We start from the raw sequence: 72,089 nt of genomic DNA, 5'->3' as shown, positions 1-72,089 counted from the left end.
CCCCCCACATAAAAAATGCTCTTAAAGATCCCAATTGGCGCCAAGCAATGCTAGATGAATTTAAAGCTTTAATGAGCAACTCTACTTGGTCTTTGGTGCCTAAGCCTGCAGGTGTGAATGTGGAGATGGGGAAATGGATTTTTCGGCGCAAATTCAACATGGACGGCTCTTTGGCTCGCTACAAAGCTCGCTGGGTGGTTCGTGGGTTCACTCAGCGTGAAGGTGTGGATTATGATGAAACATTGAGCCCGGTGGTCAAACCTGCCATGGTTCGTGTTGTTCTGAGTCTTTCACTTCACAATCCTGGCCTATCCATCAGCTTGATGTCAAGAACGCCTTCTTACACGGTGATCTGCATGAGATGGTTTACTGCTCCCAGCCGGCCGGGTTCATCGACTCCTCCCATCTGGATCATGTCTGCCTCCTTAGTTAGTCTCTCTATGGACTCAAACAAGCACCCCGCACATGGTTTCTTCGCTTCAAACATTTTCTTCTCTCTCTCGGGTTTCATTCCTCCCAAAGTGACTCATCATTATTCATCCTTCATCACCCATCCACCACCGCTTATGTGTTAGTGTATGTCGATGACATTATCCTTATGGCCAACTCCCCACACACTTCACTCTGTCATTGTGTCCCTCAAGTCTGAATTCTCTATGTCGGACTTTGGTAACCTTTACCACGTTCTTGGGATCAATGTCACGCCCAACTCTTCGGGTCTTATTTTGTGCCAACAACAGTATACCCTAGAGATTCTAGAGAGAGCCAAAATGCTCAATTGCAAACCGATCTCCACCCCCATTGATACAAGCTCCAAGCTATCTTCCTCCACGGGTCGTGTCCTGTCCAACCCAACCACCTATCGCAGTTTAGCTGGTGCCTTACAATGCCTCACTCTCACACGACCCGACATTGCCTATGTGGTCCAACAAGTGTGCTTGTTCATGCATGAACCCCGCGACATTCACATGCATCTCGTTAAACGCATCCTCTGCTATCTACACGGCACCTCTCACTACGGAATCCAGCCCTACAAAGCCTCCATCTCCGATCTGATTGACTACACCGATGAGGATTGGGATGGATGCCCGGACACCCGTCGCTCCACGTCTGGCTTTTGCGTGTTCCTCGGCTCCAACCTCGTTTCATGGTCCTCCAAGAGGCAACCCACCGTCTTCAGATCGAGTGCTGAAGCTAAATATCGCAGTGTTGCTAACTGCGTTGCAAAACCATGCTGGCTCTGCCAACTTCTCCACGAGCTCAAGCACCCACCATGTTGTGCCACTATTGTTTATTGCGACAACATCACTGTGTCTTACCTTGCCTGCAACCAAGTGTAGCACCAACACACCAAGCACGGGGAGATTGATCTTCATTTCGTCAGAGATCGTGTGGCACTTGGCGAGGTTCGCGTCTTCCATGTTCTGTCTTCCTCCAAGTACGCAGATGTCTTCACGAAGGGCGTGCCATCACTGGTTTTTCATGAATTCCAATCCAGCCTCAACGTCCTTGCAAATGGAGTTTCGGCTGAGGGGGGTGTTAGAGTACTTGTACATCTATAGTTGTACTCTCATATAATCTAGGATCTAACCACATCATGGCCTGCGTGCCTACATTCTAGGGGGGTGTGGACCTCTTGTATATAAGTGTACCTTGTACCAAATCAATACAAGGCAAGAATTATTCTCTCCAAATGTGACGGTGCGGCGCATAACAGCGATGCTGGGGGCTTTGGTGCAACCGGCGTCGCCACTGATGCGAGCCAAGCATAAGACATGCGATGGAGGCGGATATGCTGGAACCAGTAGCAGTGCATTTTGCAATCGGCAAGAGCAGAAGCTGGAACCGTCGGCGTGCAATGCTGGAATTAGCAGCGAGGCTATGCTGGTAAAACCTTCAACCGACATGGAAAAAAACCTCAACCGACCTGACAAAAGCTTCAATCGTGGAAAATTTTCATCAACTGACGTGAAAATTACGGAAAAAGCTTCAATCAGTTTGAAACAAAGCTTCAACCGACGAAGGAGAAAGCTTCAACCATGGGGAAAAGCTTCAATAGGCATGGATAAAAGCTTCAACCATGAAAAAATCTTTGAGAGGCACGGGTAAAAGCTTCAACCAATGAAGAAGGAAGCTTCAACCATGAAAAACGCTTTAATGGCCATGGAAAAAGCTTCAGACGGTGGAAATAGCTATAACCAGTGTGAAAAAAAAGCTTCAAGGGACATGGAAAAAACCTTCAAACGACACGACATCCCGATGATGGTACAAGCGACGACGTCGAGACCTGCGGCCGACGGCATGACGGTTCTGCATCGGCGAGCTACGACGGAGATGCCTAGTTGTTGCAAACAAAGAAAGCGTCGAGGGACGACAACGCTTCTTTAGGACGATGACTAGGTGCTGCGACGAAGTCCTATTAGAACCAGCAAGAATGGGTGATGCGAGGATGGTGACCAGCGGCGAGGACACCGGCGGCAAGCTGGTGATGCTTCAAGGTTGTCCAGCAGGAACCGATGTTTCTTTTACCTTTCTTCCCTGTACGGAATTGTGGATTATATGTGATATTTGTTGAGGAAAAAAACTATGTAATGCCTGATCCGACGTTGGGTAAGGACGCAATCTGACGCGCCATGTGCGACCGGCCAAACCGTTGCATCGGTGGACCGGCGCCTAGAACTGGCCATTAGATTTAGGGCAGTACTGGGCACCGGCGCGCGTGCCCGAAAACTCGATCGGTCGCAGCGCAGCCCTACGATTGAATGCTCCTACATCGTTGGATCTCCCCCTGCTCCTTCGTCCTCCTCACGCATCTCAACCACATCTCGATCCCCCGCCTCCCCTACATCTCGCACGCGCTGCCGTTTGCGGGGAGCCCCACGGGCTCCCGTGTGCTCGTCGTCATCGTCCCCATCGTCAGCCTGCTCACCGCGCTCGCCGCCGACGTCGTGGTTCGCAGCAACCACCACCAACATCTCGCCTCCCGTGAAGCAAAAGAAAGTTGCCAGTGGTAGCAAAAATACAATACATTTGCAACAAAACAGAGCGATGGATGTAGCAAATTTTTATAATGATTGAGCATTTTTCCATCATGGTTGCAGCTCAGCCATGTCAAGAAAACAATACGATTGCAATAAAACAGAATGACGGATGTAGTAAATTTGTATAATGGTTGCCGCATTTTTTCATCGTGGTTGCAGCTCGGTCATGCCAACGCTTGTAGCAAAATTTTCGTCAACGGTTGTAGCAAAATTTTGACACGGTTGTAGAAAAAATCACTCGATGACCAGAGCTACAACTCCGACGAACTTTGGTTGCAACTCTAACGGATGTAGTTATAGCTTTTTGGATCAACGGTTGTAGCTTTTTTTGAACGCTTGTAGCTTTTGTGGTACGTGATTGTAGCATTCGCGACACCATCCCTGCAGGTCCTCATGCAGCAACCTCACCTGTCGTCCATGGATCACCCACCCCCGCCGCCTTGCTGTTTGCAGCTCCTTCGTCTCCCGGTTGCAGCTCCCGTCTAGCCGGACGTAGCTTTTTCATCCACCATAGATTCGACAAAAACGAGAATGATGTGATGGAGACGAGAGGAAGAAGAAGCAAAGAAGAAAGGGAAAAAACTGAGCGCAAGCGGAGGGTCTGAAGGAGGTGGGGGATCTGACGGAGCGAGGCATAGTGACAGATGAAACGCTTCCGCCGATGTGTAGACGCAAAACGGTTCCTTAGCTTTATGCCATAGTATCTTCTTGTTGTTTGCCCGGAGGGTTGGTTTTTCTTTTTGGTGTGCATCTACCTTCGGACTTCGGAGTGGACTTCTTCTCTGGCAAGAGCAATAGGGAGCGGCAGAAGCACCAGCTGCCATTGACGCCGTGGAGGCGGCAGACGAGAATGGATGGTAGATATGGCAACAATGATCCAAGAGGACATCGGATGCATTTAATACGATGGTTGACTGAAGGTTGTTGAGAACTACAAAATCATTAATTGAGAGTATATCTTTTAAAAATTATTCTCATCTTTTTAGGTTCACGTATGTTACTTATCATAACGTGAAAGTTTTCTTTTTTTCGTAAATTCTTATTTTTAGAATATTTTATCTTCTATACCATGTATCTAAATCTCGAACTGATTTTATCATTGGGTTTCTCACGTCAAGACCTTCAAAAATAGATCACATGTTGATAGATTTTGATAAACTTTTTCGTAAAAAATGAAAAAAAAACCTTGCCTCTCGCGATAAAAAAAACAGAAAATGCATTTTTTCGCGTTTTCTTTCCTTTCCGAGATGCACGGTCGTGTCTCTCAAAAAGGCAAAACCGTGCCTCTCGTGAAAGCAAAACCATGCCTCTCACAGAAAAACACGTTTTTTCCTTTCCGAGAGGCACGGTCGCACCTCTCATTAAGGCAAAATTGTGCCTCTTGCAAAAAAAGACAGAAAAACGCGTTTTTTCTTTTCAAAAGGAACACCCGTGCCACTCGCGAAGGCAAAACCGTGTCTCTCGCGAAAGCAAAACCGTACCTCTCGCAAAATAAACAGAAAATACGTTTTTTATTTCCTAGAGGCACGATTGTTCCTCTCGTGAAGGCAAAACCGTGTCTTTTATGGAAGCAAAATCGTGCCTCTTGAAAAAAATGTGTTTTTTTGCGGAAAAAATTCTAAGAAAGACCGATGAAAAATAGAAATACAATTTTTTTTCTTCAAAAAAACCAATTTAAAAAGGCAAAAACGCGCGTGAAAAAATAAAATAAACGAAATCCAAAGAAAGCGCTCAGAGCACGACACGTGGCGGCGAAGCGTGGGAGTGCTCAATGGAAGGCTCCCAAAGGATCGCTCGCTAACTAGTTGCACTCACCATGTGGACGGGACCTTCAAAATTAGAGTAAACGTTTCAAACATCACTCCTACCTTTCCACGTTGCGACAAGTGGCACATTGCATGCGTGCCATTTGTCGCAACCTGTGAGTTTTTTTAATTCATATTTTCAAAATATTTTATTGCCTAAACCATTCGTTTTCACCGTTGAGTTTCTTGCTTCGAAATCTTCAAAACTAGATCCCATGTTCATAGATTTTGACAAACTTTTTTTCACGAAAAAATTCGGATGAGAAAAACCGTGCCTCTCACGATAGGAAAAAACAGAAAATACATTTATTTATTTATTTTTCCTTTCTAAGAGGAACGACCATGCCTCTCATGAAGGCAAAATCATGTCTCTCGCGCGGATGCAAAACCATACATCACATGGAAAGAAAAAAACGTGGTTCTACCTCTCGCAAAGACAAAACCGTGTCTCTCGTGTAAGCAAAATCGTGCCTATCATAAAAAAAATAGGAATCATGTTTTCTTCCTTTTTCCGAGAGGCAGAAGCAAAACCATACCTCCCGTAAAAAAACAGAAAACACATTTTTGTTTCATTTTTGAGAGGACTCGCGCCTCTCGCGAAGGCAAAAGGTGTCTCTCGCGAAAGCAAAATCGTGCCTCTCGTGAAGAAAAAATAGAAAACACATTTTCGCGATCAAAAATCTAAGGAAGGCCGATGAAAACCGAAACACCAGAAAATGAGAAAAAAAACTAAAAAATAGAAAACGAGTGCGGAAAATAAAAAAATCCGAAGAAAATGCTGAGAGCACGACACATGGTGGCGGCTGAGAAAACGCCAAGTGGCAGCGCATGAGAGTGCTTGTTGGGAGGCTCCCGAAACAGCGCTCACTAACTAGTTGCTCCCGGGGACCTCCTATGTGATGCTGTGTCCAACAGGCGCGCGCCACATCGGGGTCGCGCCACTTTGCCGGCCCAATTTTTTTATCTAAAAAAATCTGATAATTTATTATTTTTTCTTTTCTTCTTTTTTCTTTTTCCTTTTCTGCTTCGTTTATTCTTTCTTTTTTGCAAATATGAACATTTTTGGTGATGCGAGAACAGTTTTTGAAAAACAAAAGATTTTTTTAAAAATAAGAACATTTTTTGAAAAATCCCAATCATTTTTTCAAGTTACGAATGTTTTTGAAAAACGACAACTATTTGAAATTTCAAACATTTTTAAGCAAAAGCATTTTTCGAATTTGAAGAACAATATTTGATATCCAAAACACTTTTTGAATTTATGAACAATGTTTGAAAAACAACAATATTTTAAAATTTGGAACATTTTTTAAAAGCAAGAACATTTTTTGATATGTTAGAACAATTTTCAAACACGAACTTATTTTACAAATTGAACAAAATTTTGATATTTCAAACATTTTTTGAAAATACGAACTAATATCAAACATTTTCTTAAAATACCGAACATTTGTTTTAAAGACCAAACATTTTTTGAAGTTATGATTCTTTTTGCAAAACGGCAACTACTTGAAATTTAGAACAAATTTTTAAAAAGCAACACAGTTTTAGAATTTAAAGAACAATTTTTGAAAATTCACATTTTTTCTCATTTATGAACAATGTTTTGGATATTTTTAAAAGCAAAACAGTTTTGGAATTTAAACGACAATACTTTGATGTTTGCAACATTTTTCAAAAGCAAGAACATTTTTCAGAATTTAAGCACAATTTTCAAACACGAACATAGTTTAAAAATTTAACAAAAAAATGATATTTTGAACTTTTTTGAACAATTTTCGAACAAGGACTTATATTTAAAAATATGAAATAACCTTGGAAAAATATGAAAGAGAAAGCAAAAAAAAATAAGAAACAAAAACATAAAAAGGAAAAAAAGAAAAAATCCGGTAAAAACGAAAGAAAATGTTTCACGGCTTCTAGAAGGTTATAAAAATTTGTGGCTAAGCGAACTGGACCGGTCCAACTCAACTCTTGATCGCAATCTCTGTGCGCGAAAGATTGATTATTTGTCGCAAAATGTGGCAAATAGGAAATTTGTGCAGATCCACATGTGACAGGACGGGGGTGATAAAGAGACCATGTGTGCCGGAGCACATAATAGCACTTTCGAAGCTCAAAAAAGACATAATAGCACTTTCGAAATTATTTGCCTAACGTACACCCCATCATTATTAAATTGTTGTAAATAGCATAACTCTTTTGTGAAAATAAAAGAACAGCAATCTTTGCATCCTAACCTTAAAATCTAATAAGGGCTCAAATTGCTCTGGCAACCAAACAATCTGGTAAAGGCTACAATCTGTTAGTAAAAGTAAGTAACAACTGTTAGGTTGATCTCTTTCGTGTGGGCCCACCGATCCACCGGACCCTTGATCCACTCGTTCTGATCGGGGGCGTTCAACCCGTTATGGTTGGTAGACCCCTGTGATTCGTGTTATATTAATAGAGGTGGGGGCCGGAGCATGATTGATGAAGTTCACCACCGCCACAAACTCCACCGACAATCCTTCCGATCTAGGGTTAGCGCGGTGCTCACGGGAAGTACCACCTCCTCCACTCCATCTCCCTGTCATCGCCACTGTCACCATCCCACCATGGACGCCAGCAGGAGTACCTCAAGTGCAGGACAAGGTAGTAATCCCCATCTCCTCTCATCACTACCGAACTTATCTAGCCTAGTAGATCCGAGGGTTCTATCAATGGTATCAGAGGCCCCTAGGACCTAGATGGTTTCGCTAGAAACAATCCAGAAAAGAGAAGTTTTCCCTCCCCACAAACCCTATAATCGGGCAAAGAAAAGTTTTCCCTCCCCACAAACAGTCCACAAAAGAAAAGTTTTCCCTCCCCACAAACAATTCAAATTTTCAGTTTCTGAAAATAGTTTTCTATTCAAATTTTCCAATGAAAATTCAAATAGAAAATAGAAAAGTAAACAGAAATGTTTATGCAAAGAAAAATAATAGTTTCCGAAAATAAAAATAAAAACATTTTCAGAAAAAGAAATGCTCATGAATTTTATAAAGAAAACAATAAAAGTTCATGATTTTTTTTATTTCGCCACAGAAAAGTTTTTGTAAAGTAGAAAAAGTACATGAATTTTTATATTCACGTTTTTCCGCTGCAAAGTAAATAAAAGTTTAAAGAGCATCTATTTAAATAGCACATTAAAGTGGTTATTTACGAAAATATGATTCTGTTATTTTTATGATCAACGTCTTTAATAACATGATCATATTTTATTTTGCTATAAAAGGTGCATTTATTTCTATTTTTTACCCAACGGTAATATAGATTTAATTGCATAAACAATTGTATGTTTTTTGACCAACGTTAGATTAACGCATGCTATTGTTACAATGATCTCACTTAAATTGTGATTTTCAGGAGGCTATCACTTGATGAGTTGCCTAAAAGATTTTTCAACACTCAGAGGTGACAACTACACTGAGTGGAGGAAGAAAGTAGACCTGTCATTTGTCTGTGCTGAGGTGGACTGGGTTGTGGACGCCCCACACCCAGTCAGACCTACAGAGCCAGTCAGAGACGCCAATGTTGATGATGCATGGGAGTAAAAGAAGAGGATCATGCTCCAGTGGAGATGTCGTTTACCCTAAAAAAAATCAAAAGTGGCTCTCCGCCAACAAGAAATGCATGGCATTTATAAAGAATACAATTGAGAACACCATCTTGTGCTCAACTGCAGAGTGCACTTCCGCAAGAGTGTTGCTTACAAAGATAAAGAGCCAGTTCATTGGTTCTTCAAATACATATGGCACCCAGTTGATAAAAGCAACTGGTGACAGAGAACTACACTGGCGGTGGTCATGGAATAAGAGAGCACATCTTCGAGATGACCAACATGGCAGCCAAGCTAAAGCCCATGGATGCGGATTTGGAGCTCAAACATGCGCTCCTCGTCCACTTGGTCATGGCTTCACTGCCGAAAGAGTTCGACACCTTTATTGTCAACTACAATATGTCACCTGAAAATGGGGCATAGAAAAAACCATAGCCATGTGCGTTCAAGAAGAGGAGAGACTTAAAATCTCTCATAATGGCTCCCTAAACTATGTGAAGGAAAAAAAAAAAGAACTTCAATCACAATAGCAATGGTTCCCCTTCAAAGACACATGGAAAATCTTCCATGACGAATCACCATCAGCAGAAGCCCTTTCCAGTGGACAAAGGCACTTGTCTCCACTTGAACAGACTGGGCATTACAAGAAAGTTTGACCCGACTGGTTAAAGTCCATAATGGCAAAGAAAGGTAAGGACATTGTTTCTTTTGTAAATGAATTCATGTATACACAGTTTTCAAAATCTACTTGGTGGATTGACTCGGGTGCAATTGTTCATGTTGCCAATTCATTACAGGGATTCCATTCGACTAGAACTATGCAAAGAAGAGAAAGAAACATTGAAGTCGCAAATGGTGCCCAAGAAGAAGTTGAAGCTCTCGCGACATCTCCTTGGAGTTAGCGGAAGGATTCAAGCTTTCGCATAGAGACGTCTTATTTGTTCCTTCATGTCACAGAAATTTAATTAGTGTTTCATGTTTGGATAAAGACAATTATGAATGTTATTTTGGACATGGCAAATGTGCCATATGGTTTAATAATGCTTATGTGGGTGATGCTTTACTTCACAATGAGCTTTATTTATTATCACTTCGTGAAAAAGTGCATTATGTGTGTAATGTTAATGAGCAAGTTTCCTCGTCGAACAAAGAACAAAAGAAAAGAAAGAGATCTCATGACTCATCGAAATTATGACACTGTCGCTTGGGCCATATTTCGAAGGGGAGAAAAGAAAGACTAATTAAAAGTAAGATTCTTCCTCCACTAGAGTTCTCAGGTTTAGAACAATGCATTGATTGCGATAAAGGAAAGTATGTAAAACAAATCAAAAAGGGTGCAAACCGAAGCACAGAGACACTGGAAATAATTTACACTGACATTTGTGGACCATTTCCTGTGAAAAGTGTGGATGGCTATGACTCGTTCATAACATTCACAGATGACTACTCTTGATTTGGTTATATTTATCCAATCAAAGAGAGAAATGAAGCATTGGATAAACTTAAAATATTCAAAGCTGAAGTTGAAAATCAGCTTGACGAAAGAATAAAGATAGTGGGATCTGACCGTGGGGGGAGTACTACGATCGGCACACTCCATATGGCCAAAGTCCCTGGACCTTTTGCAAAGTTTTTGCAGGAGACTGGCATAGTAGCCCAGTACTCAATTTCGGACGAACCTCGGCAAAATGGAGTAGCTGAAAGGCGTAACCGTACACTTATGGATATGGTACGCAGCATGATGAGTTACTCCAACTTGCCATTTGAATTATGGATGGAGGCACTTAAAACCGCCATTCACATTCTCAATAGAGTACCAAGCAAGTCGGTGCCCAAAACACCGTACGAGCTGTGGACAGGAAAAGTGACATCCCTGCAACACTTCAAGATGTGGGGATGCCCAACTGAGGCCAAAAATGTTTAATCCAAACATTGCAAAGTTAGATCCCAAAACAGTAAGTTGCCACTTCATTGGCTATTCTGATAGATCAAAGGGTTTTCGTTTATATTGTCCAGAAAGATACACAAAGTTTGTAGAAACAAGACATACAATCTTCTTAGGACAAAATGATGGGGGCATGGTAGCTCGGAAAATTAATCTTGAGGAGAAGAGGGTGCATGCACCTAATCCGATGATTCAAGAGCCATTTTTCTCACTATCTCTTGTAACTCCAACCATGACAACTATGGAAGAAGACCCGGAACATGTCCTTCAGGATCCGGCTGAACCTGTTGTTGAACATGAAAGGGAGGTGCAACAGCCAATTTTAGAAGATGTGCCAGAGAATGAGGCACTTCGAAAGTCTAACAGAACAAGAAGATCAGCTATTCCTGCTGATTATAAAGTTTATAAAACAGAATTGGTTCATATGGAAGGTGATCATGCTTCATATGAAGAAGCCATGAGAAGCCCTCACTCATCGAAGTGGCTGGATGCAATGGAAGACAAGATGAACTCGATGAGTTTCAACGATGTTTGAGACTTAGAAATTATTCCTAAAGGAGCCAAAACATAGGTTGTAAATGGGTCTACAAAACTAAGTATGACTCTAATGGAAATATAGAAAAGTATAAAGCACGACTCGTGGCAAAAGGATTTACACAAAGAGAAGAGATAAGCTACAATGAGACCTTTTCCCCAGTATCATGTAAGGATTCCTTCAGAATTATAATGACATTATTTGCACATTTTGATTTAGAGTTATATCAAATGGATGTAAAGGACGTAAAGACGACATTTCTAAACAGAGATTTAGAAGAAAATGTCTACATGAAACCACCCAAGGGTTTTATCATGGAAGGCAAGGAAGATATGGGATGCCGCCTGAAGAAATCCATTTATGGACTAAGGCAAGCCTCTAGACAGTGGTATTTCAAGTTCAATGATACAACTAAAAGATTTGGATTAAAAAAAATGTTGAGGACAACTGTGTTTATGCAAAGTTCAAAAATGGGAAATACTTTTTGCTAATCTTATATGTGGATGATATCTTTTGCTAGCAATGGTGTTAATCTACTACAAGAAACAAAGAAGTTTTTATCCTCGAACTTTGATATGAAAGATCTTAGTGATGCTTCATATGTTTTGGGCATTGAAATTCACCGACATAGGAAAAATGGAGTCTTAGGACTATCACAGAAAGCATATTTAGAGAAGGTTCTCAAAAAGTATAATATGCATGCGAGTAAGGCCACACCTGCTCGTATAGTCAAGGGCGACAGTTTTTGGAAATTCCGATGTCCCAAGAACCAGTACGAGCTCGATCAAATGAAAGCAGTGTCATATACTTCGGATGTTGGAAGTTTACAGTATGCACAAGTGTGCACTAGCCCCGACTTAGCTTTTATCATCGGGGTACTCGGTAGATATCAAGAGAATCCAGGCCTAGAGCATTGGAAGATGGTAAAGAAAGCATTGCGTTATGCGCAAGGCACAAAGGACATCATGTTAACATACAAAAGATATGATTCACTAGAGATAAAAGGGTATTCAGACGCAGATTTTGCGGGGGACAGAGATGATAGAAAATCCATGTCAGGATACGTGTTCACTCTCACTGGAGGGGATATTTCAAGGAAAAGCTCCAAACAATCCGTAGTTGCATCGTCCATGATGCAAGTAGAGTTTATAGCATGTTTTGAAGCCACCGGGCAGGTGATATTGTTATAGAAATTTATACCCAACTTGAAAGTGGTAAATTGTATTCACAAACCACTAAAGATGTACTGTGACAACCAGCCCGCAGAATTCTATGCTCACAACAACAAGTCGAGTAATGCTACCAAGACAATAGATATAAAGTATTATATTGTGAAAGATAAAATCCAGGATCACACTATAAGTCTCAAGCATATAAGGACAAATGATATGCTTGCAGATCCGCTAACGAAAGGCTTACCACCCAATGTGTTCAAGTAACACTTAGCTGGCAAGGGTTTAAGGGAAAGCCTATGATTCCTGGATCATGAGAGGCCCAAAAGGAACAAAATTTGTTTCTGAACAAAACGTATGTTGTAACTATATGGTTCTATCGGCAATTAAGCGGTGACGATGAGACATGCTCTATGTACCAATATGTGATGGAACAAATAAACTAGAAAGTGTAAAGTCAAAAGTAAAAGTTGAGATCAAGGGGGAGAATGTTAGGTTGATCTCTCTCGTGTGGGCCCACTGGCCCACCAGACCCTTGATCCACGCGCCCTGATGAGGGGCGCCCAACCCGTTATGGTTGGTGGGCCCCTGTGACCCGCGCTATATTAACAGAGGTGGGGGCCGAGGCATGATTGACAAAGTTCACCGCCGCCACAAACCCCACCGACAACCCTTCCGGTCTAGGGTTAATGTGGTGCTCACGGGGAGCACCACCTCCTCCACTCCATCTCTCTGTCACCGCCGCCGTCACCATCCCACCATGGACGCCGACGGGAGTACCTCAAGTGCAAGACAAGGTAGTAATCTCCATCTCCTCTCATCACTACTGGACTTATCTAGCCTAGTAGATCCGACGGTTCTATCAACAACCAATCCGAACTTGTCACAATTACGCACTATAAATAGTCGAATACTATTCCCAGCAAGAGAAACAGAAGAAACTACTTCTCGGACGGATAGTGAACAACGGCCTCTGTCTTGATAGATGAGGGACAGGGTGGGCAATGCATTCTGAAATTGGGACAGATACGACCCTAGCTACTGGATGTTAACGTGGCCATCTGCAGATCCAGATGCGAAAGGACGGGGGTGATAAAGAGAGCATGTGTGTCCGAGCACATAATAACACTTTCAAAATTATATGCATACCTTAGAGCAAGTACAATAAGGTACACTCAACAGGCTGTAAGGATTAGAATACTATATTTTTGCTGAGTTGGATGAGAGAAGAGGAGAGAGAAGGAAAGCAGGCTCTTTGTGAAGAGCTAGCTCTAGCACGTACTCCTAGGTGCTTTGTGAGAATGAAAGCTGAGATATATATGATAAAAGTAGTACACTTTTATAGCTAACTAGTGTACAAGCTAGCTATAAGATGGGCTATAAGATGCTTATAGCCAGCAGTTGGCTATACTATTAACCATGCTCTTATAGCATCTATAGCCGGACGCCTCAAATAACCTCTCATACGTCCACGGACGCGCGTGAGTGACCAAACAGAAAAGAAAAGAAAAAAGTAACCCGACCGGACCCCTCATATCATTCCTATACGACCGGGTTGTTCGCGAACCTTTATATCCATCTCAAATATGGGGAGGATACGAGGGCTCGCGAGCAGGCCCGATCAGTCCGTCACATAGGACGCAACTTCATCCCGAACCATCTTTTTGTTTCTTTATTCATTATTTTCTTTCTCTCTCTTCTTCTCCATCAATCACGTGCAAGTGAACGGACATATGAGAAAAAAAATAAGAAATGTGACTGCGTGGATGGATAAATAGAAAACACACCCGGTCATTGACCGAACGCGTCCACAGACGGTTAGGGGATCATATTTGCAATGTCTGGCTCTAGATACTCTTACACCCCATCATTATTACCATAACTACTGTAAATAACACACTTCTATGAAAATAAAAGAACAACAATCTTTGCATCCTAACCCTAAAATTTGGTAAGGGCCCAGTTTTTTTAGCTTTTGATTCTCCAAAATCAGCTTCTGGGAAACTTCCCTAGAATCAGCCAGAATCAATCATCCAGTTCTTTTTTGAGATTGTAGTATGAGATTATGAAACAAGTTGTATGCTGAAATGTGTGTAACGACCCTGAACAAAAATTGGATGCTGGATTGGTAACACTTAGATGTTTCGAACAATTTATCGTCAAATATGAGCATGAATACGATTTATCTTAGATAGATAAATATTACAATAAAGAAGATTTCTACGTTTTCTTTAATACAGAAGAAGTTTCAGTACAAATAGATTGACTAATTGCACCATTCGTCTACCTATTGAGCATTCAGAGAACCAAAACATTTAACATAGTTGCACCATTCATTCATCCATCCATCTATGAATACACTAACATCATCCATTCATTAATCAAGCAAATCACCTACATCCATGGTTCCATCTATAAAGAAGAACTAACAAATCATCTATATCCAGAAAAATGAAAGGGCTCGTCGAGGCCGGCGAAGGACGTCAACGGACGGTGGGGAGGGCAGTCAGAGCCGACGGGGCGGAGGACTTCGGGGGCCGACGAGATGGGGGTCGAAGGAGTCGGCGATGGGGACTGCTTTGGCCGACTGGATGGGCGCGTCAAGGCGGCAGACGTTGGCTCCGATAGGTTTGCTCAAGGGAGGAGGGGTGGTGGGGACTAGAACCCTAGCGATGGCGGCGAGGAATGGGAGCGAGGGGTCCCCGTGGCACGATGCGCTTATTGGGCTCGGTCGGTTGGCCCGTGGGAGGGCATTTTGCCCGTAATTTCATGTTGAAACAAGGGTAATGTCTCACAACCCAAACATTTTCTTTTGAGGGAGCCCGAAGATCGTCAGAATCAACCCGAAACGATGCTTATAAGTTGCACTATCGATTATGGTTCGATTTTCATGATTCTGAACAATCAAATCGAGGTCTTTTCAGCTTCTGATTTTGCAAAGCCTGATTCTCCATAATCGGGTCAAAAGAACCGGACCTTAAATTGCTGTGGCAACCAAACAATCTGGTAAGGGCTACATTCTGCTTAGTAGAAGTAAGTAACAACCAGCCCAAACTTGACACATTAAAGCATCTCCACCCGTCCCACGAAGCCCCTTAGGAGCACTTTTTCGACCCCGGCGGTAAGAAAACGTCTCAGTCGTGCCTCCAACGCCTCACTTTTCACCGGATTTGGGAAAAATTAGAGCCGGCGCTATTTTTTGCATGCAAATGGCCCACCACTATACCTAGCCATCTCCAGCTCGAGCCAGCCGACCCGCCCAGGCCCGGCCCGAAAATCCAGAGCCTAGGCCTGACGTGCTTGGGCCCGAGTCTTGAGCCCGCCAACAGGGCCGGGCTGGGCTTGGGCTTGGCACATTGAGATTTTAAAGAAAGAGGCCCGACCCATGACCCTAGGTCCGACGAGCTTTTCAACAGATGGGTCGAGCTTGGGCTTCAAAAGTAGGTCCGATGGTAGGGCTAGGGCCAGGGTCGGGCCTGGGTCTCATGTCTATCTCCTCTCTTTTCTCTCCCATCAACTGTAAGTCGCCCATTCCCTCTCTCATGTTTGTCTCCTCTCTCTCTCTCTCTCCACTCTTTTCTCTCCCACCAGCTGCACAGGAACCGCACGAAGGGCGCGTGGTCGACGTAGAGCTCGTCCTAGACAAAGCTCGTGGCCAAGGGCAAAGGGAGCACCATCGTCGTCTGCGAGAGGAGGAAGCGCCTCGCGCAGCTCACGGGCGCAGGCCGAGGCGCGCAGCGCAAGCTTGGCGAGACCGACCTCCGCTACGATGACAACGAGGCTGACATCCATGGCCTGCCTAGACAAGGCCAGGCACATCTTACCTATTAATAAAGCGCGTACCGTTTCTGTCGTCCGTCACTGGTTGTTTTAAATTCGCGGCCCAACGTGTTTGGTTCATCTACCGATCGGACCCTTCAAATACACCAGATTGACAGTAGCCGGAGTGGCTAGAGCTTTCTAGAGCTTTCAACTTCCCCGCCGGACACCCAAGTTCGAGCACCACCACCACCAAGTTTCTTCGTTTCTTTTTTCTAGAGCTGCACTGTTGCAACTTCTGTTCAATTTTTTTAATGTTCCTATTTTTGCAGATTCAAATATATTTTTAAATATTTATATCTTTTAAATTCTAACTCTAAATTTCAAAAGTTATATATGAAGTAGCTTTAAAAATATATAGACTCAAATATAATATTATTTTTTATGATAATTATTTCTGAAATTGTGTTTGCATCCTTAGATAATACAGTACCTTTTTTATATGAAGCGTTTCAAGAACTTTGGCCCAACTATTTTCTTTTTAACGTTTCTATTTTTTGCAGATTCAAATACATTCATATATTCATATCTTCTAAACTCTAACTTCAAATTTCAGAAATTATATATGAAATAATTTAAAAAAATATGTAGATTTCAAATGTAATCTTATCTTTCATGTTAATTATTTCCAAAATAATGTTTACATCCTTAATTAATACCTTTCTTTATATGGGGTACAATGTTGGTGAAAATAATAAAATTTCATGATTTTGAAAAAAATATAGTGTATTATTTTTTGACTGCAATTGAAAAAAAATGTTTGCTAATGCAAAAAATGTTCAAGCATTTCAAGAAATGTCGTATTTTTTTAAAGACATAATATGATCAGCATCATTGAAGATTATAATTGTTTTTCTTCCGTTGCAACGCACGGCCTTTTGCTAGTACCCATACAATGCCTGTACACGAGTCGCACATTCCCCGTACAATACCCATACAATTTTTTTAATGTTCCTATTTTTGCAGATTCAAATATATTTTTAAATATTTATATCTTTTAAATTCTAACTCTAAATTTCAAAAGTTATATATGAAGTAGCTTTATAAATATATAGACTCAAATATAATATTATTTTTTATGATAATTATTTCTGAAATTGTGTTTGCATCCTTAGATAATACAGTACCTTTTTTATATGAAGCGTTTCAAGAACTTTGGCCCAACTATTTTCTTTTTAACGTTTCTATTTTTTGCAGATTCAAATACATTCATATATTCATATCTTCTAAACTCTAACTTCAAATTTCAGAAATTATATATGAAATAATTTAAAAAAATATGTAGATTTCAAATGTAATCTTATCTTTCATGTTAATTATTTCCAAAATAATGTTTACATCCTTAATTAATACCTTTCTTTATATGGGGTACAATGTTGGTGAAAATAATAAAATTTCATGATTTTGAAAAAAATATAGTGTATTATTTTTTGACTGCAATTGAAAAAAGATGTTTGCTAATGCAAAAAATGTTCCAAGCATTTCAAGAAATGTCGTATTTTTTTAAAGACATAATATGATCAGCATCATTGAAGATTATAATTGTTTTTCTTCCGTTGCAACGCACGGCCTTTTGCTAGTACCCATACAATGCCTGTACACGAGTCGCACATTCCCCGAACAATGCCCAGACACATGCTCGACGCAGCCATGGATCGCACCCGACACGCCTAGCGCGCGCGCACGCACTGCCATGCCCGCCGTGGCTTATTTTCCAACACGTGGCACAGTGGCCATGGAGTGCCTCTCTGTTTCTTGCTCGGGTAGATGCGTGCCTCCACCCTCCGTCTGGTGGCTGGGAGCGCAACGACTGGAAAAAAATCAGCCCTAGAGCAAAAATTACGCCGGGACAACCCCAACTGGCCCAAAAAAACGCCTCCTGGGGCTCAACGGTTGGAGATGCTCTTACGCACTACGAAAAGTCAAACACTATTCCCAGCAATAACAAAAGAAACTACTTGCATTCATTCCTTTGGGGTTTGAGCAACCTTGGTTGTACAAATTCGTGATAAACATGTGTACATATAACATATAACAAGAAAGTAACAAAGCTAAATGAAGCATGACAATAATTCGAGATATTCTGTTCTTTTTTACTTTTCGAGTGGAATTTGAGGCTTTGACTATTGTAGGTATGCATGTTGGACTTCTGGTTTTGATATGGCATGAAAGTTTATCGTTATAAGAATCAATGAGATAATCGAATCTGGTTAACATAAATCAAGTCCTTAGCTTCAAGCATTGTTGTATTATGCGTGTGTTAGCACAATGACTTGTACGATGAAGATGCCAAAAGATGGACAAAGGAACCTGCTAGGTATACTGTGCTGCTATCTCGCGCATCAGTCTTTCAGGAGCTGCAGAAAAAGAGATTGTCAGAAATAGTAACTTATGATAATCAAGCTGCAGGTGCAGCCACATCATTTGGTAAAGGGTTATCCTGAAATTGATATAAGATACCTTCTACACCACCAGTGAAATGCTCAAACTGGCCGATGGCTTGTCTAACAAACATCTCTACACCGCTAACAACTTTCACTCCATGTTCTTCTGCTTCTCGTAAAAGCCGTGTAACTTTTGGAGCATATACCGCATCAAACACAACATCATAGAAACTTAAAGCTTTCTGCAGATTCAAAAGGCGAATTCATTAAATACACCGAGGGGGCATGCTAAAGATGGAATGACAGATTAAAAGGAAAAGGATCCCCAAATTTGTTGCCGCTAGAATTTAACAAGTTTGATTGCTTGCTCGTGTGTGTGTGTGTGTGTGTGTGTGTGTGTGTGTGTGTGTGTGTGAGAGAGAGAGAGAGAGAGAGAGACCTTCGGAACAGGCGTGCCATCAACATTTGGGTACATCCCCAATGATGTTGCATTAGCGAGGATCGTCCCTTCTTCAGGCCTGAAATTTTCCAGGTCATCTAACCTCAGGGCCTGACCACCAACTGCATTGGCAAGAGTAACTGCCTTTTCTGGGGAAATGGAGAATATTTTCAAATTACATGATGTATTATGATACGGACATCATTCATCTAAATGACCATTTGGCTTACATCAAGTATGGACCAACAAGAGATGAAACAAAAAAGCAATCATGTAAACAACAAGAGATGAAACAAAAAAGCAATCATGTAAGCAACAAGAGATGAAACAAAAAAGCAATCATGTAAGAAAATCATACTAACTTTAAGATGGTATGGTATCAGCACAAAGTAGTTCCACTGCCCAATACGGTGTAAAGTGATGCTTACTTTCTTAATGATTGAGTGGAAATGAGCTCGGGCTACAGTGAACCCTTTTTGAGGAGAAAATAAGGGCTTTAATCCTCAAACAGTTCTGAAAACAAAATTAAACATCTCTACTATTAAAGGGTCATTTGTTGGTTTCACTTCCATCGCTTCCACCCCTCAAGTCGATACATGCCACCTCCCATCGATTTTTTCAAACCACGCAATAAGCCCCACTAATATTTTTCCAATCCTCAAACAGTTCTGAAAACAAAACTAAACATCTCTACTACTAAAGGGTCATTTGTTGGTTTCACTTCCATCGCTTCCACCCCTCAAGTCGATACATGCCACCTCCCATCGATTTTTTCAAACCACGCAATAACCCCCATTAATATTTTTCCAATCCTCAAACAGTTCTTGGCTTACATTCTCGCCTGTATATCAATGATGAAAAAAACGACCGAACAGGACCACGACTAAACAACTAAGCTTCAAGGCCCGCCCGCTGGGGGGGGGGGGGGGGGGCTGTGCGCCTGCAATCTCCCCATGGAATTGAATCCCTTCTTTAGCTATCAGGAGTTGTTTGCCACGCTCTGTCCCACCAATCATGAAATGGTGTTTCAGCTGGTTAGGGAGTAAGGTGCTCCAATCCAACTTGACATAGGATAGAGTACCAAATTTGCCTTGCAAAGGGGCAGAACACTAGTAGATGATTGATCGTTTCTTGATCCTGATCACATAAAACACAAAGTTTATGATGAGGAAGTCCACGGTAAAACACAAAGTTTAGGATGAGCAAGTCCACGGTGCGCGGGTCGATCAGCAGTCCAACACCTGTCATGCGCCATGCGCCACTAACCACAGGAAAAATTTGCATTTTCCAGGGGGGGCAAGTCTTCGAAATACATTCCCATGGTCTGATTTGAATTGCTCCCTGAAAAAGATGTTCATATGCAGATTTTTCTGAATAATGGCCATTGGGGGAAAGACGCCATATGTGCACATCATCCACTTCAGGCTGCAGTGAGAAGTCCATGAGAAGATCCCAGAGGTGGAGGTACTCGACAAGTTCTCAATTGATGAAGCTCCTCGTGCGTCGGAAGTCCAGAGGTGTTCGTTAGTAGCTTCTGTGACCGTACACTTTTTGACAATTCTTTTAGATACGATGGCATACAGGCGGGGGGCGATGTCCAAAATGTGCTGCCCATAGAGCCATCTATCCTCCCAAAATAGAGTGTGAGTTCCATCCCCCACTTCAGGGACTAAAGCCATTGAAAAGAAAGCTTTAACTTGTTCTTGTACCTGAATTGGAAACATGCCTCCAAGGCCGGTGTGGTTCAGTTTTTTGTAGCCATAGCCATCGCACTCGAAGCGCCCATCCTAGGCTCTCTAAATCTGAAATTCCCAGGCCTCCAATTGATGAATAGCTCCTCGTGCGTCGGAAATCCAGAGGTTCGTTAGTAGCTTCTGTGACCGTGCACTTTTTGACAATTCTTTTAGATACGATGGCATACAGGCGGGGGGTGGTGTCCAAAATGCGCTGCCCATGGAGCCATCTATCCTCCCAAAATAGTCTGAGTTCTATCCCCCACTTCAGTGACTAAAGCCATTGAAAAGAAAGCTTTAACTTGTTCTTGTACCTGAATCGGAAACATGCCTCCAAGGCCGGTGTGGTTCAGTTTTTTATAGCCATACATTGCATTCGAAGCGTCCATCCTAGGCTCTTTAAATCTGAAATTCCCAGGCCTCCAAGCTCACGAGGCCGCACCACTTTCCCCAAGGGACAAGGCAGTGACCTCCTTTCGCCTCTTTTCTTCCTTGCCAAAGGAACCCTCTTCTGATTTTGTCAATTGCTTTTATGACCCATCGCGGCAGGTCTATTGCCATCACCAAATAGATTAGCACGGCAGTCATTACAAACTAGACTTGAATCCCTCGACCCACCCTACCCATAAGATTGGCTTTCCATCCTGGAAGTTGGTCAGCTATCCTGTCGATGATGGGCTGAACCTGAGCCTTTGTGAGCCTCTTCAGGGATAGTGGCACGTCAAGGAAAATCTGAAACCTCACATGGAAGATGATGGTATATCACCTCTATTTCCTCTTCCCCACATTGAATAGGGAAAGCGCTACTCTTATGGACGTTTGTTTTGAGGCCGGATGCATCCCCAAAAAGATTAAGTATATCCATAGTGATCCCAATGTCAATTGACTCCGGATGAAGGAAGATCACCACGTCATCAGCGTATAATGAAATTTGGTGTTGGAGAGATCTGGAGGAAAGTGACTGCAGCAAACCATCACTTTCTGCATTGGATACAATGTGCCAAAAACATCCATGACCAAGATAAATAGCATAGGAGAAAGCGGGCCTCCTTGCCATAATCCTCGCTGGTGTGAGATCACCTCACCGGGTATCCCATTGAGTATAATCCGAGTAGTGGAGGAGCCCAATAAACCACTGATGATATCTCGCCATATTTGGCCAAAACCCAAGTGTTTCAATACCTCAAGTAGGAAAGGCCAAGACACCGAGTCAAATGCTTTTGATATGTCAGTCTTGAGAAGAAAACGAGGAAGCTTTCGTTTGTGCAAAAATCTCACTCTCAACACAATCAAAATTTTACTACGTTGAACCACCGGAATAAAACTGTCCCTGTTGCAAACACATGGGTATTTAGCTATAGATGTGCAGCATGTACGTAGAAATTTTCATCTATATCCTGCCAGGATGGCTCCGCTCCGCCCCCACCTCCTAGCATAGCGCCCTCGCCGTGCCCGCTGCCGCCGTCCCCCGCCGGCAGGCCCTCCCCGCGCCTCCTCCCTCTTTCTCCCAGCCCCTGCGCCATGGCCCCGGTCGCGGCTGACCCTGTCGACCGCCGAACGACCCTCTCCGGCGAGCGCGTCTCCTACGGGGAGCGCTGGACCAGCTCGGAGAGCGAGTCTTCGGCGCGCTCGTACAAAGACGTCGCTCGCACCTCGCCGGCCACAACAGCATCGCCGGCCACCGCCGCCCCTAGGCGCGTCGCGCCTGCTGCCCGCCAGCCTGCCAAGGAACGCCTTGGTCCCCGCTCGGAGGTGCACCGCGTCTCGGGCGGATCGGTTCTCGACGCCGACGGCTTCCCCCGGTCGCGGCTGACCCTGTCGACCGCCGAACGACCCTCTCCGGCGAGCGCGTCTCCTACGGGGAGCGCTGGACCAGCTCGGAGAGTGAGTCTTCGGCGCGCTCGTACAAAGACGTCGCTCGCACCTCGCCGGCCACAGCAGCATCGCCGGCCACCGCCGCCCCTGGGCGCGTTGCGCCTGCTGCCCGCCAGCCTGCCAAGGAACGCCTTCGTCCCCGCTCGGAGGTGCACCGCGTCTCGGGCGGATCGGTTCTCGACGCCGACGGCTTCCAGCAGCCCCGCCGTCGAGAGCGCCGCCGCCGCCCGCATCAGGAGGCCTTCATCCTCGCGCAGTCGCAGCCTGTCTCCAGAGGAGCTCGCGGGCCTCTGCTTCCGGTGCCTTGATCACCGGCACGGCACTGTGTGCGGGACTGCCCGAACGACATACGGTGCCGGCCATGCGTCCCGCGATGGCGGTGGCCGGCGGCCCGCCATTGCGCCGCCGGCTCCCCCCGTGGCGCCGCGGACGCGCAACCTCGGCCCCCTCGCGGTGCCCCCGCCAGGGCCTCTCGCCCCGCCGCGCGTCCCCGTGCGATTCCCCCGCCTCCACCTCCCGCCCCTGCCCCGGCGTCCGCGCTGGCTCTGGCCCGGCCGCCGCCCCAGGATGGTCCCGCGCGTGTCTTCATGGCGCAGACTGTGGAGATGGATGAGGCGGAGCTGGTGCTTGCCCGCGCGATGGTGGCCTCCGTCACGGGCAACGGCCGCTGGTGGCCGCAGACGAGGTGGCCGAGCTTCTTCTCTGTTCCCTGGAGCCCTCGGAGGGCGACTTCACCGTCCATTTGCACCACCCTGAAGATTTCCTTATCATCTTCTCCTCCCTGGAGACCATGCGGCGGCTCAGAGGCGAGCACTTCATCAGCTCGACGCGCTTCACGCTCTCGCTTCAGCCCTGGTGCAAGCTTGCTCACGCCGGTGCCAGTGGGCTCGAGTACCGCGTGGAGTTGGAGCTCCGCGGCATCCCCGCCCATGCATGGCACCTCTCCACCGCCGAACACGTGTTGGGTGGAAGTTGCTGGATTGAGAGGCTGCACCCCCGTACGCGTTCCCGCGACAACCTGGCTGTCTTCCGCCTCTCCGGCCGGGCGCATGACCCCGCCGACATCAGGCGCGCCGCGGTCTTGGAGATCGTCGAGCAGCTGCCCTCTCACGTGCCCTCGGAGGCGCCGACCATGAGGACCTTTACATTCCCCATCTCCATCGCTCTTACCAAGGCCGAGCTGATCCGGGCCGCTCCGGCTGGCCCTCAGGCCACTGGAGGTAAAGACGGCGATGTCAATGACACAGGTGGGAGGAGCGACCAAGGCCATGGTCAGGGCCCCGATCCAGGGCGCGCGCGCCGCCGCCGCCGCAGACGCCGGTGTACGGAAGAGGCGCCAAGCGGCCGAGCCGACGGCATGGCCATTGACGCGCCGGCGCTGCACGCACACAGCCACTCTGGCCACTCCGATGGGGCTGGCACGGCGGCATCTTGGCCATCCCCGGCGGCGCCGCCGCAGATCACGCGTCCAACGAGGAAGGGCATGCTGACATGGCCAGGTCAGCAGGGCCCCGCAGGATCTCGTCACCGCGTCAGAAAAGGAAAGAAGGGGGGGGCAGAAAAGGCCTGCCCAAAGCGGCTTTGCCTGTGGCCCCGACGCACAGAGCTGCCAAATCTTCGGGCGGTGACGAGGCGGCTGATGGCGTCAGGACAGCTAGCGGGCCGTCGTTGGCCGATGGTGGTCTAGAAGCACCCGCCGATTCGAATTCAGGCGCCCTCCAGACGACCGAGGAGGATCCGATCGGGACCACTCCTGCGACGGCCGATCCCATGCCTTGTCGGGATCGCTGCCTCCTGATCCAGGGCCCCGCCTCGCTGCCTGTGGGGACTGCCGAGCCAGCCCCGTCTGCCGCCCAGTCGGGGCAAAGCGTCGCTTTGCTCACCCTTGTCGCCCCTGCTCTGCCATACACCCCCCTTGACCAGTCGCCGCGGCCCCACGTACGCGCCGCTGAGGAGAGGGCGGGAAGTGAAGCCTCCTTTCCCGTCGCACCAGCTGCGCTTGCTGGGCCTCCGCCTAATACCACGATTGCAGCTGGTCCGGCGCCCAAAGCCACGTTTGCAGCTAGGCCTGCTGAGCCTGGGCCGTCACCGGATGGGCCTGCCTCGCCCGTGCCAGCTACAGGGCCTCCCGACTGCAACGGCCCCGCCCCTCCCACGATCCTGCAACGGCCCGCGAGTCGCGATGCTTGTGGCACCAGCGCCGTACCCACTCGCGCGCCCGCCCCAGGGTGATTCGCCTCGCCGCCAGTCACCTTGCAGAGACGGCGCAACCGTGCCCCCATGAGTCAGTCGTGGACGTTGGGCGAGTTCCTGACCGCGGCCACGAAGCAACTCAACGCGGCTTTGCCATCACCTGGGAAGCGACCCCCCCCCTCAACTTCAGCACCATGCGGGGACGCTCCGCTGCCGCCGCTGCGCCGGCCGCTGTCCCACCCATGGCTGACCGGAGGGCTGTAGTGCAGATCCTGCGACTCTCGGGATCGTGGGCACCAACCAGCAGATCTCTCCTGCCGAGATGAAGGCCTATGACGACATGTTCGCAGCGCCGATCAGGATGCCGGTACTGCAGGCCATCGCTGCTCTGGTCGACCGAACGGTTCCTACAGGCCTGGCTCTTCCAGCAGGCGATGCCGTGGTTTGCGCGAGCTAGACCGGACGGAGCACCACAGCCGACCCCATGCTCATGAATCACGGACCTCAAATTGTTGTATGGAACGTCAGGGGCCTAAACTCGCGCGCTAGGCGTTGTGCTATCCGCTCGCTGCTTTGTACTACCCGTGCGTCCATTGTATGCCTCCAGGAAACGAAAATGGCGTTGATCTGCTCGTGATTGTGTTGGACATCCTTGGGTCTGAATTTGATGGCTCCACTTACCTCCCGGCTGGCTGCACACGAGGACGCATCCTCCTCGCCTGGAAGAGCAGGGTTGTCACCATCTCTGACCCCATGTTCACCCAAAACGCGAGGCATCCTCCTCGCCCAACCACGGTTTATGGCCCCCAAAGCGACCCGGATAAACTCTTGTTCTTGCAGGAGCTGAGGGACATTCGTGCCGCCTGCCCGGGCCCCTGGATGCTCTGCGGCGATTTCAACCTCATCTATCGCGACGCGGACAAAAATTCTGGTAGCCTGAACCGCCGCATGATGGGAAGGTTCCGGCGCACCATCAACGACCTCGCTCTAAAGGAGATTTACCTTAACGGGCGCCGGTTTACATGGTCGAATGAGCAATCGCCGCCGACGCTTGTGCACCTCGACCGGGTTCTATGCACCGTGGAGTGGGAGGACTACCATGGTGAATGTCATCTACGCTGCCTTGCGTCTGTCGTGTCCGATCATTGCCCGCCGTTGTTGGATTGCTCTCCAATGCCCGCGGCCCACAAGCGCTTCCGCTTCGAGGATTATTGGTTGCGCCTCGATGGCTTCCACGACACAGTCACCACGGCCTGGAGCTCGGTGAACGATCATGATCCCTTTCGGCGGCTGGTTAGGCGCCTGCAAGCCACGGCCCATGCCCTCACTAGCTGGAGCGCCAAGTCCTGGAGCGCCAAGTCCACGGGCAACATCCGGGACAAACTGGCCATCTCTCGCAAGCTGATCTCCCGCTTCGACCAAGCGCTTGAGTGCCGCCAGCTCACCCCACCGGAAGACTGGCTGCGCAAACAGCTAAAGATGGCGTACCTTGGCATGGCTTCGCTTGAGCGCACAATTGCCCGGCAGCGCGCTCGCATATCCTTCCTCGCGGACGGTGACGCGAATACGAGCTTCTTCCACAGGCAATGCTCGTATCGCCGACAGAAGAACCGAGTGCACAGCCTGCTCGTGGACGGGCAAGTGCTCTATGATCACGAGGAGATGGCTCATGCGGCATTTGCGCACTTTGACAGGCTGTTGGGCACAGCCGCTGACCGGGCTCACACGCTCGACCTCGAGCGGCTCATCACGCCCAGCAAACTGGACGGCCTGGAGGCGCCATTCAGCCCCGAGGAGATATGGGCAGCGGTCAGACGCATGCCCGCGCACAAGGCGCCAGGTCCGGATGGGTTCACCGCCGAATTCCTGCGTGCCTGCTAGAGCATTATCAGGCAGGACATCATCGACACCTTCGAGCTGCTCTATACGTTGTGCGGGCGAGGATTCAACAAGCTCAACCAAGCCCTGCTAACCCTGCTGCCAAAGCGCGCGGACGCCCACAAGCTCGACGACTACCGGCCGATATGCCTGATCCACATCGTGGCCAAGATCTTCGCGAAGGTCCTGTCGTTGCGCATCGCTCCAAAGCTCGACAGCCTGGTGAGGCGCAACCAGAACGCCTTCATCGCCGGACGCACGCTTCACGACAACTTCGTCCTCGTCCGGCAATCCCTAAGGCTGCTTCACCACCTGGGCGCGCCGCGCATCATGCTCAAGCTCGACCTCACGCGGGCCTTCGACTCCATATCATGGCCTTTCCTCTTTGAGGTTCTGCGCCAATATGGGTTTGGGGACAGATTTAGGGAATGGCTGGCCATTCTCTTATCTTCAGCCAGCACCCGTGTCTTGCTCAATGGAGTGCCCGGACCACCGATATGGCGCACGGTCTGTCGACCGATCGAATATGGCGGGCTGGGCGTCCGAGACCTTGAGCGCACGGGGCTAACCCTCAGACTCCGATGACTTTGGCTATCGAGGACGAACACCGACCGTGCCTGGCAGGGCCTCGACCTGCAGTTCACACCTGAGGAGCGCGGCCTCTTCTACGCCTCTACATCCATGGTGGTCGGGGACGGTTTGACAGCCCTATTCTGGGAAGACCGCTGGCTCCACGGCCAGTCCATTCGCGAGCTCGCACCCCTGCTCTACCTATGCATCCCCAGAAACAGAAGAAAAGCGCGAACGGTGGCGGAGGGCATCGACGGCAACGCTTGGGCACGTGACATCCGCGAAGTTGTAGGCCTGCAAGAGATTGGGCAGTACCTACGGACATGGCAGCTTGTGACGCACACAACATTGTCCACCGAGCCGGAAAAGCTCGTCTGGAACTGGACGGCCAATGGCGTTTACTCGGCGAGGTCCTGCTACCGGGCCACCTTCCACGGATCGATGACATGCCACTCCTGGAAGCTTACTTGGAAGGGTTGGGCGCCGCCGAAAGTGAAGTTCTTTCACTGGCTCGCTAACCAGGACCGCTGCTGGACAGTAGAGCGGCTCGCTCGCCGCGGCCTTCATCATCACCCTCGATGCCTTCTATGCGACCAAGAGCCGGAAACCATCCGGCATCTGTTGCTCACATGCCCGTTCGCGAGGCAGGACTGGCACGAGACCCTATCTTGGTTGCGCCTGCCGGCCCCGTCGCCAGAACACGACGCCTCGCTCCAGGACTGGTGGCTAAGGGCGAGGGATGCCACGCCACTATCGCTTCGCAAGGCGCTGATGTCGGCCGCGCTACTGGTGCCCTGGATGATCTGGAAGCATAGAAACGCGTGTGTTTTTGACCATGTAACACCATCGCTCGATGAGCTCATCGACAGGATCAAGGATGAGACTAGATGTTGGGCAAGAGCCGGGGCCAAAGGGCTCAGGGTAGTCTTGCCCACATCCTGGGATGTTCACTAATCCTCATGTAACGCTGCTGTACTAGCCTCTTAGGAGGATGTAACCCCCCCCCCCCCCCTGCGGACATGGCAGCTTGTGACGCACACAACATTGTCCACCGAGCCGGAAAAGCTCGTCTGGAACTGGACGGCCAATGGCGTTTACTCGGCGAGGTCCTGCTACCGGGCCACCTTCCACGGATCGATGACATGCCGCTCCTGGAAGCTTACTTGGAAGGGTTGGGCGCCGCCGAAAGTGAAGTTCTTTTACTGGCTCCCTAACCAGGACCGCTGCTGGACAGCAGAGCGGCTCGCTCGCCACGGCCTTCATCATCACCCTCGATGCCTTCTATGCGACCAAGAGCCGGAAACCATCCGGCATTTGCTGCTCACATGCCCTTTCGCGAGGCTGGCCTGGCACGAGACCCTATCTTGGTTGCGCCTGCCGGCCCCGTCGCCAGAACACGATGCCTCGCTCCAGGACTGGTGGCTAAGGGCGAGGGATGCCACGCCACTATCGCTTCGCAAGGCGCTAAATTCATCCTTTTGTGTAACCAATATATATACATGGAAAACATTGGGATTTTTGAAACTTCTACATATATTTTTCATATTTCCCAAAATATCAGGCTCCATGGAGCCCCGGAGCTAAATTGCTACAAGCATTGCTTGACTGTTCCACACGAAAGCATGGACACGACGGGTGTTGCCAAATCCCCGTGCTGATATGGCCAGACACCGGGACACGCGGGGATACGCGTATCACGCCGTATTTCCCGAATTACGAATTAAAAGAAAGAAAGAAAAGGTAGGACACGTCTGGGACACGTGGGGAACTCGCAAAGAATAAAAGTAGACGACTAATCTACCGGTCGGAGTAGCACCCTCGTCCGACTTGAGGAAGCACTGGATCTCGAGCACCCTCCCGCCATCACACAGCTGTTGAGTCGCCGCCGTCGTTGCTGCTGCACCGCCGCCGTTGATGCTGCTGCACCCCCCCCCCCCCCCCCCCCCGTAGCGCTGGCCGCTGTTGCATCCTCGCTGTAGCGTTGGCCGTTGTTGCTGCTGCTACTGCTCAGCGGCAAGATGAGCACGCTGGGAGGAGGAGCGGTGGGGAGAGTTGTTGCGGGGAAGTTGAGAGATCCATCGCAGCAGGGAGGAGGGACAGTGGCAAGAGAGTGGTGGCTTGGTCAAAGCGTTAGGGCAGAGAGAGATAGAACTTGAGTTTTGATGGTGCAGATTAATCTGGAGAATCCAATGGCTCTTGAAATTGCATTTGCTGGGTCGGCCCAACTACTAGTGGATCATCTTTTTTTAGCTCTTGACAATGGGCTTATGTTCAGAGAGTTACTGCTGAATGGGGCGATCTCTTTCTCATTACTTTTTTGTCTTTAACTCATGACATATTTTTATTTATCTTTATATATACTTGCCGTTCCCCGATGGGCTATTTTTGGAAAATGTCGTATCCCGTGTCGTCGTGTCCGTGCTTTTTAGCTGTTCCAAGACCCAGTTCCAAATTAGTGAGGATTGTTCGAGTTATATTGATTATGGCCTTTGGCCTTTTGGCATCCTCATGTACATCATATATATGCTGATTTTGGCCTCTTAGTAATACAAGTTGCTTTCATAACAACGGAAGGTTTTAGACTTAGTAGAACTAAAACCGAATACATGAAGATGTGAACCATCGAATTAAAGTCGGATGGATGAAGTGGTGCCAAGCTTCTGGCATTCCCTGTGACAAGAGAATACCACGAAAGCTAAAGAGCAAGTTCTATAGGACGGCGGTTCGACCCGCAATGTTGTATGGCGCTGAGTGTTGGCCGACTAAAAGGCGACATGCGCAGAGTGTGGCGGAGATGCGCATGTTGAGATGGATGCGTGGCCACACAAGGACTGAGTCCGGAATGATGACATATGAGATAGAGTTGGAGTAGCGTCGATTGATGAGAAGCTTGTCCAACATCGTCTGAGATGGTTTGGGCATATTGGGCGCAGACCTCCAGAAGCTCCAGCGCATAGCGGACGGCTAAAGCATGCTGATAATGTCAGAAGAGGTCGTGGTAGAACGGATCTGACATGGGAGGAGTTCGTAAAGAGAGATTTGAAGGACTAGAGTATCACCAGTGAACTAGCCATGGACAGAGATGCACATGTTGAGCTGGATGTGTGGCCACACAAGGAAGGACAGAGTCTGGAATGATGATATACAAGATAGAGTTGGGGTAGCGTCGATTGATGAGAAGCTTGTCCAACATCGTCTGAGATGGTTTGGGTATATTCGACGCAGACCTCCAGAAGCTCCAGTGCATAGCGGACGGCTAAAACATGCTGATAATGTCAGAAGAGGTCGCGATAGACCGGATCTGACATGGGAGGAGTTCGTAAAAAGAGATTTGAAGGACTGGAGTATCACCAGAGAACTAGCCATGGACAGGCGTGCGTGGAAGCCTGCTATCCATGTGCCAGAACTATGAGTTGGTCGCGAGATCTTATGGGTTTGACCTCTAGCCTACCCAACTTGTTTAGGACTAAAGGTTTTGTTGTTGTTGTTGTATTTTTTTCCGCACGCGCAACTCATGCTCCTTCCAATCCAATCTCTCACCACTGCCTACATATCTCCACTTGCAGGGTTCCAAGTCAAGTGGTACCCAGCTCCCAATCGAATCAGTGCGCTTGGTTACGGCTGCTAGGACATCCCGTCAATGTCGTTATTCCAAGTCCGCTGCAAGCCACCCCGTCGATGCCGTTGTTCAAACTCCGTTGCAGGCTGCCCCATCGCTGCAGCCTCCTCCTCTGCTATAGGCCAATTCATCCGCCCCAGATCAAGCGGCCCGTCAGTCCAACTCTCAAGATCAAGCAGAGGCAGCAGCTATCGGAGGTCAACGCTCAATCCCCGTCCAGCCGCCTAAGTCTCCAGCGCACGACCATCCCCAGGCGTCGATTCCCGTCATCGGCCACCTCCATATCGGGCCTTGGTCAATGCGCCTCAGACTTCTGGTTGTTGCTCGTGCCTCTCGCACTCCAGATAGCGTCGTCGCGGGTCCAATCCTTCTGGCCTGGATCATGTTTTTCTGGCCTTGGTTGTTCGTCTCCTGGATTGAATCGAGCTGCTGCAATTGGTCAGCTTCATTTAGGGCCTAGGTTGTTGCCTTTGGGCCTCGACTATTGGCTTGAGGCCTAATTCATTTGGTTGTTGCCTAATCATTCTGTTGTTGCCCTTAAAAAAGTATGATGTTTTCGTCAGCCTTCCCTATGTTGATCCTATCCCCACATGTGCCATCACTGTGTTGGTCACTATTCGTCTACTCCTCTTGCGGCTTCCACGTGCGGCGGTGAACGCTCTACGCTAATTCCTCTCACGGGTTCCGCGCATGGCGGTGACCGCTCTACACCGACTCCTCTCGCGGCTTCCGGGCATGGCGGTGACCACTCTTCTCCGACTCCTCTCGCGGCTTCCACGAGCGGCGGTGACCGCTCTGCGTCAACTCCTCTCGCGGCTTCCGTGCACAGCGGTGACCACACTACGTCGATTTCCCTGGTGGCTTCCACATGCGGCTCTAAGTCCTCTTCCGTCGTGTCCCTATCTGGGCATGAGATTGCGCAGCTGCGATGCCTGCTTGCTGCTTGGGATTCTTCACTGACAGGTTCTGCAGGTTCCGTGACTGACTATTCTGGCACTGAGAAACTACTTTCTACTCATTCAAGTATATCTCCATGGATTCTTGATGCTGGAGCGCCTTTTCATATGACTTGTGATTCTTCCACTTTGACCTCCATTCCACATGTCGAGTTTCATGTTCGTGTTCCTACAGCTGATGGCACTCCCCTCCCGGTAGCTAGTCGAGGCACTCTTAGCACTTCTTCATTTCATGTTCCGTATGTCGCTCATGTTCCTAGACTTACCATGTAGCTCATATCCGGTGGTCAAATTGTTGACTCTACCGTGTTCTATTCAGGATCGTCGCACGGGCGCTCTGCCTGGTGCTGGCCCTCGACACTTTGATGGTCTTTGGGAGCTTGACTGGCTTCTTCCCTCCGCTACCACCGCCGCCAGTCTCACAACCCCTATTGCTGCATCTACCAACTCTTTTCAGCAGTGGCATCATCGTCTTGGCCATTTATGTGGTTCTTGTCTCTCGTCTTTGGTTCTTCGCGGTGTTCTGGGGTCTGTCTCCGGTAATGCTTCGTTGGATTGTTTGGGTTGTAGGCTTGGTAATCATATTCAGCTACCCTACCCTCACAGTGAGTCAGTGTTGAGTGTCCTTTTGATCTCGTTCACTCTGATGTTTGAGGTCCGGCTCCCTTTGCTTAGAAGGGGGGTCATCGCTACTATATTATCTTTATAGGCGATTTTTCTCGGTACAGTTGGATCTATTTCATGGCTTCTCGTAGTGAGGTCTTATCTATATACAGAAAATTTGCTGCCATGGTTCATACCCAATTTTCCATTCCTATTTGTGTTTTTCACGCAGAAACAGCTAGCAAGTATATCTCCCATGCATTGTGCTGATTTCTTGCTGACCAGGGTACTTACTCAGTTCTCTTGCCCTAGCGCTCATGCTCAGAATGGTGTGGCTGAGCACAAGCATCATCACCTTCTTCAGACGGCGCGTGCAATGATGATAGCCGTTTCTCTTCCACCTCATTTTTGGGTTGAGGTTGTTACCACTTCCACCTATCTCATCAACATTCAACCATCTGCTGCTCTAGAGGGTGGTATTCCTCTCGAGCGTCTTTCTGGTCGTTCTCCTGATTATTCGGCACTCCGTTTGTTTGGTTGCGTTTGTTATGTTTTGCTTGCCCCTTGTGAACGCACCAAACTAACCGCTCAGTCTGTTGAGTTTGTCTTTCTCGAATATAGTGATGAGCATAACGGCTATCGGTGTCGGGATCCTGTCGATCGATGGATGCATATTTCCTGGGATGTGACCTTTCATGAATCTCGTCCCTTCTACCCGCGTATTGGCATGAGGCACACGTGATTGGTACAACCACCATACAATCCAAACAACATGTTATTAGGAGGAGGGTTAGGTGCAACTAGAAGCTAACTATCTAACAATGAAATTTTCACATGAAGCTTATATGAGGTAAAAATATCAGGAGAAAGGGCGAAATCACGATAACAACGATCCGTTGCACTAAAGGTTGGCATACTCTAAACATAACGCAACATGGCATTGGATTTGGTCGTTGAGAATTAAAACATGGCTGCCACCAATTGCTCCGTGCGATAGAGTTTGATGCTTGTCAGGAAGCCTAGTCAACATGACCGAGGGATTGGTGACAACGATAACATGTCAGGATCCTTCATTTTCCAAACACGTGGGCCCAAAATATCAAGAACATATGGATTTCAAATCAAATAAATACAAAATCTTACCATAGGTACGATTTGCTACTACAACTCTTGCACCCTTCTTCTTTGCCCCATAGGCAATTGCCTTAGCAGCACCACCAGCACCTACAACAACAATAAGCCTGCCAGACAATGGTGATATAGCAGCATCCTTTGACCCCAGACCTGTGGAACATAAATCATGTGATATTTGTGCATGACTCCCAAATAACTGTTAAAAGGGAATCAATTAAGATTGCTAAAACCTCCTATGCCATCCTCAATAGCAGAAATTGCTCCAATGTAGTCTGTATTGTAGCCCACTAGTTTGCCGTCTGATTTCCTAATTATAGTGTTTATGGCACCTATTGACTGCAGATTAACATAACAAAATGACAGGTCAAACAAAGAGAAAGTGGAAGCCAATTCATGAAGTAGACACAAAAGAAGTATAGTGGATACAGCTACCTTAGCAACAGCATCATGTTCATGGCAACAATGCACTGCATCCACTTTGAAAGGAAGAGAGCAACTGCATTACACAAAGTCAAACAGTGTAAAATAAAATTGCTCTTGTGAAATGTGCCAATGAATAGGGCTGAAAATGACTTTCTAGAAGTTAATTTTATAGGAATACAAGAGTTCTAGTTTTCTGAGGTAGTGCTCATGTTATGTGGGGGTGCAAAGCCCAACCTGGGCAGGTTAGGTTGCAGCAAAGCAGGGGCATGTTGCCCTTCGAGTTGTGTTCTAGTGACTAAATTTTCTAAGCTCCCTAGGAATAGAGCGCACACGGCATTCTTTTATGAGGTGGACTCCACGGGCCAGCGTGAGCTTGCGAGTTGTGGTTGCTCTCCCTTTGGGGTGCCCCCGGCTGTCGGTGGGCAAGTTCAGCCTCACATCGCTCTCCTCTATCATATCCCGCCCTCTCCCGCTCACGCACCCTCATGGCAAACCCTAGCTGCAGCTTGTTCGCTGATGAGGCGATTCGGCAGTCCTCATCGTCATCTCCTGCCGCTTCTCTGACCTCCAGCGAGCTCCGCCTCAGTCTTACTCATGCTCTTACCTCACCTTCGACAACCCATAAGCGCCTCCACTTTCGGTGGCGATACTGGTGGGACGGCGGTGATCGTCATTGTTGAAGTGTCTATGTGGATTGCCTAGCCTTCCATCAGTTTGGACTTTTAGTTGTGTTGGCCAGTGCATGAAGCTTAACATGGTATCAGAGCCCAAGGTCTTGAGTTCAAGTCCTGGCTTTCGCAGTTTATCCAAAAATTGTTGTTGCCCCCCTTTGTGTCAATTCATCAGTTGCCTCTTTAGCCATACCTCTAAGTATATTCATGTGTTGACTTCCAACATCACACATGAGAGGGGCTGTTGAACTGTATATGTGGATTGCCTAGCCCTTTCATTAGTTCGGACTTTTGGTTGTGTTGGCTAGTGCATGGAGCTTAACAGACATGACCTCGGTGGGGCGTGGATACTATGGCATCGTTGACTACTACCTCTGCTCCTGCCACCATGCTATGACAGGTATAGTTGTCCCTTAGTTACGGTCTCTCTTGATTCTTTGAATATTGACTTATAAATTGTTTCCCTAAACAATGGTTAGTAAGATTACCTGGACCTGTGCATGATGTCTTCTTTGATCATATTAATCTTATGTCTTTGTTTTCATTAAATCTGTTTCCCTGTTATGATGTTTCAGAGATTGGTTGTGAGTGTATTTATAAACATCTCTTCTGGTTTTCCCCCTTTCACATGATTTTTTTTCTGCTACGGCGAAGAAGTTGTGAATCTCAGGTTTGTTTTAAAACTACTCCATGGAAAGAACAATGGTAAATTTTGATTTAAGAGCATGCCAACAATTGTGGTGTTCAGATTATTAGATGACATCATGCTGCCTCATTTTCATATAATTGAATTTTACCCCATATGTTGTAATAGCAATGCTTTTTTAAGCAATGGGTTGCTGAAAATTTGGAGTTATCTATCAATCCATGCATTTTTATCTATGAACTTTCTGTGTGTCATGTTTTCTTGTAAATTCAAAAGGTATAGCCAGGACCTAGCAATACATTGTTACCTTGCTTGGTGGATTGTAAATCTCAAATACCTTGGTAGGTTAGTAAGCTAAGGCACACATGGACAGAGTTACTCTTGAATTCTTAGCATGACTAGCAAGGCTGTTATCCTGGAGTTCCTATATCACAAGTGATCCTTTTGTTATGTTGGAGTATTTAATTTACATCTTTAGAAAATCAGTTCTTTTTCACGTATAATAGCATAGAAGCAGGGTCTGTCCTAGAGCTACACACCCTCCACAAACAGTCTAAGAGAAATATCCTAGCGTTCTTCTTATGCTTAATGGTTTAGATTCTGATTTTTTGGGATGATCCGACTCATGTTTACTGATGAAGTAAAACAATTACCTTCCATTGATTTCCTTCCTTAGTTCTGTTCCTTGATGTTGTGTTCTTCATCCGGTCTTCGTGTTCTATATTGTGCTAGTTCAATTATTTTTTATTAATTGTAGATAACAAAAACTTCAGTATTTAGCACCCATTTGTGCAACTTTTGTTGTATCCTAGTTACTAACTAAAAGAATAAGAGAAGTTAAATTATATGATATATGTTAGGAAGTATTAGTATTAGTCTAGGAGTCCTCATTAGTCTATTAGTATTAGTCTAGGAGTCCTTATTAGTCTATGTTTACTTTCCTTGCACCTCAAGTCTTGTGTAATATATATATGCCCCTTGGGCCTTCAATAAACATAAGTTGCTTTCCTAACATGGTATTAGAGCTTAGGTTATTTTTTTCGGGCGCCGCAACTCGCCCTCCCGATCCAATCTCGCGCGTCGCCGCTGCTTTTCTTGCGTGGTCGGATCTGGCTGCTCTCCCGTCGCAGTCCTCCCCGTCGTGCTCCCTCACCCGGGCCGCGTCGGCTCCTCCCTGCCTCGCCGTCTCGCGCTGCCTCGTCTCCCACTTCATGTTCCGCCGCGAGCTGCAGGGCATCTGCTTCACCGCGGGGCTCCTCGTCTCGCAGGTCCTCAAGCACTCCGTCGCACAGCCCCGCCCGGCCTCGTGCGAGCTGCTCGAGACCTGCGACTCCCACGGGTGGCCGCCAAGCCACGCGCAGTACACCTCCCTGCTCTCCGCTCGGGCCAGCGCTGCTGCGCACGAAGGCTGCTGCTCCATCGATCTGGATGGACATGGCCAACGCCTGCATCGAAGTTGCATCAACGACGCTACTCCCAGATCGCCCACTATGGCCCCTGCAACGTCGCCTCACAGCCCCGGGTGGCTGCTACAAGTCAACCACTCTGCAGCAGGGTCTCCCATCCAGATCGATGCGCTTGGCTGCTGGATAGGGATGCTGCTACGTGGTGCTACTATCTATTGCGTTTCCTGTTGTGCATTGCTGGTAGTGCTACTATCAGCCACGTGGTGCTACTAGACACACCATGGATCTGGTTTCCACAGTCCGTATGCCTGATTGATTCAGCTACCTGTCTTGGTCCGCTTCTTGATCTCGTACAAAAATAAAATCTTCATGTTTCTTCCGCTGCCTTCACCTCTAGTTTTTTTTTCCGCTGCCATCGCATCTTCATCTAGTGTGTGCTTTCTAGTTTTCTATATTTCCGTTGCGTCCACCAAATCCGTTGATATTTTGTGTTTTCTCATGCCATGCGAGTCCACAATACCTTAGTCCGTCAGCCTTTCTCCGGTCCTGATCCTTTCTATGCAACTTTTGTGGCCTACTTGCCCTTGTTGTTTTCTATAGGATTGTCTGGACTTCTTTTGCATTGTCGATCTACGTCCATCGTGCCTTATCCGCCGAGCTTCTTTCGCCGACGGTTGTCGCGGACTATGATTTTTTGCGTAATGCTTTATCCTCTTGATGTGCCATCTTCTTTTGGCAACCCCTCTTCTCTTTATACTTATCTTGTATCTTCAAGTGATGCGGTGTCTACCTCTGATGTGCCATCTCTTCGTTATCTCCTTCAGCGACTCGACAAGTTTTGAAGACTCTTCATGCTACGACGACACTCTCAAGACGCGGATTTGGATTATCATTTTTTTTAGTATTACACTTCTTCAAATGCAATGCTATTGCATACGCTTTGCATTTGAGGGGGGTGTTAGGAAGCATTAGTGTCTAGGAGTCCTCATTAGTCTATTAGTATTAGTCTAGGGGTCCTTATTAGTCTATGTTTACTTTCCTTGCACCTCAAGTCTTGTGTAATATATATATATGCCCCTTGGGCCTTCAATAAACATAAGTTGCTTTTCTAACAATATTGACAGTAGATGCTCCATAACATTTTTTTACCATACATGTATGTAACTTTTGCAAGAGTCCATCTTCCAGGCTAGATTCATCCAATGAATGAATAGTGTGTCTACACAGTTCTTTTATGAATTTAAACAAAATTTAGCTCCATGAATTATTCTACATTAGTGTTCTTACTTTATTTGCTGGAGGATCTGGAAACCTAGGTGAACAACGAACTACAAATAAGCAAAAATACTTGAAGGAATTCCAGGGCAACCAACAAACAAGCGGAGCAGCGAAGCGAAGCGCGCTTTCGCTCCTAGTTAGGATTGATCCCTAATTGAAAGAGTAAGTTCGTATTTGAATAGGTTAACTGAGTATATGTTAGGTAAGAGTCTGAATCCTAGTTGGGTGCCAAGTAAGTCACATAGGTTCCCCTCTATTTAAAGCAGGCAATAAATAAAGTTCTGGTTCCAAATCTGCTGTTGTCTCCTCTACCCTAGTACCTCTCTCATGGCCAACAGTCAAAAAGGTCAATAGTGCCGGCCTATGTCACATGGTACCCTTGTGCATCGACAACTGCTCCTCCGAGGCTGATTGCTTCGCAATTCCTTTAGCCGGTTTCACCCTCATCCCCGGCATTGAGTGGATGCGCAAGCTTGGACGTACATATGGGACGACGAATTACTTGGACAAGGATAGCTGCTCCCCGGCTAGCGGCTATCCGCTCGCTCCACGGCGACGACACAGCTCTTATGGATGATATGTTGATAGTCTGACAACCTCTTGGTGTGACAACTTACGGAGAGATACAGGGAGCAAAAGGACTTACATATGGTGCATTAACTTGGAGAAAGCCTGTGATAAGATACCACATAATGTCATGTGGTGGGCCTTGAAGAAACACAAAGTCCCAACAAAGTACATTACCATCATAAAGGACATGTACAATAATGTTGTGACAAGTGTTCGAACAAGTGATGGCGACACTGATGACTTCCTGATTAAAACGGGACAACACCAAGGGTCAGCTTTAAGCCCTTATCTTTTTGCCTTGGTGATGGATGAGGTCACAAGGGATATACAAGGAGATATCCCGTGGTGTATGCTCTTTGCGGATGATGTGGTGCTACTCGATGATAGTCGGACGAGGGTTAATAGGAAGTTAGAGCTGTGGAGACAAACCTTGGAATCGAAAGGTTAGTAGAACTAAAACCGAGTACATGAGGTGGGGTTTCAGTACTACTTCCTGATTAAAACAGGACTGCACCAGGGGTCTGCTTTAAGCCCTTATCTTTTTGCCTTGGTGATGGATGAGGTCACAAGGGATATACAAGGAGGATATCCCATGGGTGTATGCTCTTTGCGGATGATGTGGTGCTACTCGATGATAGTCGGACGAGGGTTAATAGGAAGTTAGAGTTGTGGAGACAAACCTTAAAATCAAAAGGTTTTAGACTTGGTAGAACTAAAACCGAGTACATGAGGTGGGGTTTCAGTACTACTAGAGTTACTACTAGGCACGAGGAGGAGGAGATTAGCCTTGATGGGCAAGTGGTGCCTCAGAAGGACACCTTTCGAGATTTCGGGTCAATGCTGCAGAAGAATGTGAATACCGATGAAGATGTGAACCATCGAATCAAAGTCGGATGGATGAAGTGGCCCAAGCTTCTAGCATTCTCCGTGACAAGAGAGTGCCACAAAAGCTAAAAGGAAGTTCTATAGGACGGCGGTTCGACCCGCAATGTTGTATGGCGCCGAGTGTTGGCTGACTAAAAGGCAACATGTGCAACAGTTAGGTGTGGTGGAGATGCGCATGTTGAGATGGATGTGTGGCCACATAAGGAGGGGCCATGTCCGAAATGACGATATACGAGATAGACTTGGGGTAGCACCGATTGAAGAGAAGCTTGTCCAACATCGTCTAAGATTGTTTGGCCATATTCAGCGCAGGCCTCCAGAAGCTCTAGTGCATAGCGGAGGGGCTAAAGCGTGTTGATAATGTTAAAAGAGCCCGGGGTAGACAAAACTCAATATGGGAGGAGTCCGTAAAGAGAGATCTGGAGGACTGGAGTATCACCAAAGAACTAGTCACGGACAGGGGTGTGTGGAAGCTTGCTATCCATGTGCCAGAACCATGAGTTGGTCGCGAGATCTGATGGGTTTTACCTCTAGCCTACCCCCAACTTGTTTGGGACTAAAAGCTTTGTTGTTGTTGTTGTTCATCCTGGTTAGAGCACCTTCACCACCTACCGGCTGTTTTCCAGGTTTTACGCCAACAAATACTCTTGTTGGATTAAACACCTTGTGCAACCAACATTGATTCAGTGGGGACTTAGCTCTATGGGACCGGGAACACATCCTGCAAGCCCAGCAATATGCCAAAGAGTTATATGATGATAATTACCGGGAACTGTTGTTTGAGATGGGAGAATGGGCTTGGTAGTACCTACGTCACAAAACAGTAGAATCCTTGGCAGGACATATGTGTGGGAAGCTCGCTTCCACATACTATGGACCTTCAAGGTATTGGAGCGCATATGGGGTTGGTAGCATATTCCCTCCAGGTGCAAATCTACATGATGTCTTTCATCATATTCCATCCAGGTGCAAACCTACATGATGTCTTTCATCATATTCCCTCCACGTGCAAACCTACATGATGTCTTTCATGTTAGTCTTCTGAAGAAATTTCATGGTGACCTCTGGCTAAGACCTCACTCCCTCATCTGGAAGACGGCAAGGTGGTCATGCAGCCAGCCAAGATCCTTGGTGCAAGCCTACGTTATGATGTCAAGCATGAGCTTGTTCGGTGGGAAGGTAAAGTTGAAGATGATCGCTAATGATCAGGCTGCAGCAGAGCAAGGCAAGTTACCTTTTGAATTGTCTTCTAGTTAGGATTGGTCCCTAATGGAAGAGTCAGTTCGTACTTGAATAGTTTGATTGAGTATATGCAGGTAAGAGTCTGAATCCTAGTTGTGTTCCAAGTCGAGTCACGTGTAAGGCTTGAACTAAGATCTGGTTCCTAATCTCTACCCCGCTACCTCTCTTCATAGCAGATGGGGCGGAACCTGTTGGCCGGCGACTAATCAGCTCAAGGGTATCCCCCCCCCCCTTTCATAGCAGATGGGGCGGAACCTGTTGGCCGGCGACTAATCAGCTCAAGGGTATCCCCCCCCCCCCCCCCCCCCCCGCATGCCCGCACGGCATAACCCTTCGATCTAAGAACCATAATAGCTCGTCCTCTGGTTCATCCCTTGTGTTAAAAATTCTTGTGTCAGCTACTTTGCCAAAACCATGCAGATCAGTCTATTAAGCATGCTAAGAATGTTTAACTTGAAAAGGTAAAGAAGATGAAAAAACACATTAAAAGGGCAAAAATGGGGATATGCATAGCTAGAGATACAGTTATACAAATACACGGGTGAACAATTATGAGATCTAATGTGGCGGAACCTCTGATGAATTTCTCAATCTTTGAGGGATTATTTCCAATATGCACAGCCACGTGCTTATCAGGATCATAGCAAAATAATCATTTCATTCTAAGCAATCCTACAGATTATTAATGTATTCTTTTTCTACTTTGCTGAATTCGAATTTTACCTAAATCCTGAAAAATCTGAAGATGAATATGTGTCAAGAAATCTAGCAAGATCGTCTGCCAGAAGTGGAAGATAAACAGCATTGTATCCAACAGACTGTAGACATTTATTGTGCAAAATTGGGCTCTTGCTTTGCTTTACTGGGTTGGCTATAAGACCAAGAACTTTTGTATCAGGTCCTATACACCTTATATTGTAAATGTCCAATAATTCTTCAAGTGTTGGTTGCCCAGGTGCTGATGTCTTTGTAGCATCAAGTATTCCAAAGGTAAGATATCCACCAAATTTTGGGGATAACACCCTTGACATCAAACCTCTCTCACTCATCACCAATCCAATCATAGGCACCTGTCATTTCTGTTAATCAGTGAAATGGCAATGTATAGGCAGGCATGAATTAATAAACCATATAGCTTAACTCCTTAGCATGCAAGTGCACATCAGATTAGCAACGGCAATTAGCCAAACTGATGTTTGGCTTCTGATCAATAAACACCAAGCTTTAAAGCCAAGATAAATGAATAATAAGATCAAAAAAATAGCAGATTAAAAATTTGTACGTGCATAGAAACATTTTTATTTTCTTCACTAAACACCAAGCTTCCCCAGATTTATTTTCTTCACCCAGACCATAGAAACATTTTTCACAAAATTTGTACGTGCAGAAAGTAGACATTATCATCAGTAATTTTAAAAATTTGGCAATTATATCTTTAGCCCGAGAGCATACGCCGCTGGGTGCAAATCCGAATTAGCAGAGATAAAGGATTATATGAAACAGCTGTTGAGTACCTTAACTCTTGTTCTCTGTAGGATATTAATTCTTTCAAGATGAAAACTGCCAATTTGCTGATTATAAGTAACGGTAGTTGGGGAAATAGCAGTAACTACTGTCGTTATCACTTGAATTTGGAAAAAAACTGTAGAACTAATTTGATGGCATTAACACCGTAGAGTGCTAGACTGCTGGTGCTGGGTTGATGCTAGGTTGCTGCACTTAGCAGCACCTCATGCCCAGACGCTTATTGACTTACTATTACTAAATAAACATACCAATGAGTTAGAGAGTAGTGACATGTAAATATACTCCCTCCATCACGGTTTATAAGGCATGGTTAAATTTACGTGCATTTTCACAATAGACATGGTTTAAGGCGCGTTGCATTTACTTCTAGCAGCTAATTAGTACTCCGTTGTACTAGTTCTATATGGATGCGTAGTGTGAATGCTAATTTTCAACTCATCTCACAGCCAATCAATAACCACCTAGGTTCCAGAGAATTTTCATGCACGCCTTCTAAACCATGACGGAGGAAGTATGATTATTGACTATTGTAATTCAATGCCCATGTCAACTTAGATAAATATGGTATTTATGACAAACATACCAAAATATTTTGATAATGCATTATTACTAGAAGTATTGTCTTTACAAAAAATAGTGACCATATTTGCCAAAATACTGTGTTCAGCATACCAACCGGATGGACACAAAGGTGGCTAGTTAATAAAGCAAGGACAGGGGAAATTTCACAAATTAAGACAGCTAGCTTGTCTTTTTTCAATTTTCTATTCTATATTGAATAAACTATTATTTGAACATACAGGGAAATGGACCAACTAATTATTGCACAGTACATACAGGTTGGTGCTGTTCATCTAGCTTAACTGAAGTACAACTGCAGAAATTCAAAAAAAAAGTAACAGCAATGGGCCATAGTTAACTTTCAAGTTCTACGGAGCACACCTTCAATATTGAAGAGTCCAAGTTCAATCACAAGACATCAGGGCTGAATGTACAAGACAGACGCAGGTTTCTGGGAGGAAATAGTGAAATCTTTATTGGATTCTAGAAACTGTCACTTACTTGGCAGTGCACCATCACTTGAAACATCCTTGACACATCAACAATGTCTGTAGCAGTTGTTGCAACTTTAACTATGTCAGCTCCAACTTCTTGTATTCTGGCTACAAGATTTGCAAGCTCCTCGCAGGATGGGGTACTTTCATAATTATGTGAAGAAACAATAAGTTTACACTTATCTGGCTTAGTACCAGAAAGAAAATCGACAAATTTGTCAGCAACCTGCAACATACCAAAATATGTTGGCCATGAGATTATATAACACACCAGCTAACAAATCTAGTAGCAAAACCCATGTATCATGTGGTAGAAAGAGAAGAAAACAGAGTTTCTTTCTATATGTAATACTTGTTTTTGTACTAATCTACATTAGGGACAAGTTTAATCATGAAATGTCTTGTGCGAACTAACATGACATGGTATCCGCAGAATTTGTCCATACTACAGTATCCAGTATTCACAAAATGGTGAGCATCAGGAAATTCCCAATGTGTAAACAAACCTTTAACTCGATGTCAACATAGTCTACACCTAGTTCCATAGCTAAACTGAGTGTTTCAAATCTAGTGGCATCGTCACCCTCATAGCGACCTCCTTCCCAGTTAGGCCTGCAAAAAACAGACGGACATGCACAGCATTTATGTAAGGCATCATGGTGCTTAGTTGTACAGTGGAAATTAGTCATATTTTGCAACAACAAACCACGGCAATACAGTCCAATAGTTGACTCGGTAATGGGCTGGAGGTGATGGCTTAAATGACAATGGAACAGCTTTACTTAGACCTTTTTCCTAAAGCTTGGCAGGCATCTGCTGCACTTTGTATTTAGGAGATTGTATTGTGATTATTTCCTTTACTATAGTCATTGTTGGTTAACCCCATTCTCCGGATCGCTGCCATGGCAGCATTTTCACATAGTAACTCAATAGCGTTCGTTTTTTTCAGAAATAACGCCCGGTAGACTATGTTCGTTTTTTCAGAAATAACGCCCGGTAGGCTATGTAACGGCCTAGCCGGTATATTTGTTTTCTGTTAGAGTAGTTAGCGGCCTCGACGAGCTGGTCATGGGATGGCACAAAGCAAGGAGCGGGTCAAGGCCACATTAGCCGGGGGACTAGCGCCACTTCTCTGTACTCTGAATAAATAGCGGAGAAATACAGATAAGCAGCAAATGCGCTAAGCAAAATCTCATGTGTATTTCCTGTGGTCATCGCGATCAAGCTGCATACAGTCGTCTCCCTTAAATTTACCAAGTTCAAGCTTTTGTTGAAGTGCATTGCCAGCCTTTCCCATCAGTTTAAACTCAACAGTTTATTGGCCTATGTATGCTGTACAGGAATCATGTTTTATGTAGACGCTCTAGGATGTACACAAAATGAACTGCTCTTATTATGCAGTGGTGGCACAACAACTGGCAAGGCAGGAAGCACCAAAACCAGCCCAAAATTACATGTTAGCGGCTAACTGGGGTCAACCAATATTAAATACACTCAAGTTAATATTTGCAACAGTTAAGCTCAAGAGTGCAAATTACATATGTATAGAAGACATATCTTCCAAGGGTATATGCGTCCCACCATTCCATTTGATCTGTTGGGCAAACAGCGTAAAGAACAAGCTAATATTTGGGAGTAAGTGGAATATTATTAATTCATAGCAAAATACCATTCTTTGCTACGAACAAAAAAATAACATGTCCTTAATGACTAAACAAGTGATCCCCACTTTTTATTTTCCTGGTGCTCCCATACAGCCACGTCATCCAATTGTCTTCTATTTGTCTCCTTGGAGCTTCCCACTTAACAGTACTAGTGAGTGTAGTAGTTTTGAAATCCACTCTCTGTTAATCATTATATGTGCATTTCCTTTGCCCCATTATTGTCCATCACGTCCAAGCAATTTGCATAGCTTTTCTTTTCCCTTAGTTAGCATCAACCCCATCCTAGGATGCTATAAGGCTTCTAGTTCCACCTCTTTTAATTCAGATTTATGGTCAGCCTCATACGAGGCATATGTTGAGCAGAGTTTGAGGTAATCTTTTTGGGAAAGCGAGGAAACTCGAATGGGCTAGGAAGAGAGTGGATATCTTGTACAGAAGGAATGATAATGAAGCACATATTGACAGGAATAAAGCCCAATGTGAGATGGATGAACTCCTCTGGAAAGAGGAGACGATGTGGAGACAAAGATCCAGAACTGAGTGACTTAAGTGTGGTGATCGTAATACCAACTAGTTTCACAGGAAAGCTTCTTGGAGGGACAAGAAAAATAAAATTGCTATGTTGAATAAACAAGATGGTTCCTTCACAGATAAGTTGGATGAAATGCACGTTTTCATAAATATTTTCTTTCAACGGCTTTATGCTCATGACAGTAATGTGGACCCATTGCCTAAAATATCTCTTGTGCAGCCTAAAGTAAGCACTGAGATGAATGGCGGTTACATGCTAACTGTTTACCAACCAGGAGATTAGTGATGCTCATTTTCAGATTGGTCTTCTCAAAGCTCCAGGCCTGGTGGTTTTTCGGCGAGATTTTTTCAGCAGAATTGGGCGATTCCGAGGAATGATATTTGTTAGGAAATATGCAACTTGTATTCCCATGAGACCATAGGCCAGTATATATATACATGTACAGGTGTAGGATATGCAAAAAGGCCCTTATACAGTGGGGTAAATACAAAAGGCTACATGGCTATATAAGTACTCTAACAACCCCCCCCCCCCCACCCCCCACCCCCCTTACGAATGGGCTAGGAAGAGAGTGGATGTCTTGCACAGAAGGAATGATAATGAAGCACATATTGACAGGAAGAAAGTCCAATGTGAAATGGATGAACTCCTCTTGAAAGAGGAGACGACGTGGAGACAAAGATCCAGAACTGAGTGACGTGATCGTAATATGTAGTTTCACAGGAAAGCTTCTTGGAGGGCCAAGAAAAATAAAATTGCTATGTTGAATAAACAAGATGGTTCCTTCCCAGATAAGTTGGATGAAATGCACGTTTTCATAAATATTTTCTTTCAACGGCTTTATGCTCATGACAGTAATGTGGACCCATCGCCTAAAATATCTCTTGTCCAGCCTAAAGTAAGCACTGACATGAATGGCGGTTCTATGCTAACTGTTTACCAACCAGGAGATTAGTGATGCTCATTTTCAGATTGGTCTTCACAAAGCTCCAGGCCTGGTGGTTTTTCGGCGAGATTTTTTCAGCAGAATTGGGCGATTCCGAGGGATGATATTGTTAGGAAATATGCAATTTGTATTCCCATGAGGCCATAGGCCAGTATATATACATGTACAGGTGTATATACATGTACAGGTGTAGGATATGCAAAAAGCCCCTTATACAATGGGGTAAATACAAAAGGCTACATAGGCCAGTATATATACATGTACAGGTGTAGGATATGCAAAAAGCCCCTTATACAATGGGGTAAATACAAAAGGCTACATAGGCCAGTATATATACATGTACAGGTGTAGGATATGCAAAAAGCCCCTTATACAATGGGGTAAATACAAAAGGCTACATGGCTATATAAGTGCTCCAACAACCCCCGCCCCCCACCCTCCCTTACGAATGGGCTAGGAAGAGAATGGATATCTTGCACAGAAGGAATGATAATGAAGCACATATTGACAGGAAGAAAGTCCAATGTGAGATGGATGAACTCCTCTTGAAAGAGGAGACGATGTGGAAGAAAAAGATCCAGAATTGAGTGACTTAAGTGTGGTGATCGTAATACCAACTAGTTTCACAGGAAAGCTTCTTGGAGGGCCAAGAAAAATAAAATTGCTATGTTGAATAAACAAGATGGTTCCTTCACAGATAAGTTGGATGAAATGCACGTTTTCATAAATATTTTCTTTCAACGGCTTTATGCTCATGACAGTAATGTGGACCCATTGCCTAAAATATCTCTTGTGCAGCCTAAAGTAAGCACTGAGATGAATGGCGGTTACATGCTAACTGTTTACCAACCAGGAGATTAGTGATGCTCATTTTCAGATTGGTCTTCTCAAAGCTCCAGGCCTGGTGGTTTTTCGGCGAGATTTTTTCAGCAGAATTGGGCGATTCCGAGGAATGATATTTGTTAGGAAATATGCAACTTGTATTCCCATGAGACCATAGGCCAGTATATATATACATGTACAGGTGTAGGATATGCAAAAAGGCCCTTATACAGTGGGGTAAATACAAAAGGCTACATGGCTATATAAGTACTCTAACAACCCCCCCCCCCCCACCCCCCACCCCCCTTACGAATGGGCTAGGAAGAGAGTGGATGTCTTGCACAGAAGGAATGATAATGAAGCACATATTGACAGGAAGAAAGTCCAATGTGAAATGGATGAACTCCTCTTGAAAGAGGAGACGACGTGGAGACAAAGATCCAGAACTGAGTGACGTGATCGTAATATGTAGTTTCACAGGAAAGCTTCTTGGAGGGCCAAGAAAAATAAAATTGCTATGTTGAATAAACAAGATGGTTCCTTCCCAGATAAGTTGGATGAAATGCACGTTTTCATAAATATTTTCTTTCAACGGCTTTATGCTCATGACAGTAATGTGGACCCATCGCCTAAAATATCTCTTGTCCAGCCTAAAGTAAGCACTGACATGAATGGCGGTTCTATGCTAACTGTTTACCAACCAGGAGATTAGTGATGCTCATTTTCAGATTGGTCTTCACAAAGCTCCAGGCCTGGTGGTTTTTCGGCGAGATTTTTTCAGCAGAATTGGGCGATTCCGAGGGATGATATTGTTAGGAAATATGCAATTTGTATTCCCATGAGGCCATAGGCCAGTATATATACATGTACAGGTGTAGGATATGCAAAAAGCCCCTTATACAATGGGGTAAATACAAAAGGCTACATAGGCCAGTATATATACATGTACAGGTGTAGGATATGCAAAAAGCCCCTTATACAATGGGGTAAATACAAAAGGCTACATAGGCCAGTATATATACATGTACAGGTGTAGGATATGCAAAAAGCCCCTTATACAATGGGGTAAATACAAAAGGCTACATGGCTATATAAGTGCTCCAACAACCCCCGCCCCCCACCCTCCCTTACGAATGGGCTAGGAAGAGAATGGATATCTTGCACAGAAGGAATGATAATGAAGCACATATTGACAGGAAGAAAGTCCAATGTGAGATGGATGAACTCCTCTTGAAAGAGGAGACGATGTGGAAGAAAAAGATCCAGAATTGAGTGACTTAAGTGTGGTGATCGTAATACCAACTAGTTTCACAGGAAAGCTTCTTGGAGGGCCAAGAAAAATAAAATTGCTATGTTGAATAAACAAGATGGTTCCTTCACAGATAAGTTGGATGAAATGCACGTTTTCATAAATATTTTCTTTCAACGGCTTTATGCTCATGACAGTAATGTGGACCCATTGCCTAAAATATCTCTTGTGCAGCCTAAAGTAAGCACTGAGATGAATGGCGATTACATGCTAACTGTTTACCAACCAGGAGATTAGTGATGCTCATTTTCAGATTGGGCTTCTCAAAGCTCCAGGCCTGGTGGTTTTTCGGCGAGATTTTTTCAGCAGAATTGGGCGATTCCGAGGAATGATATTTGTTAGGAAATATGCAACTTGTATTCCCATGAGACCATAGGCCAGTATATATATACATGTACAGGTGTAGGATATGCAAAAAGGCCCTTATACAGTGGGGTAAATACAAAAGGCTACATGGCTATATAAGTACTCTAACAACCCCCCCCCCCCCACCCCCCACCCCCCTTACGAATGGGCTAGGAAGAGAGTGGATGTCTTGCACAGAAGGAATGATAATGAAGCACATATTGACAGGAAGAAAGTCCAATGTGAAATGGATGAACTCCTCTTGAAAGAGGAGACGACGTGGAGACAAAGATCCAGAACTGAGTGACGTGATCGTAATATGTAGTTTCACAGGAAAGCTTCTTGGAGGGCCAAGAAAAATAAAATTGCTATGTTGAATAAACAAGATGGTTCCTTCCCAGATAAGTTGGATGAAATGCACGTTTTCATAAATATTTTCTTTCAACGGCTTTATGCTCATGACAGTAATGTGGACCCATCGCCTAAAATATCTCTTGTCCAGCCTAAAGTAAGCACTGACATGAATGGCGGTTCTATGCTAACTGTTTACCAACCAGGAGATTAGTGATGCTCATTTTCAGATTGGTCTTCACAAAGCTCCAGGCCTGGTGGTTTTTCGGCGAGATTTTTTCAGCAGAATTGGGCGATTCCGAGGGATGATATTGTTAGGAAATATGCAATTTGTATTCCCATGAGGCCATAGGCCAGTATATATACATGTACAGGTGTAGGATATGCAAAAAGCCCCTTATACAATGGGGTAAATACAAAAGGCTACATAGGCCAGTATATATACATGTACAGGTGTAGGATATGCAAAAAGCCCCTTATACAATGGGGTAAATACAAAAGGCTACATAGGCCAGTATATATACATGTACAGGTGTAGGATATGCAAAAAGCCCCTTATACAATGGGGTAAATACAAAAGGCTACATGGCTATATAAGTGCTCCAACAACCCCCGCCCCCCACCCTCCCTTACGAATGGGCTAGGAAGAGAATGGATATCTTGCACAGAAGGAATGATAATGAAGCACATATTGACAGGAAGAAAGTCCAATGTGAGATGGATGAACTCCTCTTGAAAGAGGAGACGATGTGGAAGAAAAAGATCCAGAATTGAGTGACTTAAGTGTGGTGATCGTAATACCAACTAGTTTCACAGGAAAGCTTCTTGGAGGGCCAAGAAAAATAAAATTGCTATGTTGAATAAACAAGATGGTTCCTTCACAGATAAGTTGGATGAAATGCACGTTTTCATAAATATTTTCTTTCAACGGCTTTATGCTCATGACAGTAATGTGGACCCATTGCCTAAAATATCTCTTGTGCAGCCTAAAGTAAGCACTAAGATGAATGGCGATTCTATGCTAACTGTTTACCAACCAGGAGATTAGTGATGCTCATTTTCAGATTGGGCTTCTCAAAGCTCCAGGCCTGGTGGTTTTTCGGCGAGATTTTTTCAGCAGAATTGGGCGGTTCCGAAGGATGATATTGCTAGGAAATATGCAACTTGTATTCCCATGAGACCATAGGCTAGTATATATACATGTACAGGTGTAGGATATGCAAAAAAAGCCCTTTATACAATGGGGTAAATAGGCTACATGGCTATATAAGTACTCTAACAACCCCCCCCCCCCTCCTTTACGAATGGGCTAGGAAGAGAGTGGATGTCTCGTACAGAAGGAATGATAATGAAGCACATATTGACAGGAAGAAAGTCCAATGTGAGATGGATGAACTCCTGTTGAAAGAGGAGACGATGTGGAAGACAAAGATCCAGAATTGAGTGACTTAAGTGTGGTGATCGTAATACCAACTAGTTTCACAGGAAAGCTTCTTGGAGAGCCAAGAAAAATAAAATTGCTATGTTGAATAAACAAGATGGTTCCTTCACAATTAAGTTGGATGAAATGCACGTTTTCATAAATATTTTCTTTCAACGGCTTTATGCTCATGACAGTAACTTGTGCAGCCTAAAAGTTAGCACTGAGATGAATGGCGGTTCTATGCTAACTGTTTACCAACCAGGAGATTGGTGATGCTCATTTTTCAGATTGGTCTTCTCAAAGCTGGGCCTGGTGGTTTTTCGGCGAGATTTTTTCAGCAGAATTGGGCGATTACGAGGGATGATATTGTTAGGAAATATGCAACTTGTATTCCCATGAGACCATAGGCCAGTATATATACATGTACAGGTGTAGGATATGCAAAAAGCCCCTTATACAATGGGGTAAATACGAAAGACTACATGGCTATATAAGTACTCTAACAACCCCCCCCCCCCCCTCCTTACGAATGGGCTAGATGTTGGTAGGAGCTAGGATCCTACCGGATCTTGGCCGGAGGCTGTAGGGATAGGAGGGAGGCTGGCGAGGGCGAGGGTGCGGCAGCCGGCGCGAGGGCGCCGTCTCGCGCGGTGGAGAGGCGGCGGCGAGGAAGAGGTGGCGGCTAGGGTTAGGGATTCCGGCTCCTCTGGGAGCCGGGCAATAGAATATGTCTTATTGCTTAATTCAAAAGGGTGTCTTACAACTATTTATTAAACCTTACTGCTAATAAAAATAAGATAACTTGGGCTAAGCCCCTAACTAAACGGGCCCATTGGGCCTCCTCCAGCTATAAGTAGTGTCGGTCATAACATCTCTCCCCGCCTGCGCAAACAGCTCGTCCTCGAGCTCGAAGTCTGGAAAATGTCGGCGGAACTCCTCGAGCTGCTCCCAAGTGGCATCCTCCTCCGGAAGGCCTTGCCACTGGATCAATAAATGCCACACTCACCTGGAAGAAGTCGTCCGTCGGAGGTCGGAGGTAGCACCGGAGGGGCCGCTGGCGGAGCTCCGTGGAAGGGCTTCAGCAATCCCACATGAAATACGTCACCGGCCGGAAGCTGTAGGCGGTAGGGGCGCACCGCAACCGGTGCCGTGCCCGGTAGGAGATGAATGCGGTGTTCATACACCCGGGCTGGCGGGAGGCCCGTGGGCTCGTCAAAGACGTCGCGGTGCTGCTGCAAGAGATGATCCAACAGTGGGTGCTCGAGCCCTGTAGCAGTCGCTGCCAGCTGGAGCTGCGGCACGGTAGACAACCTCTGGTCCAATAAGAACTTGAGGCTGTAGTGATCCGTGCGAATCTGGAACGGTCGTCCCCAAAGATAAGGCCGCCAGTGGCGCACGGCCTGCACCAAGCCAATGAGCTCCCTCTCATAAGCCGCGAGCTTATGATGGCGCGCGGCGAAGGGCCTGCTGAAGAACGTCAGCGATCCCTCGCCCTGATGAAGGACGGCGCTGAACCCCACACCGGAGGCGGCGCAGTCCACCATGAACGGCCGGTCGAAGTCGGGCATCTGGAGGACGGGACCCGTCGTGAGGGCCTGCTTGAGAGCCTCGAACGCCTCCGTTGCCTCCGCATCCCAGGCGAAGGCGTCGTGTGGCAACAGGCGCGTGAGCGGGGACGCGATGAGGCCGAACTCCCGAACAAATTTCCGGTAGTACCCCGCGAGGCCCAGGAAGCCACGAAGAGCCCGCGGTGAGTGCAGCGTCGGCCAGGCCGCGACAGCCGCCACCTTGTCAGCGTCCATAGCAACACCCCTCAACCAAGATGACATGGCCGAGGTAGGCGACGGAAGGCGTGCCGAACGAGCACTTCGAGCGCTTAAGATGAAGATGATGTGCTCGAAGCTCGTTGAAGATGATGGTGACATGCTGAAGGTGCTCCGCCCAAGAGGCGTTGTAGATAAGAATGTCATCAAAAGAAAACGAGCACAAACCGACGCAAGTTGGGGCGAAGAACGTTGTTCATCAAGGCCTGAAAGGTCGCCGGAGCGTTGGAGAGGCCAAAAGGCATCATCAAGTACTCAAAGTGGCTGTGATGAGTCCGAAATGCCATCTTCGCGACATCGTCTGGGTGCATCCGCACCTGGTGGTAGCCCGAACGGTAGTCGAGCTTGGTGAATAAGCGCGCCCCATGTAGCTCGTCCAAGAGCTCATCGACGGCCGAGATAGGAAATTGGTCCTTGAGCGTCAGGGCGTTCAGGGCGCGGTAGTCGATGCAGAAGCGCCACGTGCCGTCCGACTTGCGGACGAGGAGGACCGGCGCTGAAAATGGCGACGTGAAAATCCGGATGATGCCCAAGGCGAGCATTAGCGCACACTGCCGCTCCAGCTCATCCTTCTGCAACTCAGGGTAGCGGTAGGGGCGCATCGCAACCGGCGCCGTGCCCGGTAGGAGATGAATGCGGTGGTCATACACCCGGGCTGGTTGGAGGCCCGTGGGCTCGTCGAAGAGGTCGCGGTGCTGCTGCAAGAGATGATCCAACAGTAGGTGCCCGGGCCCTGTAGCAGTCGCTGCCGGTTGGAGCTGCGGCATCGCTGGGGAGGCGCCACCCACGCACGCCCACCGGATGCGGTGACCCTGGCGCCAGAAGGTCATTGTCATGGCGTAGAACTCTCAGAGGATGGGACCAAGGGTCCGCAAGAAGTCGACACCGAGGAGGAAGTCGAAGCACCCCAAGTCAATGCCGACGCACGTGATGGTGAAGTCCTCGTCGCCGATGGTGATGGGCACGTCCCGTGCAATCCCATGGCACTGGAGGCGGTCGGCGTTAGCCACGGTGACCCGAAGGTGCCCCCCGCCCGTCGGCTAGAGCGCTAAGCGGCGCATGGTCGACTCGGGCAGGAAGCTATGTGTGGAGCCCGTATCCAGGAGGGCCACCAGGCGCTCACCGTTGATCGTCACCGGCAAGAGCATAGTCCGCTCGTCTCGGATGCCCGCGAGAGCATGGAGGGAGTGTTGGAATTATGCCCTAGAGGCAATGATAAATAAGTTATTATTATAATTCCTGTATCAAGATAATCGTTTATTATCCATGCTATAATCCATGCTATAATTGTGTTGAATGAAGACTTAGATACATGTGTGGATACATAGACAAAACACTGTCCCTAGCAAGCCTCTAGTTGGCTAGCCAGTTGATCAAGGATAGTCAAGGTCTTCTGACTATGTACAAGGTGTTGTTGCTTGATAACTGGATCACATCATTTGGGTGAATCATGTGATGGACTAGGCCCAAACTAATGAACGTAGCATGTTGATCGTGTCATTTTGTTGCTACTGTTTTCTGCGTGTCAAGTATTTAATCCTATGACCATGAGATCATATAACTCACTGACACCGGAGGAATGCCTTGTGTGTATCAAACGTCACAACGTAACTGGTGACTATAAAGATGCTCTACAGGTATCTCTGAAGGTGTCCGTTGAGTTAGTATGGATCAAGACTGGGATTTGTCACTCCGTGTGACGGAGAGGTATCTCGGGGCCCACTCGGTAATACAACAGCACACGCAAGCCTTGCAAGCAATGCGACTTAGTGTAAGTCACGGGATCTTGTATTACGGAACGAGTAAAGAGACTTGCCGGTAAACGAGATTGAAATAGGTATGCGGATACTGACGATCGAATCTCGGGCAAGTAACATACCGAAGGACAAAGGGAATGGCATACGGGATTATATGAATCCTTGGCACTGAGGTTCAATCGATAAGATCTTTGTAGAATATGTAGGATCCAATATGGGCATCCAGGTCCCGCTGTTGGATATTGACCGAGGAGTCCCTCGGGTCATGTCTACATAGTTCTCGAACCCGCAGGGTCTGCACACTTAACGTTCGGCGATGTTTTATGCGTATTTGAGTTATACGGTTGGTTACCGAATTTTGTTCGGAGTTCCGGATGAGCTCACGGACGTCACGAGGGTTTCCGGAATGGTCCGGAAAGATTGATATATAGGATGACCTCATTTGATTACCGGAAAGTTTTCGAACATTACCGGGAATGTACCGGGAGTGACGAATGGGTTCCGGATGTTAGCCTGGGGGGCAGCCCACCCGGGGGAAGCCCATAGGCCTTAGGGGTGCCGCACCAGCCCAGTGGGCTGGTGGGACAGCCCAAGAGGCCCTATGCGCAGGAGAAGAAAAATCAAAGGAAAAAGAAAAAAAGGGGGGAAAGTGGGAAAGTGGAGAAGGACTCCACCTTCCAATCCGTTGGACTAGGATTGGAGGAGGGCTCCTCCTCCCCCCCTTCGGCCGACCCCTTGAGGCTCCCTTGAGCCTCAAGGCAGGTCCCTCCCCCTCCCTCCTATATATACTGAGGTACTAGGGCTGATTTGAGACAACTTTGCCACGGCAGCCCGACCACATACCTCCACGGTTTTTCCTCTAGATCGTATTTCTACGGAGCTCGGGCAGAGCCCCGCTGAGACAGATCACCACCAACCTCCAGAGCGCCGTCACGCTGCCAGAGAACTCATCTACCTCTCCGTCTCTCTTGTTGGATCAAGAAGGCCGAGATCATCGTCGAGCTATACGTGTGCTGAACGCGGAGGTGCCGTCCGTTCGGCACTAGATCGGAGCGGATCATGGGACGGATCGCGGGAAGGTTCGCGGGAAGTGAGGACGTTCCACTACATCTACCGCGTTTCTTAACGCTTCCTGCTGTGCGATCTACAAGGGTACGTAGATCGGAAATCCCCTCTCGTAGATGGACATCACCATGATAGGTCTTCGTGCGCGTAGGAAAATTTTGTTTCCCATGCGACGTTCCCCAACAGTGGCATCATGACCTAGGTTCATGCGTAGATGTCTTCTCGAGTAGAACACAAAAGTTTTTGTGGGCGGTGATGTGCGATTTGCTGTCCTCCTTAGTCTTTTCTTGATTCCACGGTATTGTTGGATCGAAGCGGTGGACCGACATTACTCGTACGCTTACGAGAGACTGGTTTCATCGCTACGAGCAACCCCGTTGCTCAAAAATGACTGGCGAGTGTCGGTTTCTCCAACTTTAGTTGAATCGGATTTGACCGAGGAGGTCCTTGGAGAAAGGTCAAATAGCAATTCATACATCCCCGTTGTGGTGTTTGCGTAAGTAAGATGTGATCTTACTAGATACCCATGGCAACCACGTAAAACATGCAACAACAATTAGAGGACGTCTAACTTGTTTTTGCAGGGTATGCTTGTGATGTGATATGGCCGACGATGTGATGTGATATATTGGATGTATGAGATGATCATGTTGTAATAGTTAATATCGACTTGCACGTCGATGATACGGCAACCGGCAGGAGCCATAGGGTTGTCTTTAAACTAATGTTTGTGCTTGCAAATGCGTTTACTATATTGCTAGGATGTAGCTTTAGTAGTAATAGCATGAGTAGCACGACAACCCCGATGGCGACACGTTGATGGAGATCATGGTGTGGCGCCGGTGACAAGAAGATCATGCCGGTGCTTTGGTGATGGAGATCAAGAAGCACATGATGATGGCCATATCATGTCACTTATGAATTGCATGTGATGTTAATCCTTTTATGCACCTTATTTTGCTTAGAACGACGGTAGCATTATGAGGTGATCTCTCACTAAAATTTCAAGACGAAATTGTGTTCTCCCCGACTGTGCACCGTTGCTACAGTTCATCGTTTCGAGACACCACGTGATGATCGGGTGTGATAGACTGAACGTTCACATATAACGGGTGCAAAACAGTTGCACACGCGGAACACTCGGGTTAAGCTTGACGAGCCTAGCATGTGCAGACATGGCCTCGGAACACATGAGACCGAAAGGGTGATCATGAATCACATAGTTGATATGATTAGCATAGGGATGCTTACCACTGAAACTATTCTCAACTCACGTGATGATCGGACTTGAGCTAGTGGAATTGGATCATGAACCACTCAAATGACTAGAGAGATGTACTTTTTGAGTGGGAGTTTAGCAAGCAATTTGATTAGTTAAACTCTAATTATCTTGAACATAGTCTAAGTCCACTTTGAAAATATTTGTGTTGTAGATCAATGGCTCACGCGGCAGTCACCCTGAATTTTAATACGTTCCTAGAGAAAGCTAAATTGAAAGATGATGGAAGCAACTTTGTAGACTGGGCTCGTAATCTTAAGTAGTCCTGCAAGCTGGGAAGAAGGATTATGTCCTTAATGCTGCGCTAGGAGATGAACCACCCGTCGCGGCTGACCAAGATGCTAAGAACGCTTGGTTAGCACGCAAGGAGGACTACTCGGTAGTTCAATGTGCAATCTTATATGGCTTAGAACCGGGACTTCAACGTCGCTTTGAGCATCATGGAGCATATAAGATGTTCCAGGAGTTGAAGTTTACTTTCAGAAGAACGCCCGGATCGAGAGGTATGAGACCTCCGATAAATTCTATGCTTGCAAGATGGAGGAGAATTCGTCTGTCAGTGAACATGTGCTCAAAATGTCTGGGTACTCAAACCGTCTAGCTGAGCTGGGGATTGAACTCCCGCAAGAGGCTATCACTGACAGAATTCTTCAATCACTGCCACCAAGCTATAAGGGCTTTGTGTTGAAGTATAACATGCAAGGGATGACCAAGTCACCCGGCGAGTTATTCGCGATGCTGAAAGTCGCAGAGTCAGAACTCCGTAAAGAGCATCAAGTGTTGATGGTGAATAAGACCACTAGTTTCAAGAGAAACGACAAAGAAAAGAAGGGTAATTCAAAGAAGAGCGGCAAGCCTGTTGCCAATCCGACGAAGAAACCCAAAGCTGGACCTAAGCCTGAAACAAAGTGCTATTATTGCAAGGGTATGGGTCACTGGAAGCGCAACTGCCCCAAGTATCTGGCTGATAAGAAGGCGGCCAAAGAAAAATCAGGTATATTCGATATACATGTTATTGATGTGTACTTAACCAGCTCTCGTAGTAGTGCTTGGGTATTCGATACCGGTTCTGTTGCTCATATTTGCAATTCGAAACAGGAACTGTGGAATAAGCGAAGGCTGACGAAGGATGAAGAGATGATGCGCGTGGGAAATGGTTCCAAGATTGATGCAATCGCCGTCTGCACAGTTTCACTCCCGCAAGAGGCTATCACTGACAGAATTCTTCAATCACTGCCACAAAGCTACACGAGCTTTGTGTTGAACTATAACATGCAAGGGATGAACAAGTCACCCGACGAGTTATTCGCGATGCTGAAAGTCGCAGAGTCAGAACTCCGTAAAGAGCATCAAGTGTTGATGGTGAATAAGACCACTAGTTTCAAGAGAAACGGCAAAGGAAAGAAGGGTAATTCAAAGAAGAGCGGCAAGCCTGTTGCCAATCCGACGAAGAAACCCAAAGCTGGACCTAAGCCTGAAACGGAGTGTTATTATTGCAAGGGTCTGGGTCACTGGAACCGTAACTGCCCCAAGTATCTGGCTGATAAGAAGGCGGCCAAGAAAAAATCAGGTATATTCGATATACATGTTATTGATGTGTACTTAACCAGCTCTCGTAGTAGTGCCTGGGTATTCGATACTGGTTCTGTTGCTCATATTTGCAACTCGAAATAGGAACTCCGGCATAAGCGAAGGCTGGCGAAGGATGAAGTGACGATGTGTGTGGGAAATGGTTCCAAGGTTGATGCAATCGCCATCGGCACAGTTTCACTTCAGTTACCATCAGGATTAGTTATGAACTTAAATAAATGTTATTTAGTGTCACGGGACGGATCACGGGACGGTTGTGGGACGGTTCGCGGGGCGGATCGAGGGACGTGAGGACGTTCCACTACATCAACCGCGTTTCTTAACGCTTCCTGCTTTGCGATCTACAAGGGTACGTAAATCGGAAATCCCCTCTCGTAGATGGACATCACCATGATAGGTCTTCGTGCGCGTAGGAAAAAAATTGTTTCCCATGCGACGTTCCCCAACAGGGAGACCACGAGAGCTGTCGCGGAAGCAGGCGCCAGTGGGGCCTCCGCCGCAACTGGGGCGGCTAGGTCGCCGAGCCCGTTGGTGGTGGTGTCCTCCTCGACGTAGTCGGATGCCTCCAAGTAGAACAGGCGCGGGCAGACGTGGCGACGGCGACGGGCAGACCCAGGCACTCGTCGCAGTTATAGCAAAGCCCCTGGCGACGGCGCTCGAGCTGCTCGGCCGGGTTGAGCCGGCGGAAGGGCCGGGTCGCGGCCGAAGCGAGGGCCGCCGTAGGGGCCGGAGTCAGGCGCCCCGGCTCTAGTGGTGTCAGGGCCGGCATGCCAAGCCGGAGGGCGCCCCGAGCCGGCGACGCCTGCTGCAGGGCCTGCGCACGACGCTCGAAGGCACGGGCGTAATACATGGCCGTTTGGAGGTCCTGAGGTCCCCACAGCTCCACGTCCACGCGGATATGGTCCGGCAGCCCGCCCACGAAGAGCTCTGCCCGCTGGCGAGCCGTCACGCCGGGCGCGTGGCACGCCAGGGCCTGGAAGCGGTCAGCGAAGTCCTGCACCGTGGAGGTGAAGGGTAGGCGGCCAAGCTCCGCTAGCCGGCTCCCTTGGATCGGAGGCCCGAAGCGAAGGAGGCAGAGCTCGCGGAAACGCTCTCATGCAGGCATGCCGCCCTCGTCCTGCTCGAGAGCGTAATACCACGTCTGTGTGGCGCCTCGGAGGTGATATGAAGCGAGCCAGGTGCGTTCTGACGCGAGCGTCCGTTGCTCCCGGAATAACTGCTCACATTGGTTGAGCCAGTTCAGGGGTCCTCGGTGCCGTCATAGGTGGCGAAGTCCAGTTTGGCGAACCGCGGCGGTGTGTGGGTATGGGCGCCGTGGTTGTAGGGCTCGTCGGCGCAGAGAAGTGCGGCGGTCAGCCCCGGGTACCCGTCGGGGCCGGTTGGAGGGCCGACGAAGCTGGAGGGTCCCCCGTACTGCGGGGGTGGCGCCGATGGCGACTGGACGTACGACGGCGCCGAGGCCGTTGTGTAAACCGACTGCGTCCCGGTCACCCAGGCCGATAGGGGCGACGGCGAGAGCGGGAACCGGAGTTGGTGAAGAAGGACCACCGACGCCGAGGTGGGGCCGACCCGGAGGTGGTGGCTGGCGGCGGCAGTAGCTGCCTGGCGGGCTGCAGCGACTGCCACGGAAGCAGCGACGGCCCGTTGGCGTCGGGTGGTGACGCGGCCGGCTGTGGCCCGTAGGGATCGTCCAGGTAGAGGCGGATCCCATGCACCGCGGTGGCGAGGTCGCGGATCGCTCCCGTGAGCTCCTCCTGGGTGAGGACAGCGGGATGCGGTGCGGCGGCGGTGACCGGCACGTGCGGGGCACCGGTCGTGGTGGCGAGCGGGACGGTGGTGGAGGTCGGCAGCGGGAGGAATGGGGAGGGCGGCGGCGAAGACATGATCGAACCGAAGCTTCCTGATACCAAACTGGTAGGAGCTAGGATCCTACCGGGTCTTGGCCGAAGGCTGTAGGGATAGAAGGGAGGCTGGCGAGGGCGAGGGTGTGGAAGCTGGCGCGAGGGCGCCATCTCGCGCGGTGGAGAGGCGGCAGCGAGGAAGAGGCGACGGCTGGGGTTAGGGATTTCGGCTCCTCTGGGAGCCGGGCAATAGAATATGTCTTATTGCTTAATTCAAAAGGGTGTCTTACAACTGTCTATATAACCTTACTGCTAATAAAAATAAAATAACTTGGGCTAAGCCCCTAACTAAACGGGCCCATTGGGCCTCCTCCGGCTATAAGTAATGCCGGACATAACAGATGTCTTGCACAGAAGGAATGATAATGAAGCACAATGTGGGATGGATGAACTCCTCTTGAAAGAAGAGACGATGTGGAAGACAAAGATCCAGAATTGAGTGACTTAAGTGTGGTGATCATAATACCAACTAGTTTCACATGAAACTTCTTGGAGGGCCAAGAAAAATAAAATTGTTGTGTTCAATAAACAAGATGGTTCCTTCATAGATAAGTTGGATGAAATGCACGTTTTCATATTTTCTTTCAACAGCTTTATGCTCATGACAGTAATGTGAACCCATTGCCTAAAATATCTCTTGTGCAGCCTAAAGTTAGCACTTAGCACTGAGATGAATAGTGGTTCTATACTAACTGTTTACCAACCAGGAGATTAGTGATGCTCATTTGATTGGTCTTCCCAAAGCTCCAGGCCTGGTGGTTTTTCGGTGAGATTTTTTCAGCAGAATTGGGAAATTCCGAGGGATGATATTGTTAGGAAATATGCAACTTGTATTCTCATGAGGCCATAGGCCAGTATATATACATGTACAGGTGTAGGATATGCAAAAAGCCCGTTATACAATGGGGTAAATACAAAAGGCTACATGGCTATATAAGTACTCTAACACACACACCCTCCCCCGGCGCGCGTTTCAACTCATGGTGGATAAACAACGCTGAGTTTGGAGAGATAGAAACCATGTTGCGTTCTAGTTTGGGCCTTCGTAAAGAAATCCGCCAACTGTAACTCGGAACACACATACTGAAGAGCAATAACCTGATCTTGCACACCAGCTCGCACATAGAAAGCACCAATTGCTTGGTGATCTCATGCTTTACGGGATGTGTGCAATACTAATAGCACCTATATTGTCAGACAATAGCAGAGTAGCTGTAGTGACAGAAACACCAAAGTCCTGCAGTGAGGTGAAAGGTGGACAAACAGTGCTGGATCATGAGCACTTGCTGAAAACCAAAAGCAGTCACCACAGAGGCAAAAAAGCTCAAAACCAGGCGCGAGGAGCTTGCTTAAGGCCATAGAGAGAACAACAAAGACGACAGACTATGCCATCACGAACAGAATACCCATGTGGTGGTTGCACATAAAACTCATCATGCAACTCATCATTAAGGCATTCTTAACATCAAGCTCAGATATATAGACCAATGGCGAACAGAGGCCGAAGTAAGAAGTGTGCGAACAATGATCATAACCTTGTTCCTGATGGGACGAACAGGGGCAAGTCCCATCGTCATGACCATGCTCCTGTTGAAAGCCACGAGCCACAAGACGAGCTTTGTAACGCTCAAGAGAACCATCGGAGCGAGTCATAACCTTGTAGACCCACTTAGAAGTGATGGGACGGACACTAGGAGGAAGAGAAACAAGATCTCACGTGCCAGCACGCTCTAGAGCAACAAGCTCCTCTGCTTCACGATAAGTTGGCTCAAGAACAGCAGCGTCAGTGCGTGGAAAACCAAGGGTAGCAGGATGACGACGTCGGACCTACAATAGTCGGAGAAGCAAGGGTAGCAGGATGGATGGAGAAGGGTTCAATGGCAGTAATAGATGTGTTAGGAAAAGTAAGGAAAGAGAAATCCTCCATTGAAAAGGTCGAGGAAGATGCGGGTAGAAGGGACGAGACTCATCAAAAGTCACATCCCAAGAAATACACATCCGACAACCGACAGGATCTCAACAACGATAGCCCTTATGCTCATCACTATAGCCTAAGAAGACACACTCAACAGACTGAGCGGATAGTTTGGTGCGTTCACGAGGGACAAGAAGAACATAACAAACACAACCAAACAAATGAAGCGTCGAGTAATTAGGAGAAATCAAAGAGACACTCGAAAGGAACACCACCCTGTAGAGCAGTGGACGGCTAAAGTTTGATGGGATAGGTGGAGGTGGAGACAGCCTCAGCCCAAAAGTGAGGTAGAAGAGAGGCGGAGGATCTCAACAACGATAGCCCTTATGCTCATCACTGTAGCCTAAGAAGACACACTCAAGAGACTAAGCGGATAGTTTGATGTGTTCACGAGGGACAAGAAGAACATAACAAACACAACCAAACAAATGAAGCGTCGAGTAATCAGGAGAAATTAAAGAGACGCTCGAAAGGAACACCACCTTGTAGAGCAGTGGACGGCTAAAGATTGATGGGATAGGTGGAGGTGGAGACAGCCCCAGCCCAAAAGTAAGGCAGAAGAGAGGCGGCGATCATCAACGCACGAGCCGTCTCAAGAAGGTGACGATGCTTGCGCTCATCCACGCCATTCTGAGCATGAGCACCAGGACAAGAGAACCGAGCAAGAGTACCCTGCTCAGCAACAACTCCACGCAACATCTTCAAGATATACTCTTCAGCAGAGTCGGCACGGAACACACGAATAGGCGTAAAAAACTGAGTGTGAACCATGACGGCAAACCACTCGAGAAGACATAAAATATATCCACGTGTGTCGAGAGAAATCATCTATGAAGATAATATAGTACCGATGGCCTCCCTTCGAGGCAAAGGGAGTTGGACCCATACATCAGAGTGAACAAGGTCGAAAGGACGCTGAGACACAGTCACTATGAGGATAAGGTAATTGGACATGTTTACCAAGCCAACAACCCTGAAAATCTGAAGACACACCACCGGAGACGGATCCAAGAAGACCACGCCGAACTAAAGATGACAGACGACAGACACACAAATGACCAAGGCGATGATGCCACTGCTGAAAAGAGCTGGTAGAGAAGGCGACAGAGGCGAAGAAACTATTTGCGCTGGCAGCGGGGGGAAAGTGAAGCCAATCAAGCTCCCAAAGACTCTGAGAGTCACGACAAAAGGGGCAACACCCTGGAAAGTAGCAGTGTGACGGTCCAGAACAGAACACGAGTCAAAGTCGAGAATGACCCGACGACCCGAGTCGACAACCTGACCACCAGAGATGAGTTGTGTGGTAAAGTCCAGGAACATGAGCAACATTAGAAATATGAAAAGACGAAGTGAGGTACCATCAACAGTAACAACATGAACAGGAGAATCGAGATCTTGAATAGAAGACAAAGTGGATGAAATCATGAGTCATGTGAAAAGATGCTCCAGTATCAAGAATCCATGTGGATAGAAGACAAAGTGGATGAATCATGAGTCATGTGAAAGATGCTCCAATATCAAGAATCCATGTGGGTGTACCTGAGTGTAGAAGGTGGTCTCAGAATGCCAAAAACCTAAATAGCAAAACCAACAGAACCCGTCGGTGAAGAACCCGTGGACGCAGCTAGCTAGCAGGCATCGAAGTCGTGTAATTTCCTGCTCAGTCAGGGGCTCAACTGAGGAGGTCAACATAAATGCACCCGACAATGAAGAGCTGGAGGTAATTAGCAGATCGCGAAGTCGTGCAATCTCCAACTCGGTGAAGTACAACTGAAGTAGTCGACGCAGCAACACCCAAAAAGGAGTGGCCATCACCACCTATAGAAGCCGCTAGACGAGGAAGTGTAGCACGACCAGTATCATCTGCACAGTCTAAAGGAGGAGATGAGGGCGCATGCAGACAAGCCCTAAGCGCCAAGGGAAGGCGCGTGTGCGCAAAGAAGTGATGAAGTCATATGCACCAACACAACAGTGAGAGTCAAAAGATAAGTATGCGCCGAGCAACAATCACCGGTGCCTCTTTGTTGGACCGCCGGCACGAACACAGTTGTCTCTGACCCGGACCAGGAACCAATTCGAATTTAGATCTTGACATGTCGGTTGTTTTTAACCGTAGGCATCTCGCAAAAACAGTTTAGAGAACTAATCTAGGTTCTATCAGGCGACTACTTCTTCCTTCGACTAGCGTGCTTAGGTAAAACACAACGGTACCTATATCACTCGCTGTTGAAATTGAAGTTTAGGTGGACTATATGTCTTTACATCTTCTTCGGCCGACTAGACCCCGCTACTACCTCGTATCCAAATACCTGTGATCTAGCTCATTCTTTTGTAAGCCCTGCAAGCCTAATAGAACCTTGTTTCCTGGGCCAAGTCAGCCTATAAGTAAGTAGGGGCCACCTTTCGAGAAAGGGGGGTGGGCCTACCTATCCCGAGGGCTATTACACGTAGTCTCTGAAGGATGAGAACCCACTATGTAGCATCTATATCAAGCATTGTATACGACTATGACGCTGTTGTACAACAGTTACACAATGAACTTTCAGAAAGAATCGGTTAGTTTGCATATCGACGTAAATAGAAGACGTTGGAAAGTTGGAGGAGTTGGTGTACTGACAACCACCATGCGTAGAAATTGCGGGAGTAGTCGTAGAAGAGCGAACAACACAACCAGCGAAAGACGTCGAAGAGAACATCACAGGCGGACGAGCACCAAGCACCGAGAGACTGTGCATGTGCAAGACAAGATCGGCGTAGGGTACACCGTCCAAAATCAGCGGGACAAGATCGGCGTAGCGTAACACCGTCCAAAATCAGCGGGCAGTGAGAAAGGAAAATCGTGCCCGACAAGATAGACATTGTGCCCTTTCCTTTTCTCTTCTTTTCTTAATACCGAAAGACAGCAAGCCCGTCCAGAGAAGCACGAAGCACTAGCGTACGTGCGGAAGCACATCAAGCAACGAAGTTGACCGTTGGGTTGCAGGGACCGCGTGGACTGGATGTTGGAGGGACGGATGACCAAAAGAATCTAGCATGTGCAGTTGCGAAGGTGGCGACCACTCGCATATAGTTGTGTGCATCAGCGGACAAGAGGCCAACGGAAGGTGGGCACGCGAGCATACGCGCGCAGAAGCAGCCACCTGGGCGTCTAAGGTCAGGTGGGCGGGTGGATTCAACGGCACACCCGTGGTCGCGCGATCAATTTCACACTTCTAGCAAGCAGATCAAGCGGGCGGGCAGGTGAATCAAGCAACGGATGGTGTGGAACGACAGATCGAGCAGCGGGCGCATGACGGGGGGTGGTGCAGCACGAACGAAGACATATGGTCATGGGTGGATGAGGTGGATTGCAACAACGTCGTGCTAAGAGGAAGATGGCGGGCGGCACGAGATTGGATTGAGCACGAGTTGCGGCATGTGAAAAAAAACCTAAGGCTTTGATACCATGTTAGGAGATATGCAACTTCTATTCCCATGAGGCCATAGGCCAATACATATACAGATATGCAGAAAACCCCTTATACAATGGGGTAAATACAAAAGGCTACATGACTATATAAAAAGTACTCTAACAAATATTATCCGAGCAGTTAAGCTATTTTTTGTACTGGATGCATACCTGATAGGGTAAGGGTAAATGATAATACTAGTGTGTTGATTCTAAAAGTGGATAATCATGTGGAATTAAGAAAAAATCGCCGCATCAGTCTATGTAATGTGATTTACAAAATTATTTGTAAATGTCTTGTGAATCAGTTGCGGCCTTTGTTGGATGGTATGGTCTCTCCCACTCAAACATTCTAGGAGGCTTAGTCATTGATAACGTAGTTATTGATTTTGGGTATGCATTCTATGGATTCTACAAAGGATGAGCGTGAAGATTTTTTGGCGTATAAGCTGGACATGGGAAAAGCTTATGAATGTGTGAATTGTGTTTCTCAAAGCGTATGTTGGCTGCTCTAGGTTTCTCAGCAGTATGGATTAATTAGATTATGGCTTGTCTAATGGAAATATTTTATTCATTTATTGGGCAGCGTTGGGAGTCTTTCTCTCCAAGTTGCGGTATTAGACAAGGTGACCTTTTAGTACCGTACTTATTTTTGTTGGTGGTTGACGCTCTCTCAAGGGATTGCTCCAGGAATATTAAAATCTGCAGACAAGTGTCAGGGATTTCACATTTAGTTTTTGCATACGATTGCCTTTGGTTTTTCAGAGCTTCTGTTGATCAAGCTTTAGCCATCAATCAGATTTTGGAAGTGTATGAATTTGGCATGAGTCAACAATTGAGTCCTTCCAAGTGCTTGATCATGTTTGGTACAGTTCCGAAGGGGCGTATGAGAGCCTGCGATTTTCTTTGTTCAACAACAACAACAACAAAGCCTTTAGTCCTAAACAATTTGGGGTAGGCTAGAGCTAAAACCCATAAGATCTCATAACCAACTCATGGATCTGGCACATGGATGGCAAGCTTCCACGCACCCCTGTCCATGGCTAGTTCTTTGGTTTGGTGATACTCCAGTCCTTCATATCTTTGTTCAAAAGGAAAATAAGGCAATTTTAGTCTATTAATAAGAATAATTTTTTGAAGCAGATGGAAAATTCAATAAAATTTGTCCTTCAAGCATTGCCGATTTACACAATGGGAGTTTCTAAATTATGTGCAGGTTTGTCTATGTGATAGCTCGTCTCATTCGGAATTTCTTGTGGGTTAACAAGCAACAGCGCAAGAGAGTTCATTGGTTAGCCTGGGATGAAACGACAACGGCTCTCGTCGGTGATGAGCACGGGAGGGGCCCTTTTTCCCGTTAGCTTAGCCTAGTGTAGTTATTATTTCGGCCTTAATGGCAGTTTGGAGATGTGGCTTGTCGTCTTGAAGGATTTCATCAAGCCCATAAAGGTACTTGGTGCATTTGAGAGTCCAAATAGCATGGCTAGCCATTCAACCATTCCTTTGTCTTGAAGGCGGTTTTCCATCCATCCCCGTGTCTCGTAGGAATTTGATGATATCCACTTCTTAAATCTAGCTTTGTGAACACTCTTGCTCTACTAAGCTGATCCAACATATCGTGCGAACAATCTATACCTTACAGTGATCTTGTTAATGGTTCTATTGCACGTACACATGCGCCAAGATCCATCTTTCTTTGGCGTGAACAGGGCTGGTACAACACATGGGCTAATACTTTCTCGAATGCCCCTTTTGCAGCAATTCCTCCAGTTTCTCCTTCAATATATCATGCTCTTTTGGGCTCATTCGATAGCGTGGAAAACTAGGAAGACTTGCTCCCGGAATTAAGTCAATCCTATGTTGAAATCCGCGCATCAGTGGCTGGCCTTCAATATACCTTTGCTGGAATTTCAACAGTTAGGTGCTCTTCTCCTTTTACAACAAGTGCAACACATAAATCTGCCGCCTTCAAGTCTTACATAAACTCATTAGAATAAACTCAATAGAGGCATGGGAGATGGTTAACATACTTTTCCCCTCCTCCTTAGAGATATTACCATCTGTTTTATTTGGTAGAATTATGATCCTTCTCTTGTTCCAAATGAAAGAGTAACAATTTTCTTTGCCCTTGTGTGTAGTATCCACATCAAATTGCCAAGGTCTCCCAAGAATAACATGGTTGGCGTCCATATCAACTACGTCACACAAGACATTTGAGCGAAAATGCTTGCCAAAGAAAGTGGCAGTTGCGTTGCTTGGTGATCCTCATATTCACCCCTTTCTTGATTCGCCCAATAGTGTAGGGGTTTGGATGATCATGAGTCTCAAGCTTTAAATGGTTCACCAACTTCTGGGAGATAAGATTCTTGCAGCCGCAACTATCAATCACTAATTTGCATACCTTGTCATTCACCGTGCATTTGCTCTAAAATATTTTCTTTTGTTGTGTGCGTTAGCTTGTGGTGTGGAACATACATAGGAGATGTTGAATCACAAGTAGTGGGCAACAGAGTGCAAAACCTCTTGTCCCTCTACATCTTCAGATTCGTACAAATTTCCTTAGTGGGCAACCGCTCGATATGTGTCCCTCTTCACCACATTTATAGCATTATGGGCCTTCATTTGACTTACGCTTGCCTCTAGTTTGCTTCTCGATAGGTTGTTTTGCCTTTGGAGCGGTCTTTTCTTCCACTCTGTTAGGCTGATTCCTAGACGAGCCTTCGGTATGGGGATATGGAGGATATGAAACTTTAATTGTCTTTCTCGTCTTCACAAACCTCTCGGCCTTCAAGGCTAGAGCTTGTGCTTGATCAATGGACCAGATTTGTTGCATCATCAATCGATCTTGAATAGCATCATTGAGACAATTGATGTATCTTGCAACTTGTTGATCTTTAGTTTCGGCAAGGTTGCACCTCACTTGTACCCTTAGAAACTCCTCCATGTAATCTGAAACGGGCCTATTTCCTTGGGCACAATTTTGGAATTGGATAAATAGGATCTGGTCATAATCAATGGGTAAAATCTCCCTTCCAAAAGACTTTTCATTTGCCGCCAAGTTCTCACGCGAGGTTCTCCTCTCGGCCTACATTCTTCTTGATCGCAATGCCACCATGCATCGGCTCCTCCTTTCAGCTTGTACACAACCAAAGGAACTCTACGATCTTCCGGAATCTCCATGACATCAAAGAAAATCTCCATGACATCAAAGAAAATCTCCACTTCATATAACCAATCAAGGCACCCTTCAATATGAACATTTCCATGAAAGGCTGGGATCTCAGCTTCCACCTTTGTATGCATCCCTTGCATATGTAGGGTTGGGTACTCTTCGATACACATAGGGATCAGGTTCTTCAAGGGCATCATCATATTCTTCACCTTCAGAAGCTTCAACATAAATAGGCCTTCTTAAAGTACGCTGAGCTGCACGTTCTCGTGGTGGTCTTGCTCCAAGATTATTTCTCCTTCTTTGTCGTTGAACATCTTCTTTAGATGAATCTTCTTCATTGGCAGCAGAGGGAACACCCTTTCTTATCATCTCAACCAGCTGGTCAAATCTCCGATTAAGATCTTCATGCAGCTCTTTGATTTGTTGTTCTGCAGCACCCATCCTCAAATTTCCATTGCTTGCTGCAGCTTGCTCTCAATGAGAACAACAAGAACTTCTATGAACCAACGGGGCTCCGGTACCACCTGAAGCAGCACAAAGTTGTGGAGAAGCAACTCCACCTTGCTGCTACAATGTGTAAAACATTACTTCAACGTGTTGCACTAGATATCGCTCTAGACGCGAATGTAGGCCAATATGAAACACCAAGTTCTTAGATAAGAACACCAAATTCTATTATAGGTAGTGGGGGTACATAGTCTGGTCACAAACTAGAGGTGATGACCTCTATTTATAGGGTTTTGAGAAGCCTACACATACTTCTACTTATAGCTGGAACACTCTGGAAAACATTATTTAGGATTCACCATTCTACTTACTGCTACTTATAACTAGAGAACTCTAGAAACAGTAGGCATGGTAAAGAAAAGAAAAAAAATATACTACACTAAAGTGGAAGTATCTAGAAGTAGCCAAAGGCACGTGATTTTCTTTTTTTTTTTTATCATATATTGTTCCTCATCACGTATGGTACTTGGTGCGAGGTTGAGCCCGAAATTTTCAAAAAATAAAAATTCAACTTTTAAAGTTTCAAAATAAACTGAAAATAAATACACAAGTACTTAGAGATCTAGATTATGTGTGTGAAATTCATCAAATATGTTTTGATGTGAGCTGTACCAAAAGATATCATGTACTTTTATAGGCATGTGCTAGAAATATGTGATTTTGTCATTTTTGTGTTCGCTCGTTCAAAAAAGTATTTCGTCGTGAAACTTTTATAGACAATTACTCCCTCCTTATCAAAATATAAGACTTTTTTTGACACTGTGAGTAGTATAAATCCATATGTATGTGTCTGTTTTCAGAATTTTTTAAAACCTAAAAAATTGATTTTTGATTTTTTTTTTCCTAACTAAGGGATCCATGGAGCTGGAGCTCAATTAGCAATTTGCGTTGTGTGAATATTTGCTAACTAATAATACATGGTGGGGTGTTAAAAAAAATCCACCGAAAACTAAAACAACACAAAAGTTAGGACGCACAAAAACAAGCAAGGGAACACTCCAGGCCGGTGAGCAGCATCTGCGCACCCGTTCCGAATTTGATTCTTCGCAAGCATCTGCGCGCCCGTTCCGAATATTGCAACACGGACACGAAATCTCAGAACAACCAAACCAGGGATTGAGAAGCAAGCGAAGAGGAGATCGAACCGGTAGGTGACAAGGACGGGGAGCGGGCAGCTGTGGAGCAGACGTGGAAGGTCCTCCCGCGGGCGGAACCCCTCGATGTAGTCCAGTCGGATCTCGACAAGGTCGCCCCCTGCGGCTGCTGCAGCCGCCGCGTCGATCTTCATCTCCTCGACCGTCCGCCCCACCAGCGGCACACACAGCAGCGTCATGTCCTCCTTTTTTTTCTTCCTTCACGCTCCCAATGCAGATGCGGGTGATCAGGGTGGGCGTTTCGTGTGGACTGCCCACGTACGCGACTGGGAAGCGAGGGTAGGTGGAGGTGAAAACGAGAGCGCAAAGGTACTGGGGTTGGTGGGGTTGGGTGGGGTGAGGTTGGTGGAATGCTGGCAGCAGAGCTAAAATATCCGAATTGTGCCGTTAGACATTCTAGGCGACGAAAAAGATTGCCATGTGAGAGGGTAGGCCAACTTCAACGCCGGTACTAAAACATGGTGTTGTCCCTTTTTCATCGTTGTTGTTTCGCAACTCTGCCGACGAGTCCGGTCCAAAGTTGCGGAGCGAGAACGGGCGTCGTAGACGAAGTAGTCGAAATAGTCGAACACGGAGTGAAAGAACATCAGCAAGTAGAGAAAGAAACAAAGCTTTATTAATCATCAAGTCGTTGTTACAATGATGGCCTCTTCTGTGTTTATATAGGGGTATGGAGTGAAGGGATAAGTACCCATCTAACGTAAATTTAGGAAACGAGAGGGGCTGGCTGCGTGCCTCTCAGGCTAGCGAGCGAGCCTCAACCGTGCGAGGCCTCTCGGGCCGGACCGGTTTCCCAACACTCGCCTTGGGTAATTATCCGTATATCCATGCCTCAAAACTCTGAAAAACTCAGTAAAAAAATATGGAGAAAGAGCACATAGTATATGTTGTTGTATTGCACGAATTGTCTCGTTAAAAACCTTAGGTGAGAAACATCAGGAAAACTCACTCAATACAATCCACTCAACCACCTGGTTGAGTACTCAATCATCGGGATCGAGATTTTAGCGACGAATTTGTGAAGTTTCTCCCACTGAACCTTGCATCTCTCTAAGTCTCATCATACCGATTCCACGCACACACCTCTTAAAAGTTGATGCCGGCAATGATTTAGTGAATATATCCGTAAGATTGTCACACGACTTAGTATGCAAGACTCCCACCTCGTTCATCTGTTGCAATTCATGTGCATAGAAGATCTTGGGACTAATATGTTTTGTGAGGTTACTCTTCACATAACCCATCTGAACTTGTGCAACACAAGCAGCATTATCCTCATAGATAATGGTAGGGGTTTGTACGGTGTTCAGCCCACATGTGTGTTGAATGTGGTTGATCATCCGCCGAAGCGATACACATTCCTTTAACGCTTCGAACAGTGCCATTATTTCCGAGTGGTTTGTGGAGGTCGACACAAGTGTTTGCTTGGTTGATCTCCACGATAACGTAGTTCCACCACAAAGGAAAACATATCCAGTCTGTGATTTGTAATCATGCGGGTCCGACAGGTACCCAGCATCGGCATAGCCTATAAGGGTCAGGTCTTGATTCCTTCTATAAAAAAGGTCGAGATCTTTAGTCCCTTGCAGGTAGCGGAAGACGTCCTTGACACCTTTTCAATGTCTCTTGATAGGTTCAGCACTGTACCTAGCTAGCAAATTTACTGCGAAAGCAATGTCTGGTCGTGTACAATTCGCGAGGTACATGAGTGCCCCAAGGGCACTCAGGTAAGGAACCTCTGGTCCCAGAGTTTCCTCCCCTCTTCCTTGGTCCTGAACGGGTCCTTGTCTGGCTACAAAGATCTCCCGACCACCGGGGTCTTAGAAGGATATGCCTTGTCAAATCCAAATATTTCCAACACCTTCTGGGCATAGGCAGACTGGTGCACTAGAATCTCATCAGGGGAATGTTCAAGTTGTAGACCTAGACAGAACTTGGTTTTACCCAAGTCCTTCATTTCGAATTCCGACATCAGGTAGGAACTCTCTTCCTCAATATCCTCAGGTGTAGCGATTATGTTTAAATCGTCTATGTACACCGAG

General features: G+C 46.7%; 1 protein-coding gene and 1 long non-coding RNA gene across 2 annotated transcripts; one reads left to right on the top strand and one right to left on the bottom strand.

Annotated features, from left to right (window-relative positions):
* Window positions 1-18,094: 18,094 nt before the first annotated feature.
* LOC123443649 (bifunctional 3-dehydroquinate dehydratase/shikimate dehydrogenase, chloroplastic-like) lies at window positions 18,095-70,338 on the bottom strand. The gene is made up of 10 exons (XM_045120127.1): window positions 70,039-70,338; window positions 43,491-43,596; window positions 42,992-43,210; window positions 41,126-41,472; window positions 33,714-33,777; window positions 33,512-33,617; window positions 33,291-33,431; window positions 18,721-18,869; window positions 18,358-18,523; window positions 18,095-18,254 (listed from the first exon to the last, which is right to left on the bottom strand). Exons 1-10 carry the CDS (start codon window positions 70,224-70,226, stop codon window positions 18,211-18,213), a joined length of 1,530 nt encoding a protein of 509 aa, XP_044976062.1. The 5' UTR covers window positions 70,227-70,338; the 3' UTR covers window positions 18,095-18,210.
* On the top strand, window positions 43,607-47,460 carry LOC123443650. Its single transcript, XR_006630754.1, has 2 exons — window positions 43,607-46,295; window positions 46,393-47,460. It is a non-coding gene; the product is annotated as an uncharacterized LOC123443650 (long non-coding RNA).
* Window positions 70,339-72,089: the final 1,751 nt, after the last annotated feature.

The sequence above is a fragment of the Hordeum vulgare genome, chromosome 3H (genome assembly GCF_904849725.1).
Source record: "Hordeum vulgare subsp. vulgare chromosome 3H, MorexV3_pseudomolecules_assembly, whole genome shotgun sequence".
Taxonomy (NCBI): Eukaryota; Viridiplantae; Streptophyta; class Magnoliopsida; order Poales; family Poaceae; genus Hordeum; species Hordeum vulgare.
Note: the sequence above shows the minus strand (reverse complement) of the source record. Positions and strands in the feature narration are given on the sequence as shown.

Coding starts and splice junctions, on each gene's coding strand:
- LOC123443649 (XM_045120127.1), bottom strand. CDS start 70,226: ATGACGCTGCTGTGTGTGCCGCTGGTGGGGCGGACGGTCGAGGAGATG. Junction 33,778..41,125: donor TCAGATTTTTCAGGATTTAG/GTAAAATTCGAA, acceptor TGTGTAATGCAG/TTGCTCTCTTCCTTTCAAAG. Junction 18,524..18,720: donor ATGGCACGCCTGTTCCGAAG/GTCTCTCTCTCT, acceptor TTGAATCTGCAG/AAAGCTTTAAGTTTCTATGA.